At 40.4% G+C, this 72,089-nt stretch overlaps 2 protein-coding genes across 2 annotated transcripts; both read left to right on the top strand.

Annotated features, from left to right (window-relative positions):
• The first annotated feature begins 24,306 nt into the window (after positions 1–24,306).
• On the top strand, positions 24,307–26,731 carry MAGEE2 (MAGE family member E2). The gene has a single exon (XM_003824399.5). It carries the CDS (start codon positions 24,596–24,598, stop codon positions 26,162–26,164), a length of 1,569 nt encoding a protein of 522 aa, XP_003824447.1. The 5' UTR covers positions 24,307–24,595; the 3' UTR covers positions 26,165–26,731.
• A 35,975-nt stretch (positions 26,732–62,706) lies between these two features.
• LOC100979877 (E3 ubiquitin-protein ligase TTC3-like) lies at positions 62,707–71,298 on the top strand. The gene has a single exon (XM_034949930.3). It carries the CDS (start codon positions 62,809–62,811, stop codon positions 68,908–68,910), a length of 6,102 nt encoding a protein of 2,033 aa, XP_034805821.1. The 5' UTR covers positions 62,707–62,808; the 3' UTR covers positions 68,911–71,298.
• The last annotated feature ends 791 nt before the right edge of the window (positions 71,299–72,089 follow it).

Below are 72,089 nucleotides of genomic sequence, written 5' to 3'. Positions count from 1 at the left end.
TATGTGATGAATGCAGAAGCCTCAGAAGCTGACTCGATCAGCATGAAGAAAGGGTATCAGTGATGGAAGATCAAATGAATGAAATAAAGCAAGAAGAGAAGCTTAGAGAAAAAAGAATAAAAAGAAATGAACAAAGCCTCCAAGAAATATGGGACTATGTGAAAAGACCAAATCTATGTCTGACTGGTGTACCTGAAAGGGACGGGGAGAATGGAACCAAGACGGAAAACACTCTGCAGGATATTCTCCAGGAGAACTTCCCCAATCTAGCAAGGCAGGCCAACACTCAAATTCAGGAAATACAGAGAATGCCACAAAGATACTCCTCGAGAAGAGCAACTTCAAGACAGATAATTGTCAGATTCACCAAAGATGAAATGAAGGAAAAATTCTCAAGGGCAGCCACAGAGAAAGGTCAGATTAACCACAAAGGGAAGCCCATCAGACTAACAGCTGATGTCTCAGCAGAAACTCTGCAAGCCAGAAGAGAGTGGGGGCCAATATTCAACATTCTTAAAGAAAAGACATTTCAACCCAGAATTGCACAGCCAGCCAAACTAAGCTTTATAAGTGAAGGAGAAATAAAACACTTTACAGACAAGTAAATGCTGAGAGATTTTGTCACACCCAAGCCTGCCCTACAAGAGCTCCTGAAGGAAGCACTAAACATGGAAAGGAACAACCAGTACCAGCCACTGCAAAAACTTCCAAATTGTAAAGACTGTTGAGGCTACAAAGAAACTGCATCAACTAACGAGCAAAATGACCAGCTAACATCATAATGATGGGATCAAATTCACACATAACAATATTAACCTTAAATGTAAATGGGCTAAATGCTCCAATTAAAAGACACAGACTGGCAAATTGGATAAAGGGTCAAGACCCATCAGTGTGCTGTATTCAGGAAACCCATCTCACATGCAAAGACACATATAGGCTCAAAATAAAGAGATTGAGGAAGATCTACCAAGCAAATGGAAAACAAAAAAGACAGGGGTTGCAATACTAGTCTCTGATAAAACAGACTTTAAACCAACAAAGATCAAAAGAGACAAAGAAGGCCATTACATAATGGTAAAGGGATCAATTCAACAAGAAGAGCTAACTATCCTAAATATATACATGCACCCAATACAGGAGCACCCAGATTCATAAAGCAAGTCCTTAGAGACCTACAAAGAGACTTAGATTCCCACACAATAATAATGGGAGACTTTAACACCCCACAGTCAACATTAGACAGATCAACGAGACAGAAAGTTAACAAGGATATCCATGAATTGAACTCAGCTCTACAACAAGCGGACCTAATACACATCTACAGAGAACTCTCCACCCCAAATCAACAGAATATGCATTCTTTTCAGCATCACACTACACCTATTCCAAAACTGACCACATAGTTGGAAGTAAAGCACTCCTCAGCAAATGTAAAAGAACAGAAATTATAACAAACTGTCTCTCAGACAACAGTGCAATCAAGCTAGAACTCAGGAATAAGAAACTCACTAAAAACCACTGAACTGCATGGAATCTGAACAACCTGCTCCTGAATGACTACTGGGTACCTAAGAAAATGAAGACAGAAATGAAGATGTTCTTTGAAACTAATGAGAACAAAGACGCAACATACCAGAATCTCTGGGACACATTCAAAGCAGTGTGTAGAGGGAAATTTCTAGCACTAAATGCCCACAAGAGAAAGCAGGAAAGATCTAAAATTGACATCCTAACATTGCAATTAAAAGAAAGAGAGAAGCAAGAGCAAACACATTCAAAAGCTAGCAGAAGGCAAGAAATAACTAAGATCATAGCAGAATTGAAGGAAACAGAGTCACATAAAACCCTTCAAAAAATCAATGAATCCAGGAGCTGTTTTTGAAAGATTAACAAAATTGTTAGACCACTAAGCAAGACTAATAAAGAAGAAAAGAGAGAAGAATCAAATAGACGAAATAAAAAATGATAAAGGGGATATCACCACTCATCCCACAGAAATACAAACTACCATCAGAAAATACTATAAAAACCTCTATGCAAACAAACTAGAAAATCTGGAAGAAATGGATAAATTCCTCGACACATACACTCTCCAAAGACTAAACCAGGAAGGTGAATCTCCGAATAGACCAATAACAGGCTCTGAAACTGAGGCAATAATGAATAGTTTACCAACCAAAAAAAGTCCAGGACCAGACGGATTCACAACCGAATTCTAACAGAAGTACAAGGAGGAGCTGGTACCATTCCTTCTGAAACTATTGCAATCCATATAAAAAGAGGGAATCCTCCCTAACTCATTTTATGAGGCCAGCACCATCCTGATACGAAAGCCTGGCAGAGACACAACAAAAAAAGAGAATTTTAGACCAATATCCCTGATGAACATCGATCCAAAAATCCTCAGTAAAATACTGGCAAACAGAATCCAGCAGCACATCAAAAAGCTTATCCACCATGATCAAGTGGGCTTCATCCCTGGGATGCAAGGCTGGTTCAACATACGCAAATCAATAAACGTAATCCAGCATATAAACAGCACCAAAGACAAAAACCACACGATTATCTCAATAGATGCAGAAAACGCCTATGACAAAATTCAACAACCCTTCATGCTAAAAACTCTCAATAAATTAGGTATTGATGGGACATATCTCAAAATAATAAGAGCTATCTATGACAAACCCACAGGAAATATCATACTGAATGGGCAAAAACTGGAAGCATTCCCTTTGAAAACTGGCACAAGACAGGGATGCCCTCCCACACCACTCCTATTCAACATAGTGTTGGAAGTTCTGGCCAGGGCAATTAGGCAGGAGAAGGAAATAAAGGGTATTCAATTAGGAAAAGAGGACGTCAAATTGTCCTCGTTTGCAGATGACATGATTGTATATCTAGAAAACTCCATCATCTCAGCACAAAATCTCCTTAAGCTGATATGCAACTTCAACTATGTCTCAGGATACAAAATCAACGTACAAAAATCACAAGCATTCTTATACACCAATAATAGACAAACAGAGACCCAAATCATGAGTGAACTCGTATTCACAATTGCTTCAAAGGCAATGAAATACCTAGGAATCCAACTTACAAGGGATGTGAAGGACCTCTTCAAGGAGAACTACAAACCACTGCTCAATGAAATAAAAGAGGATACAAACAAATGGAAGAACATTCCATGCCCATGGGTAGGAAGAATCAATATCATGAAAATGTACATACTGCCCAAGGTAATTTATAGATTCAATGCCATCCCCATCAAGTTACCAATGACTTTCTTCACAGAATTGGAAAAAGCTACTTTAAAGTTCATATGGAACCAAAAAAGAGCCCACATCGCCAAGTCAATCCTAAGCCAAAAGAACAAAGCTGGAGGCATCATGCTACCTGACTTCAAACTATACTACAAGGCTACAGTACCCAAAACAGCATAGTGCTGGTACCAAAACAGAGATGTAGACTAATGGAACAGAACAGAGCCCTCAGAAATGATGCCACATATCTACAACTTTTTGATCTTTGACAAACCTGACAAAAACAAGAAATGGGGAAAGGATTCCCTATTTAATAAATGGTGCTGGAAAAACTGGCTAGCCATATGTAGAAAGCTGAAACTGGATCCCTTCCTTACACCTTATACTAAAATTAATTCAAGATGGATTAAAGATTTAAATGTTAGACCTAAAACCATAAAAACCCTAGAAGAAAACCTAGATAATACCATTCAGGACACAGGCATGGAAGGACTTCATGTCTAAAACACCAAAAGCAATGAAAACAAAAGCCAAAATTGACAAATGGGATCTAATTAAACTAAAGAGCTTCTGCACAGCAAAAGAAACTACCATCAGAGGGAACAAACAACGTACAGAATGGGAGAAATTTTCACAATCTACTCATCTGACAAAGGGCTAATATCCAGAATCTACAATGAACTCAAACAAATTTACAAGAAAAAAACAACAATCCCATCAACAAGTGAGCAAAGGATATGAACAGATACTTCTCAAAAGAAGACATTTATGCAGCCAAAACACACATGAAAAAATGCTTATCATCACTGGCCATCAGAGAAATGCAAATCAAAACCACAATGAGATACCATCCCACACGAGTTAGAATGGCAATCATTAAAAAGTCAGGAAACAACAGGTGCTGGAGAGGAGGTGGAGAAATAGGAACACTTTTACACTGTTGGTGGGACTGTAAACTAGTTCAACCATTGTGGAAGTCAGTGTGGTGATTCCTCAGGGATCTAGAACTAGAAATATCATTTGACCCAGCCATACGATTACTGGGTATCTACCCAAAGGATTATAAATCATGCTGCTATAAATACACATGCACACGTATTTTTATTGTGGCACTATTCACAATAGCAAAGACCTGGAACCAACCCAAATGTCCAACAATGATAGACTGGATTAAGAAAACGTGGCACATATACACCACAGAATACTATGCAGCCATAAAAAAGGATGAGTTCATGTCCTTTGTAGGGACATGGATGAAGCTGGAAACCATCATTCTCAGCAAACTATCACAAGGACAAAAAACCAAACACTACATATTCTCACTCATAGGTGGGAATTGAACAATGGGAACACATGGACACAGGAAGGGGAACATCACACACTGGGGCCTGTTATTTGGTGGGGGGAGGGGGGAGGGGGGCGGGATAGCATTAGGAGATATACCTAATGTTAAATGACGAGTTAATCGGTGCAGCACACCAACGTGGCACGTGTATATATGTAAGAAACCTGCACGTTGTGCACATGTATCATAAAACTTAAAGTATAATTAAAATAAATAAATAAATAAATAAAAAGAATAGCTACTGTTGTTTGCTTTTGGTTCCTATTTGCATAAAATATCTTTTTTCACAACTTTACCTGAAGTTTATGTGAGTCATTTCACGTTAGGTGAGCCTCCTGAAGACAGATCAGTAGATTGGTATCCATTCTGTTTTTCTGCATATTTTATGTAGCATGTTTAAGACATTTACATTAAGTGTTAGTAATGAGATGTTAGGTACTGTTCTATTCATCGTGTTAGTTATTGTCTAAATAACTTGGGTTTTTTTTATTTTTCTTTGTTTTTTTTTATAGATCATGTAAGATTCATGCTTTAAGGAGGTTCTATCTTGGTGTATTTTGAAGTTTTATTTGAAGATTTAAAACTTCTTTTAGCATTTCTTGTAGTGTTGGTTTGGTAGTGGCAAATTCTGTCAGCATGTGTTTATCTGAAAAAGACTTTATCTGTCCTTCATTTATAAAACTTAGTTTTGCTGGACACAATATTCTTGGCTGACAATTATTTTGTTTAAGGGGACTAAAGTTAGGACCTGTTATGGGAAGTCAGGGTCCCCGAATGGAGGGACTGGCTGAAGCCATGGCAGAAGAACATAAATTCTGAAGATTTCATGGACATTTATTAGTTCCCCAAATTAATACTTTTATAGTTTTTTATGCCTGTCTTCACTGCAATCTCCGAACATAAATTGTGAAGATTTCTTGGACATTTATCACTTCCCCAATCAACAGTCTTATAATTTCCTATGCCTGTCTTTACTTTAATCTCTTAATCCCATCATCTTCATAAGATGAGGATGTTTGTCACCTCAGGACCCTGTGATGATTGTGTTAACTGCAAAAATTGTTTATAAAACAAGTGTGTTTGAACAATAGGAAATCTGGGCATCCTAAAAAAGAACAGGATAACACTGATTTTCAGGGAATAAGGGACATAACCATAAGGTCTGACTGCCTGTGGGGCCGGGTAGAACAGAGTCATATTTCTCTTCTTGCAGAAAGCGAATAGGAGAAATATTGCTGAATTATTTTCCCAGCAAGGAATAACCCTGGGGAAGGAATGCATTCCCATGGGAGGTCTATGGATGACTGCTCTGGGAGTGTCTGCCTTACGCAGTTGAAGATAAGAGATGAAATATGCCCTGGTCTCCTGCCGTGCCCTCAGGCTTGGTAGGATTAGGAAATTCCAGCCTGGCAAATTCTAGTCAGACCAGTTGTCTGCTCGTGAACCCTGTTTCCTGCTAAGATGTTTATCAATGACAATGCATGCCCAGCGGGACATGGAACCTCATCAGGATTTCTAATTTCACCCTGGCCTTGTGATCTTGCTCTGCCTCTCTGCCCTTATGATCTTTTATTGCCCTTTCAAGCAAGTGATCTTTGTGACTTACTCCCTGTTCTTACCCCCCTCCCCTTTTGAAATCCCTAATGAAAACTTGCCGGTTTTGTGGCTCAAGGGGCATCACAGAACCTGTTGACATATGATGCACAGAACCTGTTGACATATGATGTCACCCCCGGAGGCCCAGCTGTAAAATTTCTCTCTTTGTACTCTTTCTCTTTATTTCTCAGACCCACCGACACTTATGGAAAATAGAAAGGACCTACATTGAAATATTGGCGGCTGTTTCCCCCAGTAGGACTCCACTCTCTTCTAGCTTGTAAGGTTTCTGCTGAGAAATCTGCTGTTAATTTGATAGGTTTTTCTTTATGGGTTTCCTGATGCTTTTGTCTCACAGCTCTTAAGATTCTTTCCTTCATCTTGACTTTAGATAATCTGATCACTATGTGGCTAGGTAATGGTCTTTTTGCAATGAATTTCCCAGTTCTTTTAGTTTTTTCATATTTCAATGTCTAGATCTCTAGAAAGGCTGGGGAAATTTTTCTCAATTATTTCTACAAATATTTTTTCAAAGTTTTAGATTTATCTTCTTCTTCAGGAATGTCAATTATTCTTAGGTTTGACTTTTTGACATAATCCCAATTACTTGGAGACTTTGTTCATTTTTTGCCTTCTTTTTCTTTGATTTGGTGTGATTAGGTTAATTCAAAAGGCTTGTCTTCTAGCTCTGAAGTTGTTTCTTCTTGTTGTTCTAGTCAACTGTTGCAACTTTTCACTGCATTTTGTATTTTTTAAGTGTCATTTATTTCCAGAATTTGTTATTGTTTTTTTCTTTATGTCTATTTATCTGGAAAATTTTTCATCCATGTCCTTAATTTTTTTAACTTCTTTAATTTGGTTTTCTCCTTTCTCTGGTATCTCCTTGAGAAGCTTAATAATCAACCTTTTAAATTTTTTATTTGGCAACTCAGAGACTTCTTCTTGCTTTGTATCCATTTCTGGGGAGCTAGGGTGATCTTTTAAGGTGCTATAGAACCCTGTTTTATCATATTACCAAAATTACTTTTCTAGTTTCTTCTTTTTCAGGTAGACTATTTCTTCAGATTGTTCTTGAATTTATTTTTGATTGGACTGTATTTTTTAATGTATTTTTTCTGAATTCCTTAGTTTTAGGGAGTCTTCGTGCACTATCTTTCCTCAATACTGGTTGTAGTAGTTATGCTGTTGGTGTGTGGGTGAGTTCACTGTCTCCTATGGTTTTGAAATGGCTGGGATTTTTTTGAAGCTTATTTCATTCTCTCATGGTGTACACTTTATTTATTTATTTATTTATTTATTTATTTATTTATTTAATTTTCCCTGGTATTTTACTTACTGAGTTGATAACTTAGGCTTCAGGCCAAAAACGGATGTATCCCTGGGTAGGCATTAGTTGCGGCTAAGGCAGGTGAGTATTTGTAAAGCCCAATTGTTGGCCAAGGTCACAGCCTTGATGGTGGTGGCTGCGCTCACCCCAGAGTTTTCCAGAAACACTGTCTCTATAGGTGCCTCCCCAGTGCATTCCTGTGAAAAAAAATCCCCAGCTATTTCTGTGGTAGAGTGCCAGGGGGAAACAAGGACCCCTTCTCCAAGGTCCTTCGTGATCACAGAGGCGGCCTGCCTGTTGGGGTAGAGGTGCAGACTTTCCCTACTGTGCCCAGCACTGCAATTGTATCTCTGCTGTGAGAAACTTCTCACCAGCAGAAATATCTGGAACTTAAGGCCTGTTGTTCAGATTATTTTGTCCCATGAAATGATCCTTTGATGTGGTGGTCTTCTCTTCCTCTTAAAAATAAGGCTTCCTGAGAGCCAGACTGCAGTGATTGTTATAGCTCTTCTGAGTCTAGCCAGCCAGCCGAGCTACCAAGCCCTCGGCTGTTGCTGGGGAATATCTGCAAAGAGTCCATTGATGTGACCAGTCTTCAGGTCTTCCAGTCATGGGTACCAGCACCTGCTCTGGTGGAAGTAGCAGAGGAGGGATGTCGACTCTGAGATTCTTTGGTTGTAGATAGGTTTATTGAGCTGTGTTTCTCAAATGCTGGTTATGCTAGCAGTGAATTTGTCATTTGGACAGATTCAGGACTTCTGGTTAACCAGAGTGTTGTAGAAACTATTGTTAACTGTTGTTTTCTCCTTACTGTGAGCACTGTTATTCTGCCAATAGTTGCTGTAATGGCCCAAGTTGGTTGGCCCTCAGTTAGAAGGTAATGTTATCAAGAGACCATCTGCTGGGGTAGTAGTAGTGGGATATAAGTTTGCCATAAGTTGTTCAGTGAAAGTATTCTAATTTCTCAGGTGATGGGTGGGGCCATAAGGTTCCAAGTGTTTATGTCTTTTGTGTTAGGCTACCAGGGCAGGCAGAGAAATACCATCAGGTTGGCACAGGGTTAGGTGGGTCTGAGCTCAGACTCTCCTTGGGCAGGGCTTGCCATGGCCACTGGGGGAAATGGCAAAGAATCCTTCTCAGGCCAATGGGATTATAATCCAGAAGGGAGTATGGTTGCCTCTGCTGTGCAGTAGAGTTTGCCAGGGCAGTTGGGGATAGCTGGTAGTGAAAGGCCTCACTCATCCCATGCAGTTGGTGAGGCCAGTTTCACTTCAGCAGTGCCCCACTAACAGCACCGAGTTTAAATCCAGGAGGCCTGTGCACAGAACTCAGATCTGCCCCAGGCCATAAACTTCCCCACTGATAAAGCAAGCATGGCTTTCAGGCCTCATCCTTCTCTCTCTGCTCACAATGCTGGGCATCCCATGCCTGCTCTCATATCTGTTGCCGTTCATGTCCAGCCCCCCCAGATTCTGTTTAAGGAAGTTCATGCCCATTCAGAACTATTACAAAATTCAGTTGTAGGCTTCTTTTACCATGTGACTGTTCTGCAATTTTGCTGGCTGCCTTCCCCATAGGACCCTGTGAGATATAGTCAGGAATGGTTTCCCTGGGCTCAAGCTGGAGACTGGAAATGCCTACAAGGCTCTTCCCATCTCTGCCTCTACTTTTATATTTTGCGTTTTTTCCTAAATCCATTCCAGCTCTAGGTAAGGTTAAAGCCTTCTCCTGTTATCTCAATTTTCAGATTCCCCAGTGGGGTTGTGTGTTTGGAGGAAGGTTCTCCCCTTCTCACACTCTGGGAAGTTTTTCACCATATTATGGAATTTTCAGTGGAGTGCTGCTTCTTTCAAAGGATCTGTGAAGTCTTTTGGTTTTCCTGGAATGTTACTTTGGTGGTTTATGGAACAAAAGGTCAAAATGTGAACCTCCACACACTATTCTGATCATCCAAGTGGGAGATGCATGCTAGTGCTGCCTCCTGTCTACCATCTTGGCTGGGAAACCCTTAATCACAAATTCTTTTTGAGCCACAAATTTTCCTTTGGAAAATTATCATATAAAAGCAAAAATACAAAAATATATATGTTATATTAGTCTGGTTGTGTTGCTATAGAGGAATATCTGAGTCTGTGTAGTTTATAAAGAGAGGCTTTTTTGCCTCATGATCCTGCAGGCTATATAAGAAACATGGCACTAAGGTGCGGGGCCAAGATGGCTGACAAGAAGCAGTGACGATCAGAGGCTCCCATTGAAAAGAACCAAAACACTGTGTGAATCCTGCACTGGCAACTGAGGTGTCCAGTTGTGTCATCAAGACTGACTGGGTGGTTGGCGTGACCCAAGAAGAAGAAGGAAGAGTAGTGTGGTGTGGTGGCCCGCCTGAGAGCCACATGGGCCAGGGGAGTCAAGGGAGGTGGTGAGTGAGCATGCTACCCAGCCTGGAAAAACATGCTTTTTCACAGAACTGTCCAACCCATGGATAGAAAGAGCCCACTCAAGCCCACACCACCAGAGCTTAGGGTTCAAACCACAGATTCATGCAGATTCTCAACAGCCACTAAACTAGAATCTGCTTAAGCTTGCCGAGTTCCTGGGGGGAGGGGTGGCCATTACCACAGCTGTGACTGCTTGCTGTCTAAGCTGTCTGAGCTCCTTGGGAGAGGAGCAGCATCCAACACTGGGACTTCTACCTTCCTGAAACACTAAGTTCCCAGAATGGAGAAAGGATGGCAGCCATATCTATAGCTACAGGCCATGCTTTTCCCCTGCTGGAGCCAGAGAGGCTGGACGGATTGGTCCCAAGAGGTATTCCCCACAGCCCAACGCACTGACTGTGGTAGTCTGTGGCCAGAGTGCCTCTTCAGGCCTGAAGCTGACCTGTCCCTCCTCACTGGGCAGGGCCTCCTGGCAGGAACTCCAATAACTCCAGCCAGAGGCTCAGGGATAGAAATCTGATTTCCTTGGGTCTGAGCTTCTAGGGGGAGGGGTGGCTGTAGTCTCTGTGGACCAGAAGACTTAGTCTTTCCTCCTGCTACTTCTGACGAATCTGGACAGCCCAGATAAGGGGGTTTCCCCTAGTGCAGTACACACCCTCCACCAAGGGAGTGCCAAGGTGCTTTGTTAGATGGGTCCTGCTGCCTGTGTCATCCAACTAAGTGAAAACCTCCAACAGAGATCATCAGACATCCTATACAGGAGCATTCCTAGTGACATCAGGTGGGTGCTCCTTGAGGTCAGAGATGTGAGAGGAAAGAGCAGGAACCCATCGTTGCTGTTCTACACCTTCCTTGAGTAACAGCGGCAGGCACAGGAGTGAACCAGATGAATAGTGCCTGAAGTGAACTCCCACAAATCAACAACAGCCCCAAAGAGGAGGGATCTGACCACTGAAAGACAAACAAACAAACAGAAAGCAACAACAACAGCACCAACAGCAACAAAAAGTCCCCAAAAAAACCTCATCCAAGGGTCAGCAGCCTCAAAATTGAAATGAGATGAACTCATGAAGATGAAAAAGAATCAGTACAAAAATGCTAAAAACCCAAAAGTCCAGAGTACCTCTTCTCTTCCAAATGATTGCACCATCTGTCCAGCAAGGGTGTAGAACTGGATGGAGGATGAGATGGATGAATTGACAGAAGTAGGATTCAGAAGGTGGGTAATAACAAACTCTGCTGACCTAAAGGAGCATGTTGTAACCCAAAGAAAAGAAGCTAAGAACCTTAATAAAAGGTTAGAGGAGCTGCTAACTAGAATAACCAGTTTAGAGAGGAACATAAATGACCTGATGGAGCTGAAAAACACAGCATGAAAACTTTGTGAACATACAAAAGTATCAATATTTGAATCAAACAAGCAGAAGGAAGAATATCAGAGTTTGAAGACCATCTTGCTGAAACAAGGCAGGCAGGAAAGATTAGAGAAAAAAATGAAAAGGAGTGAACAAAATCTCTGGGAAATATGGGACTACATAAAAAAGATGAAACCTATGATTGATTGGACTACCTGCAAGAGATGAGGAGAATGTAACCAAGTTGGAAAACAGACTTCAGGATATATTCCAGGAGAACCTCCCCAACCAAGCAAAACAGGTCAATATTCAAATTCAGAAAATACAAAGAACACCACTAAGATACTCCATGAGATCAACCCCAAGACACATAACCATCAGATTGTCTATGGTTGAAATAAGGAAAAAAGAAATGTTAAGGGCAGCCAGAGGAAAAGGCCAGTTCACGTACAAAGGGAAGTCCATCAGACTAACAGCATAATTCTCAGCAGAAACACTACAAGCCAGAAGAGAGTGGGGACCAATATCCAACAGTCTTAAAGAAAAGAATTTTAAATCCAGTATTTCATACCTGGCCAAACTAAGCTTCATAAGTGAAGGAGAAATAAAATGCTTTTCAGACAAGCAAAGGCTAAGAGATTTCATCACCACCCGGTCTGCCTCACAAGACCTCCTGAAAGAAGCACTAAATATGGAAAGAAATAATGAGTACTGGTCACTGCAGAAACACACCAAAATATAAAGACCAATGGCACTATGAAAAAACTGTATCAACCAGTGAGCAAAATAACCAGATAGAATAATTATGACAAGATCAACTTCACATATAACAATAATAACCCTAACAATAAATGGACTAAAATCCCCAATTAAAAAAAGAACACACTGGTAAATTGGACAAAGAGTCAAGACCCATGGGTGTGCTGTATTCAGGAGACCCATCTCACATGCAAAGACGCACACAGGCTCAAAATAGAGAAATGGAGGAAATTTTACCAAGCAAATGGAAGGCAAAAAAAAAAAAAAAGCAGGGGTTGCAATCCTAGTCTCTGACAAAACAGACTTTAAATCAATAAATATCAAAAAAGACAAAGAAAGGCATTACATAATGATAAAATGATCAATTCAACAAGAACAGCTAAGTATCCTAAATATATATATGCACTCAATACAGAAGCACCCAGATTTACAAAACAAGTTCTTACAGAAATACAAAGAGACTTAGACTCCCACACAATAATACTGGGAGACTCACACCTCACTGTCAGTATTAGACAGATCATCAAGACAGAAAAATAACAAGGGTATTCAGTACTTGAACTCAGTTCTGAATCAAGTGGACCTTATAGACATCTACAGAACCCTCCACTCCAAATCAACAGAATATACATTCTTCTCAGTGCCACATGGAACTTATTCTAAAATTGACCACATAATTGGAAGTAAAACACTCCTCAGCAAATGCAAAATAACTGAAATCATAACAAAGAGTCTCCTAGACCACAGTGCAATCAAATTAGAACTCAAGATTAAGAAACTCTCTCAAAACCACATGACTATATGGAAATTGAACCATCTGCTCCTGAATGACTTCTTAACAAATAATGAAATTAAGGCAAAAATCAAGAAGTCCTTTGAAACCAGTGAGAAGCAAGAGACAATGTACCAGAATCTCTGGTAAACCACTGTTAAGAGGGAAATGTATAGCACTAAATGCCCACATCAGGAAGCTAGAAAGATCTCAAATCGACTTCCTAACATCACAATTAAAAGAGCTAGAGAGGCAAAAGCAAACTAATCCAAAAGCTAGCAGAAGACAACAAACAACTAAGGTCAGAGCAGAACTAAAGGAGATAGAGACATGAAAAACCATCCAAAAAATTAATGAATTCAGGAGATGTCTTTATTAAAAAAATTAAAATTAGATAGACTACTAGCTGGAGTAATAAAGAAGAAAGGAGAGAAGAATCAGACAGGCACAATAAAAAATGATAAAGGGGATATCACCACTGACCCCACAGAAATACACACTATTATCAGAGAATACTGTAAACATCTTTATGCAAATAAACTAGAAAATCTAGAAGAAAGGGATGTATTCCTGGACACATACACCCACCCAAGACTAAACCAGGAAGAAGTCAAATCCTTGAATAGACCAATAACAAGTTCTGAAATTGAGGCAGTAATTAATAATCTACCAAACAAAAAAGCCCAGGACAAAAGAAATTCACAATTGAATATTACCAGAGGTACAAAAAGAAGCTGGTACCATTTCTTCTGATACTTTTCCAAATAATAGAAAAAGAGGGACTCCTCATGAACTCATTTCATGAGGTCAGCATCATGCTGATACCAAAACCTGGCACAGACACAAGAAAAAAAGAAAACAACATCAGGCCAATATCCCTGATGAACATTGATGCAGAAATCCTCAATAAAATACTGGCAAACCAAATCCAGCAGAACATTAAAAAGTTTATCACCACAATCAAGCTGGCTTCATTCCTGGAATACAAGCCTGGTTGAAAATATGCAAATCAATAAATGTAATCCATTACATAAACAGAAGTAATGAAAAAACACATGATTATCTAAATAGATGAAGAAAAGGCCTTTGATAAAATTCAACATCTCTTTATGAAAAAACTCTCGATAAACTAGGTATTGATGGAACATATTTCAAAATAATAAGAACCGTTTATGACAAACTCACAGCCAATATCATACTGAATGGGCAAAAGCTGGAAACATTCCATTTGAAAACTGGCACAAGACTAGGATATTCCTTCTCACCACTTTTTTTTTTTTTTAGCATAGTATTGGAAGTTCTGGCCAGGGCAATTAGGCAAGGGAAAAAGTAAAAATAAAAAGTATTCAAATAGGAAAAGAGGAAGTCAAATTGTCTCTGTTTGCACGTGACATGATTGTATATTTAGAAAACCCCATTGGCTCAGCTCCAAAACTCCATAAGCTGGTAAACAACTTCAGCAAATTCTCAGCATACAAAACCAATGTGCAAAAATCACAAGCATTCTTATACATCAAAAATAGACAAGCAGAAAGCCAAAACATAAATGAACTACCATTCACAATTGCTACAAAGAGAATGAAATCTCTAGGAATACATCTAACAAGGGATGTGAAGGACTTCTTCAAGGAGAACTACAAACCACTGCTCAAGGAAATAAGAAAGGACACACAAATGGAAAAACATTCCATCCTCATGGATAGAATGAATCAATATCATTAAAATGACCTTACTGCTCAAAGTAACTTATAGATTCCATGCTATTCCCATCAAACTACCATTGACATTCTTCACAGAATTTAAAAAAACTCCTTTAAATTTCTTAGAGAACAAAAAAAAACCCGTATAGCCAAGACAATCCTAAGGGAAAAAAAAATGAAACAAAGCTGGAGGCATCACGCTACCAAACTTCAAACTATACCATAAGGCTACAGTAACCAAAATGGCATGTTATGGGTACAAAAACAGACATATAGATCAATGGAACAGAACAGAGACCACAGAAATATCACCACACATCTACAAACATCTGATTTTCAATAAACCTGACAAAAATTAGCAATGGAAAAAGAATTCCTTATTTAACAAATGGCACTGGGAAAACTGGCTGGCCATATGCAGAAAACTGAAACTGGACCTCTGCCCTAGACATTATACAAAAATTAACTCAAGATGGAATAAAGACTTAAATGTAAAATGCAAAACCATAAATACCCTAGAAGAAAACCTAGGTAAAACCATTCAGGACATAGGCATTGGGAAATATATCTTGACAAAACACCCAAAGAAATTGCAACAAAAGCCAAAATTGACAGTGAAATACAATTAAACTAAAGAGCTTCTTCACAGCAAAATAAACTATCATCAGAGTGAACAAGCAACCTACAGAATGGGAGAAAATTTTCTCAATCTACCTATCTGACAAAGGTCTAATCTCCAGAATCTACAAAGTACATAAACAAATGTATATGAAAAAACAAACAACCCTGTCAAGAAGTAGGCAAAGGCTATCAATAGACATTTCTCAAAAGAAGACATTTATGCAGCCAACAAACATGAAAAAAGCTTAACATCACTGATAGTTAGAAAAATGCAAGTCAAAGCCACAATGAGATATGATATCATGCCAGTCAGAATGGAGATTATTAAAAAGACAAGAAAAAACAGATGCTGAAGAGGCTGTAGAGAAATAGAAACACTTTTACACTGTTGGTTGGAATGTAAATTATTTCAACAATTGTGGAAGATAGTGTGACAATTCCTCAAGGACCTACAACCAGAAATATCATTTGACCCAGCAATCCCACTACTGGGTATATAACCAAAGGATTATAAATCATTCTACTATAAAGACACATGTACACGCATGTTTATTGCAGCATTATTTACAATTGCAAAGACATGGAACCAACCCAAATGCCCATCGATGATAGAATGGATTAAGAAAATGTGGCACATATACACCATGGAATACTATTCAGCCATAAAAAAGGATGAGTTCATGTCCTTTGTAGGGACATGGATGAAGCTGGAAACCATCATTCTCAGCAAACTATCGCAAGGAAAGAAAACCAAACACTGCATGTTCTCACTCATAGGTGGGAATTGAACAATGAGAACACTTGGACACAGGAAGGGGAACATCACACTCCAGGGCCTGTTATTGTGGGAGGGGGGAGGGATAGCATTAGGAGATATACCTAATGTAAATGATGAGTTAATGGGTGCAGCACACCAACATGGCATATGTATACATGTGTAACAAACCTGCACATTGTGCACATGTACCCTAGAACTTAAAGTATAATAATAATAAAAAATAAACCCCTCTGACATGAAAAAAAAGAGGTTCTATTTTGATGTAATTCCAAGATTTGCTTCAAGATTTAGAGCTTGTTTTAGCAGTTCTTGTAGTGCTGGCTTGGTAGTAGCAAATTATCTCAGCATTTGTTTGAAAAAGATTCTATCTTTCCTTCATTTATGAAGCATAGTTTTGCTGGATACAAAATTCTTAGCTGATCAGTGTTTTGTTTGAGGAGGCTGAAGATAGGGCCCTACTCCCTTCTAGTTTGTTGGGTTTCTGCTGAGAAATCTGCTGTTAATCTGATAGGTTTTCCTTTATAGGTTACCTCAGATTTTAAGATTCTTTCTATCATCTTAACTTTAGATAACCTGATGACAATGTGCCTAGGCAATGATCTTTTTGTGATGAATTTCCCAGGTGTTCTTTGAGCTTTTTGCATTTGGATGTCTAGATTTTAGCAAGGCCAGGGAAGTTTTTTCAATTATACTCTTCAATACATTTTACAAACTTCATATTTCTCTTCTTCCTCAGGATGGCCAACTATTCTTAGGTTTTGTCATTTATCATAATCCCAGAATTCTTGAAGGCTTTGTTCATATTTTTTTTTATTTGTCATTGTTGGATTGGGTTAATTTGAAAACCTTGTCCTTGAGTTCTAAAATTCTTTCTTCTGCTTATTCAATTATATTGCTGAGACTTTCCAGGGCATTTTGCATTTCCATAATTGCTCCAATGTTTCCTGAAGTTTTGATTGTTTTTATTTATTTATGCTATCCGTTTCATTGAATATTTCTCCCTTCACCTCTTTATTTTTTTTTTAAATTTCCTTACATTCGGCTTTGCCTTTCTCTGGTGCCTTCCTGATTAGCTTAATAGGTAGCCTTCTGAATTCTTTTTCAGGTAAATCAGGGACTTCTTCTTGGTTTGGATTCATAGCTGGTGAGCTAGTGTGATTTTGGGGGTATGTTAAAGAACTTTGTTTTTTCATATTACCAGAGTTGGTTTTCTGGTTCATTCTCATTTGGGTAGAACCTGTCACAGGGAAGGTCTAGGGCTGAAGGCTGCTGTTCAGATTGTTTTGTCGCACCGGGTGTTCTCTTGTAGTACTCTCCTCCTTTTTCTATGGATGTGGCTTCCTGAGAGCCAAGCTGTGGTGATTATTATCTCTCTTTTGGATCTAGCCACCCAGCAAGTCTACTAGGCTCTGGGCTGGTACTGGGGGTTATCTGCAGAGTCCTGTGATGTGTACCATCTGTGGGTCTCTCAGCCATGGATACCAGCACCTGTCCTGGTGGAGGTGGCAGGGGGGTGAAATGGACTCTGTGAGGGTTCTTAGCTTTGGTGGTTTAATTCACTATTTTTGTGCTAGTTGGCCTGTCAGGTGCTTTCCTGAGAGCATCAGCTGTGGTACTATGGGGAGAAACAAGCGGTGAGTGGGGCCCTAGAACTCCCAAGAGTATATGCCCTTTGTCTTCAGTTACCAGGGTGCGTAGGGAAAGACCATTGTGTCCCCACAATGGTCCCCTAGCAGGGCTAGGCATGTTTGAGCTCAGACTCTTTCCTTGGGCATGTCTTGCTTTGGCTGCTGTGGGGGATAGGGATGAGGTTCCCAGGTCAATGGAGTTATGATCTTAGGAGGATCATGGCTGCCTCTACTCTGTTACACAGGCTGTCAGGGAAGTGGGGGAAAGCTAGCAGTCACAGGCCTCACCCAGCTTCCACTCAACCCAAAGGGCTCGGCTGGAGGTTTCCTTTTCCTTGTGGCCTTTCCCCAGTGCTTCTGGCAGTCCTCTTCAAGAACCCCTGTGAGGCAAAGCAGAAATGGCTTGCTAGGGAACCCAGTGAGTCAACAGGGCTTTCCCTGCTGCTTTCTGTACCCCTGTATTTCAGTCCGCTCTCTAAATTGACTCAGCTCCAGGTAAGGTCAAAATATTCTCCTCTAATCTAGACCTTCAGGTTTCCCAGTGGAGGAGTGTGTTCAGGGGTGGATGATCTCCCTTTCCCAATTCCAGTTTGGGCACTCACAGTATTTGGGGTGTCTCCTGGGTCCTGCAGGAGCAAACCACTTCCTTCAGAGGGACTGTGGGTTCTCTTGGTTTTCCTAATGTATTCCTGCAGTCGTTCTGAAGCAAAAGTTCATGATGCAAGCCTACACATAGCCTGGTATACTATCAGATAAGCCTTGGTGCTCTCCTGTTGAACTTGAACATTTTCACACATCACCAACTTCAGATAAGACCAATCTATGATGAAAACTGATCAAGACAAAAACATGACTACTGTATAATCAGATCTGAGCACATTAAAATATGTAGATTGTCTCTGCAACAAAAATTACCAAGCATACCTATATCCTTGCTAACATGAGTGAGTGTCACTCCTTTACCAATTATATTCTTAGCCTTTCTAAGCTTCTGTCCTTCTAGATAAGATTTGTTAAGACACCCAAACATAAAATTCCCCTAGTTCCTGTCAGAATCCAATCCTGAGTGAACACCCACATCCTTTACATCCTCCACCAAATCACACAAATGAAGCTCAGATCTCATAATAAGTCCCTTTCACATCCACTTACTGAGACAATTCTCCATAATGTGTGTTGTCCCTTTAATGAGTAATAAACCCAATTTGTTCAACTACAGGTATATCCTTGGTTGTCGATATCTAGAGGGCATTTATACTCAAAAGCATATTGAGAAAAATTAGAGATCAAAATACATGAAGGGCTACACCATATTAAGGGATTGTAAGACTTGATATTTTAAAAATACTGACTCTTTTAAATTGGGAAGTGACAAAATTCCAAGGCTTCTCAAGTATGAATGTTGATAATAAATTCTAAAATTTAAATAAAATGCAATGGGGCATGAATAGTCAATGCAATATTTAATAAGAACTAGAAAACTAACATTACCATATAGTAATACCTGTCAAATTAAAACAATTAAGACAGTGTGGTATTATTGCAAGATAAACAACCTGAGAAATGGAACAACATTGAGAAGATATAAAAAAGCCCATACATATTTGATCACCTGATTTATGACAAGCATGATACTACAATGCCATGATGAAAGCTGGGTTTTCTTTTTTGCAATAATGGTGCTTGATAAATTGAAAATTGGTGTGGTATTTTACCATTTACCATGTGGTGGAAATAAAATGAAAACTCGACCTCTTACCTTACATCATACTCAAAAATAAATTCCAGATAATTTTTACATCTCAAAATAAAAGGTAAAACAATAAATCGTATTTGAAGAAGGCACAGAAATACTTCATTGTCACCTTGGTATACACAAAGATTTTTTAAACATAGCTCATAAAGCACTAATCACACAGGAAATTAATTGATAATGTGGACTACACAATGACTAAGAACTTCTGCTCATTGAAAGATAACATTAAGACTGTGAAAATGTAACCAATATATGAGATAAAACATTTGCAGTACATATATTTGACAAAAGACTTGTATCTATAAAGTACAAAACTTTACAAGTCAACAAGAAAAGAAAGACAGATCAGTTGAAAAAAATGGGCAAAACACTTGAACAAGTATCTCACAAAAGAGAATATCCAAGTGGCTGATAAACACATAAAAATGAGGTCAGTGTTATTTGTTACCAGTGATAGGTAAATTAAAATCATAATACCATACTGCTTCACCACTCATTAAAATAGTTATCATGAAAAAGGAAAAAAAAAAGCAAGTATTGGTTAAGACATGGAGAAACCAGAACACTCATTCTCTGCTTATGAGAGTACAAATTGGTGTGACTCCTTCTGGGAATTCTTCAAAGTAGCTGAAAGTATGCATAATCTGTGATCCAAAAACTGTGTTCCTAAGTACCCAATATGAGTGTATGCAAAAGTTCATGAAATGACATATACTAGAATATTAAAAGCAGCACTATTTATTCCAAAAACTGGAAATTACCCAAATGCCCATTGCCATTATAATGAGTAAAAATATATATGTTCAAAAAATAGAAAGCTATAAGGCAAACAATCGAATGTTTTATAATCATAAACAACAGTATGCATGAATCTCACAAACATAATATTCACTAAAAGATGTTAGACACGAAAATAACTATACTGTATAATTCCAATTATATAGAGTTTAGAAATGGGCAAAAATGAATCTATGGTGTTAAAACTTAAGATGATGTTTACTCTTGGGACAGAGGGTCTTCAAATGAGTGGAAGGAGGTGTAAGGGGGACTTCTGGTTGCTGGTAATATTCTGTTTGTTGACTGGCTGCTTGTCATACAAATATGTCCAACTTATGAAAATTCATTGACCTGCATACTTATAATTTACACACTTTTATATAGAAATGTTGTATTTTAATAAAAGTATGAAAAAAGAGAAAATTAGAAGAACAAATACGAAAATGTTAAAAACAAATATCTCGGGTGGGTGGAAACATGGATATTCAAAAAAATTTTGACATGTTCTTGTATACTCCAACTTAATAATAATCAGGTCTTGTTATTTGAAACTGAATAAATATTATTGCTTAAAAATGAATTGAATCTAAATGCTTATTACAATTTTAGATATAAAGAAATAAATATAAAAATTTGGGGTATAGCTACCACAATATTATAGCCATACAATGTCATCCAGGGATGATATTTTATGTATGTGAATTTTCTATGTAATTATAATGTTCACTTGAGCACCAATCTTTTTTTTAAAAAAGTTATGATTTTCTGGATTTAAAATTCTGTAATACTTACTTATCTGCCCTCTTAAACAAAAGTTAACTTTTCTTGATAAGTCGAGGTCATTCATGATTATACTATACAGTAAAGAATTTGAGAAAAATTAGAACCTCTAGGCATTTCTGTCCTTGCACTGAATGCCCTCAGATAACATAGTATTTCAGTCACAATGTCAGCTATGAACATTGTTTCCATCTCCTTCCATTTGAATTATCTATCAATTATCACTTCTTGAGGCTACCTTCTAGCTACTCATACTCCCATACTTCTTAATATTCTGCCTTTAATATCCATTAGCCTGATAAGATAAATGACCAGCTTTTTATGAAAAGTGTTTTTTAAAAAGCTAAATATGAGTAAAAAAAATTATAATGATATACCACAATGCACCCACCAGAATGCCTACAATCAAACAGAACAATAATACCAAGTGTGGACAAGAATACAGAGCAATAGAAATTTTTATGCACTACATGGAATACAAACTGATGCAAGAATTTTGAAAAACTCTCTGGTAATATCTATGAAAACTAAAAATATACATACTTGTGACCTAGTAATTTTACTCATAGACTTATTTCCAACATAAATATACACATAAACTAAAAGAAAATTGCAAAAAGGTTCATAGTAACATTACTTGCAATAGCCAAAAATGGGAAACAAAGCAAATGCCCATCAACAGTTGACAGGATAAGTTGTGGTACATATTTCTACAATGGTAAACTATATAGTAATGATAATGAACAAACTACTTTTATATACAACATGGGTAAATAACACAGTGTAGGATTTTGTTGGAAAAAGAGAACTACAAATAAATATATGATGTATAATTCTACTAATATTAGTCAAAGTTTGGGTGGAGGCAAAACTAACTGTGATGCTAGAAGTCTGAACAGGGGTTTTCTCTCAGGACAAATGAGTGGGAAGAGATTGGGAGGGAGTGTCATGGGAGCTTCTGAGATGCTGTAATGGTCTGTTTCTTGAGTGGCATCATGGTCAGATGGTATGTTAAATTTATCATAATTTATCAAGCTCTACATTCATGATTTGTTTACTCTGTGTATGCCATATTTCAATATTAACGTGAAAAAACACTTTATTAAAATTGTTCTGGAAATGTATAAAAAGGAGGTCAGGAAGCATCAAAAAAAGTTCAGAATGGAGAGCATGATCTCATCTTTTTTACATTATACTTAAAGAGCGGAAAACATGCCATATGTCACAGTCACAGAGACAGCTTTTTGTTATTCATTTAACAATAACTAGAACTTTTTAGAAACTTGTAGAATAGAAATAGCTGAGACAAGAAGTGTAGCTCAATATGGCCAGGAAGAAGATATCATGGAAGGATGTACTGGGGAATAAAGATGAAGATAGAGAGCCAAGTAGCGACCAACTTGTTAAGGGTTTCAATGCTGTGGAATGGGATCAGGATGTCATTTCAGAGATAAGATGCTGCCATTCAATGTTGCTTTTCTTTATTAGATGGAGGGAGTAGTAGGAGGTTCAACTCGCGACAAACTGTGAGCTGAATTTCAGGGGGAAAATGTACCAAATTGTTTGTTTTTGTTTATAACTACAGAGCTTAAAGATCTTATCTCAATTTGCCCCCTGGGAAGCACCTATCTAAGACAAGGAACAGGAGCCCTTCTGGGGAAGGGTAAAGACCAGGGTGAAGGGCCCCATCAGGTCTGGCCTTAATCATACCTTTGTAGCAGCTTGGAAGACAGTGCTGGTTTCTACAACACTCTCCCCGAAAAAAAGGATCAGCATACAAACCACACATTTCTACCTTCTAGAACATGCACATTCATTTGTGTAAACATTGATCTCTTTAGCCTAGTTTGACTAAATTCGTGGCCCTGAGTTACCTACTTCAGTACTGAAGAAAGCACCTGGGATGTAGACAGTTTCAGAGGTGAGTAACCCCCACATGTGAACACAGTAGCCTCTGAAGGAATTCCAGGGCATAAGATTACTGAATGTAATGTTCTGTGGAATGTAACAGTATTCATTACCATCAAGAATTTAAGGAAGAATTTCAATTGTAACTGCAGATGGCAACCCTATATAAATCTTTTCCCTTTCCAATGCCGCACTGAAAAATGCAACCATCATAGTCTTCAACTTGATGATTGAAGTCTAGGATTACACCTATGTTTTAGCCCAACTATTTTAGTAGAGCTCTCAGAAAATAAAGCAGCTGACTCACCTCTTCCTGGCAAAAGTGTTTGGATTATGCCTCCCCAAACACACGTGTGCTGGCATGCATACACATACATAAACCCTCTGAATAAATAGTTTCTATTCTGATGCTGCCATTCCTGCCCTGTGGGGCCACAACAAGCTTTGACATACTAAGTGAAGAACAGAAAATCCAATCCTTACTGTCTAGCAACCTTCATCCTCATCTACCACCCATTCTAGTGCACTCGGGCTCTAGTCACCGTGGTGAGTGGCTGTTACACAAACTTGTACCTACACTCCTCTAGGCCTTTCCTGTTGCTGTTACTTCAGGTTAGAATACTACTATAAACCCTTCCCATTTATTCATCACTTAGAGCTCAACTCCTTCTTGAGGCTTTATTGGAAACTGCCCGCAATTTAACATACCCCAGACTAAGCTGTAATTCAATACTTACCTCTGTGTTTGTATCACATGTTAATTGACCCTCCATCAGAGCACCTATTTTCATCTATTTTATGAGTCATGTTTAATAAATAAGGTTAAAGATCAGATGGTGTGAGAGAAAGTAATATGCTTGAGACTGACAGACCTGAGTGGTCTCTTCCATTTATTGCTGCTTGACTTTGGACAGGTACATTTACCTCCATGACCCAGTTTCCTCATCTGTAAAATGAGGATCATTAAGAGTAGCTATCTAAGAGCTAGCATTATATGAATAAGTATGAGGAAAATGAAAGCACCAGAAAGAGTGCCTGCACATAGTCGGTGCTCCATAAGCGTTATCTCTCATTATTATTACCATTGTTTGAACCTACCCCAGAATGTAAGCTCCATACAAAAAGGGAAAAATCACTATGTTTGTATTCTGATGTACAGCACTGTGCCTGGCATGTGGCATGTGGTCAGTAAATATCTGTTGAGTGAATGGATGCTTTAACGAATCTGTGAAATAATTCTAATCGTTAGCGCCCTCCTCCTCCTCCTCCTCCCTTCCTCCACCTTCTGCTCCTCCTCCTCCTCTCTGAATCCTCTACCGCCTGATAGCATGGTGCTTTAAGCCCCACAGAAAAACTTCAAGTGGAGGGAGCATCACTGAATGGCTCCTCATCCCTTGACCCTTTTGCTATATCTGTTACTCCATTTCTCGAATTCTCTTCTCTAACAAGTTCGAGTTCAGCAGCAACCACTTCAACCAGCCTAGCCTGCCCTTCAGAGGTGAGGGGGCAGGAATGAGAGACAAAGCATGGAAGACGAGGAGTGGGGCGTGGCCACCACGATGCAAAGACTGACTGCGCCTGCGTAGGCTGCGGCAAAATAACGCTCTGAGGCTTGCAGTCGTTGCTGGCCAGCGTTTGTGTAGAAAGATCGCTCTTCACACCAGATTTCACTTTTGATCCTTCCAGCTCCAGGGTCTCGGGCTTCAGCTTTGTGCCGAGGCACCAACACTGCTGCGGTCCTCTCTCCGACTGATCGCTGATCTCACCGTTCCCGCTCCTGTCTCCTGGAACCATGTCTCTGGTAAGCCAGAATGCACGCCGCTGTAGCGCAGAGATCACTGCAGATTACGGCGACGGCAGAGGTGAAATACAAGCTACTAACGCCTCCGGGTCCCCCACTTCCATGCTAGTCGTTGATGCCCCCCAGTGCCCTCAGACGCCAATCAACTCTCAGTGTGTCAACACTTCCCAGGCCGTTCAGGACCCGAATGACCTGGAGGTCCTGATCGACGAGCAGTCCAGACGTTTGGGGGCGCTCAGGGTCCATGACCCTCTAGAAGACAGGTCGATTGCTTTGGTGAATTTCATGAGAATGAAAAGCCAGAAGGAGGGGTCTATCCAGCAGTCCGAGATGCTGGAGTTTCTCAGAGAGTACTCAGATCAGTTCCCTGAGATCCTCAGACGAGCCTCAGCTCACCTGGACCAGGTCTTTGGGTTGAACCTGAGAGTTATTGATCCTCAGGCTGACACCTACAATTTAGTCAGCAAACGGGGTTTCCAGATCACCGATAGGATAGCGGAGTCCCTGGACATGCCAAAAGCAAGTCTCCTGGCCCTAGTCCTAGGCCACATCCTCTTGAATGGGAACCGAGCAAGAGAGGCCTCCATTTGGGACTTGCTGCTAAAAGTTGATATGTGGGATAAGCCTCAGAGGATCAACAACCTCTTTGGGAACACAAGGAACCTCCTCACTACTGACTTTGTGTGCATGCGATTCTTGGAGTACTGGCCGGTGTATCGCACTAATCCCCTTGAATTTGAGTTCTTGTGGGGCTCTAGAGCCCACAGGGAAATCACAAAGATGGAAGCCCTGAAGTTTGTGTCAGATGCCCATGATGAAGAACCCTGGAGCTGGCCAGAAGAATATAAGGCCCTGGAAGCTGACAAAACCAAAGAAAGAAGCCTGACTGCTGGCTTAGAGTTCTGGTCGGAGGACACTATGAATGATAAGGCAAATGATTTGGTCCAGTTGGCTATTAGTGTCACTGAGGAGATGCTGCCTATACATCAGGATGAGCTATTGGCTCACACTGGCAAAGAATTTGAGGATGTGTTCCCAAATATCCTCAATAGAGCTACTCTAATTCTTGATATGTTCTATGGGTTGTCTCTGATTGAGGTTGATACCAGTGAGCACATCTACCTCCTTGTCCAGCAACCAGAATCAGAGGAAGAGCAAGTGATGCTAGAGAGCCTGGGGAGACCCACTCAAGAATATGTAATGCCAATCCTAGGTTTGATCTTCCTGATGGGCAACCGTGTCAAAGAGGCCAATGTCTGGAACTTGCTTCGAAGATTTAGTGTGGATGTAGGGAGAAAGCATTCCATCACCCGTAAGCTTATGAGACAGCACTATCTGGAATGCAGGCCACTGTCCTACTCTAATCCAGTTGAATATGAGCTTCTATGGGGTCCTCGAGCTCACCATGAAACCACCAAAATGAAAGTCTTGGAGTACATGGCCAGGCTCTACAGAAAGCGACCACAGAACTGGCCAGAACAATATAGGGAGGCTGTGGAAGATGAGGAGGCCAGAGCCAAATCTGAGGCAACTATCATATTTTTCCTTGACCCCACGTGAAGTCTAGGGAATATGTATCACTTCAGCTGAGTGGCATAAGTTAAAGATGCCTTGGTAAAATAGGCATTGGGGCTCTAAATTAGAATCCAGGGAGGGCTTGTGTGGGAAGTACAAATTGTGCTTGCTGTCTGTGTTCCAATTCTAGTAGTATTTCCTTCCTTTTAATATACTCTTGGATTAGGTTAATGACCAATATTTATAAATGGAATTTTTCATTTGCCATCCCGGTCTTGTTTCAGCATAAAAGTTCAGACAGCTCTGTAAAATGTATTGATAATATTTACATCTTTGAAATAATCAGTAAAATGGTCTGGTACAGGAGTTAAATAACAATGACACACACACAACAAAACAAACACAAAACCACTGATCTGTGATTGCTCTCCCTTTGTGTCTACTGCCGTATACATATATACAACTATATATACACAAATATATATATACACAAATATATATATACACAAAACTGTCATTTACCTGTATTTGCAATAAAAGCATAATGAATTAGACACTATGCTTGTGCATTCATTTATTCTATAGGCATTTATTAAGCACCTGCCATGCTCTGAGAACAGTGCTGTGTGCTGGGAATAAAAGAGTGAAGAAGACCCAGCTGGGCTCCAGGGCTTAAGGGGGAGGGCTCATGGAAGTAAACCAGCAATTATATTATGCTATGGAAAGTGGCATAATAGGCATAAGCTCAGAGTTCTATGAGAGTCCACAAGAATAACTCCCGATTTTAAGTGCTGGGAAAGATAATGGGAAGGTGATGGCATCTAAGATAGTCTGGGGAAGGTGCAGGGGTGTCAAGCCTGGATGAGTGGGAAAGTAGTCAGGAATAGTGGTGGGAAGGATGAAGTGGTATGGAGGGCTGGGGACAAGATGTGCTTTAGTGGCATCTATTGTAAGATCTGAGGTTGGGGAGAGGAAGGGAAGGACTGCTAGTGAAGACAGAAGCAGCGTGTAAAGCACCTGTGAAGAATTTGAAATAGCTCAGAAAGACAATGACTTTAAAGGAGGAGTGGGAGAAATAACTCTGTGGCAGAGGTAACAAGGGCCCATATCCTCAGAGTGACTCTTGAGAGCCAACAATGGCCTTGCACCTTCAGTCAAACTGAAAAATCTACCTGGAGGAACTCTGCAGGGGATCCTCTGCCAATGCAGTTTATTTCAGCACCCAAGCTGTTAAGGTGAGTGTTTGCATTTAGGCTGTCTTCATTCTGATCCCCCTTACAGCTTCTAACCTGTCTCGTAGCTCCCCATAAGCCTTCCCTAGAGAGCCAGCAGGTAACAATTTCTGAGAGGGAGCCCTGGTATAAGGATGAGTGTCATATGGAAAATCACTTATTACAGAGGGATGGCTGCTGCCTACCGGTAGTGTAGGATCTATATCTCTTCATTTCCTGGCACACAGAAGCTTTCTGCCTTTTTCATCCATTTAATCACCGGGGGCTACTCCCATCTGCTACCTCCTATTAGATGGGAGAGAGTTGGAAGACATTCCTCACATTTTCATCAGCCTCAGGAAGAGAACGACACAATCGTTTCGCTGGGGGAGCGGCAGGGAGAAGGAAGATACGCCGTTTTGTATCCAAAGTCTGGCCGGCTGAGATGCAGAAGCCTAATTAGAGCTGTCGGCTTGGGGATGCCACTGCGCAGGCGCACTCCGCGGTTGCTAGGGCAATACAGCCCAGTCTCAGTGATCTTCTCATCGGTAGCATTCCAAAGTCTGAATGCTAAGGGCAGGGCTTCTAGCGACGAGAAAATGAGTAATTGGAAAGTCTGGTCTGAAAGGGTTCTTGAAAATGGGGTGGGGTGGGGTTGTCAGGCGGGAGAGTATCCATCTCAAAATCTGGGACCTTGGAACGAAATCTTGCCTGTGTGCTAAACAGCAATTCTCTCATTCTTCAGCTCCCTTGGACTGTTAACCCATACATGCTTGTGAGACGGGAGAGGGTATGGAAGCAAGCACGTTAAGTTGCCAAGTTTTTTTTACTCTGACTTTTTGGATTGGTGCAATTTCTGGGTCCACAAACATGTCAGCTCTTCTGGGGGACTCCAGTAAAGAGAGAAAGAAATCTGCCAAGGGGAACATGTAGCATCTGGACAACGATGATCAATGTAATGCTGCCAATTGTTTTAATACTAAATATGCGTCAGGCACTGTGCTGGGTTCTTCATGTTCTTAGATCTAATCTTTCCACCATTTCTCTAAGAAGCATTTTAATAGTCCCACTTAACACTACAGGAAACTGAGGCTTAACTAATATGCCCAAGGTCACACAGCCAGTCAATGAGAACTGGGCTTGGAGTCCAAGGATCCCCACTCTGGGCCTGTCCAATAATCCCCCTCAAATTTTCTGACTTTTGGAATATACAAAGAAAGGCTGCATGGTCAGAGTGGAGAAGCAAGATGATAGCACTCAGGAGAATGAAAGTGAAGCTGAAATTTCTCCAGGCTCTTCCTTGTTCCACCACTGGGGCTCCATGAGAGCTGTCTTGGTATAGAGTATGCATTTCTGTCCAGTCTCCCTACTCTGACCTATGAGTCTTCTCCAGCTGAACCTCTTCAAGCCTCCAGCCTTATCTGCTTATCTCATTTAGAGAGCGTCAAATATCATCGTTTCTGGAGCTCCAGAAGTGTTAAGTAATTTTTTTGGAATCTTGAAAGAACAATGACCTGAAAGAACTTCTGACCTGCCCAGGGTTGCTCAGAGTGCAAGAACAGAAGTGGGAAATAGCCCTGTGTCACAGAGACCACGTGCAGTTTTCCAGAAGTGACAAGAGTGAGACTTGCAGGGCACATGCCTATGGTGTGGGAAAAGGTATAGTCTCTCTGTGTCCACAGCCATTCCTTTGAAGACCAAGAGAGATTTGAGTACTCCCATCCTTTAGGCACCACTTTAGAATTAACGCCCACTAAGAAACACTTAGGGGTAGAAGTGAGTGTCTGGTAAACAAGACTTACAGAGGATGCTGTACAAATTACTCCAATGTAAGTCACTATTAAGCCTTTAGAACACCAGACAAAATATCTTTCTTATCTTTGTGAACTCATTTGGAAGATGGAAAGGCCTGAGTTCATTTGCAGACTCTGTGGGCCATCAATGTCCACCAAGTATTGAAGTTTTGGCCATGTTGGGGCTTGCAGAATAGGTATTGGTTAGATATGGATTCATCATCCTGTATATATTCCATCCAGAATTCCCTTTAACCTATGATTTGGATCCTTCCTAGGGAGACAACACGGAGAATATAATCACTTTCAGTTCCTGAGTCCTAGGAGTGCCCTCTTTCAGGGATGAGTGGTTAGAAAAGCTTTTCCTGCCCCTTCTCTACATCAGCTTCATACACACACAAGCCATCCAGAAATAAACATACAATCCAAGCAAAAGCTGAGCTAGACTGGCATATGTGGATTTCAAGGAAATTCCCCCTGCCCCAAGGATTGCTGCCCCTAAATCCTCCAATACTGACAATCTAGACCAACTCATAAGTGTCTTTCATGTTCAGACAAGACCCCTGCAGTCTCCTTCTTCTTTCTTAGAGGGGATCTCCAGACAGTAAGATTTCTCGTTGAACAGGGTTTGTCTTCCATCTCAATGAGTGCTCAACAATATCTTTAGGAATTCTCTGCAGGCAGGATTTGAAGATAGTTGCCAAAAAAAGTTGCAAAAAAGTTGCAAAAAAGTGTACCCTGAAATATTAATACTTTTGCTCTCTAGAAACCATAGGAATAAACAAGCACCTGATAAGGATGGGGCAATATATTTGGAATGGTTAAGAACTCTAGATCTGGACGGTACTTTTTCTGTCACTTACTAGCTGTGTGAACTTGGGAAAGTTACTCACATCTTTCTAGGCCACTTAATGCTGTTTTCAATAAATTGATAGAAAATCCCAGTCACATATCTACCATTTGATGATTTCAGAACTGTAACCCAAACCAGTTGTATCTTAGTCTAGTGATATTTCCATGCCATACAACTGCTTTTAGAACTACTACTTGTCAACACCTGGGTAGCTGAAGTCAAACAACTCCTGGGTTGTTAGAATCACTAGTCTTTGTTTTCTTTAGAAAATACTTCAGGCAAATGTTAATCCCAGGTGGTTATGAATTAGTGAGGTTTAGGTGCATCAAGAATATATTATTTGTAGACTCCAATACACAAGATATTTTTATGGAGGCATATGGGTGGTCTATTTAAGCAGACCTCAGTGTCCTACAGGAAACCACCTGCTGACTTGCCACTCAGGGCTTCAGTCAGTGAGGATGATTTCCTTTCTAAGGGGAAAGAGTTAGGGAGGGAGTTGGGAGCTGAGGCCTAAGGTCCAAGCAGCCTCTTTCAAACTGTTCTTCTCTTGAGAGCATCTTCTTTGGCATGGGCTAGACAGGATAAAGTTTCTGTCCTCTAAGTGTTCACTTCTTTGGTAATATAGAAGGGAAGGAGGATAGAGAAAGGGAAGACACAAGAATAGCCATTGTTTCTAAAGCTGACCTCTCTACTGAAGACTTGACCTGCTCAGGCCACAGCTCAGACGAGCTTATTTTCCTGTAGAGGCTGCAGGAAAATGGTGCCCTGGCGAAGGACCCAGCCTGGATTGCCTCCTTCTGCAAGATAAAGAGGGCTTCTGTCCTGGAAGAAGGTATTTATCATTCCAGGTGGTAAAGGAGATCACCCTGAGATCCAGCTGTGGGGGCCAGGTATGGAGAGCTGGTTGCACACAGGATTGTTCCCCTTTCTCTGTAATGGGGGTGGGGGTTGCAAAAGGCCTAGGAGGGAGGGAGTAAGAAAAATAATCTTTGGCAGGTTGTTAACATCAACCATTTATATAATGTTTCGTCACATAAATATAGCCATGGACATCCTTATAGTTTCTAACAGGGGAGAACTGCAGAACTCCTGGAACTAACACTTCTGTCCAAACCCCTGTAGTAGTAAGAGATCTAACTAAACTCTAGCATGGTTTCTCACAGCCTAAGGCTGGGTCCCTATAATTGACCCCAAACCCCACTAAAATGACTGCCTGAGAAAGTTCAATGCTGACAGGAAAATATACTGTTTGTTCTTGACAAAATCTGATGATAAGACCCTGACCTCCCTTTTTTAGAGCACTTATTTAAAAGGGCTTATTACAGTGAATATGTATCTCTTACAATTTAGAAATGTCTCTCCCAAGGATCTGAGAGCCATTTCTTTGAAATGTAATCAAGAAAGATAGGAACCCTGTCTTCCAGTCTCTGTGGAAGGACAAATCCTAACTTTGATAACTGCCGGCTAACAAACACAGATGGCCTAAACACAGTGCATTTACACTGACCAATCTTTTGTAGTTTTCACTTCTCTGACTCTACTCAGCCCCCAACATCATTCTCCCTTTAAAACGCCCAAACCACCTTTGCACAAATTGGAATGGAGCTCAGCTTTTTTCAGCATTGTTAGTAGTTACTGAATAAGATCTGTTTTCACTACTTTAAGTATCTTTGACACGGGGAGGATGAATAGTAGCCAGACATGTGCTGAATGAAGATAATTCACTCTCCAGCTCTGAGAGGGAACAAACTAGCTAGTCCCTGAGGTGAATGGTAAAGTCAATACCTCTTTTCTAGATAGCCTTTATTGCCTACTCCACCCACGAGGAACCACACCCAGCTCTGCCCAGCCCTCAGGTAGTTCCACTTGAGGCTGTCCTGCCCCCCTGAAACCCCTATACACTGGAGAAGCCCAGAGATGTCTGGCCTATCTGAAGACCACTTACCCAGTTCAATTTAATAAGCAATTTTGAAACACTTGTTATATGTTGGCCTTATTGTATTAGACACTGGGGTACAGGGATGAATTAGATGTGACCCCTGTCTAATCTGTGTTCTAACTCAATACTCAGCCTTGACTCTGTCGAAATATATGAGCAATCTATTAATGGTTTTATTTCAATGCATACCTGTTTCATTTATAAAATTTCCAGTTGTTTCTTTTTTAAAATATACCTTATTGTTAAAGAAGATTCCTGTTCTTGTCTTACAAATTACAGTCCCTTTTTCGTCTCTTTCAATATTTAAACCAGATTTATCTTTAAAGTTATTTTTACATTGATCTACTATTGTGTGTTTCATTAATTGTGAATTCTGCCATTTGTTGAGTCTGATTATTATCTAACACTTCAAACTATAAAACTACTACAAGAAAATATCACAGAAATTCTCCAAGACACCGGACTAGGCAAAGATTCGAGTAGTACCTCACAAGCACAGACAACCAAAGCAAAAATGGATAAATGAGATAATATCTAGTTAAAAGCCTTCTAAAAATTATAGGCAAGGTGGCTCACTCATTGCAGCCAAGAGAAATATCTGCCACCAAGAGACTAGGACATTGGGAAGCCTGGCACACTCCAAGCATATCTTTGGAGGAAAGACAATGAGAATTGATGGAGGGAAGACACAGATGCTGGGCTATAGAGAAAGGAAGGTGGGAACCCTGCAAGGGACTTCCATGCACTGGGACTTGTTCCTGGCCGCCAGCCACTCCCAGGGAAAAGGTAAGTTGAGCAGGTGAGGAGCAACCTGCCCACACCATGGATCTCTGGAATTCTGGCAGCAGGAGACCCCCTAACCTGCATGGACACTTATAGTGGCAGGCAGAGCTGCTTAGAGAAGTGGTAGAGGCAGAAGACCAGCCAGTGTGGAACCCAAAGGATTTGGTGTGTGAGTGTCTTCAGTGGAGTACAGCCAGGGATGTCCATCCCCCAAGGCTCACCTTTACTCCCCTAGTGCACATGCTTGCAGTGCAGCCTTGGGTGCCCAGCTGGAATGCCTCCTGGAGACACACATCACAGTTCCTGCACTGACAGACCATGCCTCACATTTGCAGAGCTCCAGCAGAGCAGCTTCTACTGGTGCACACAAGCCCACCCACACACTCCCCCAACTACAGCCTCCTCTGTGCCCCTTTGGCAGCACAAATTTGCCCACAGCTACCCCTGACATTGCTTTGTCAGTGCATGTGCATGCTGGTTGACCTCATGCCAGCATGCACATGCACTGACAGCATGCATTTATGTATGCACCCCACTATGCCACTACTCTGTATGTGAGCACACCCTGCCCACTCCTGCTGCACCACCATTGCTTGCATGTGTGCATAGAGACCAGCAGCCCTGGCCTCCACCCTGTGTTGCCACTGCTGCTTGTGTGAATGCATGCATGGAGGGCACTAGTTTCATATCTGCCGGTGTCATGCTTCCACACCAACATTGCCACCAACATGAATGCATGAATGGAAATCAACAGCCCCACCCCTCCCACATACTGTGCCACCGCCACTGCTACTATAAATGCCCACATGGAAACTGGCAACCCTGTGCCTTCCAGACTCCTTATCCAGCCAATGAGTGTGCACCATGCTGTGATTCCACCACTGCTGGCAGGTGGGAATTAGCATAGATTCTACTGCCACCACCCAGTGAAGTGTTTGATTGGCACCACCCATTGGAGTGTTGTAACCACCAGCCTTGGAATACATCAACCCCTCTAGCACAGCAGGTTCCTAATATCAAGAAGCCAAAGAACAAAGGTGGGGACCTAATACCAGCCCCCCAGAGTTAGTACCTGAGGCCCAGGAGTCCTGAGGTGAGCCTTGGCCTCCTAAAATCTTCCAGAAACAAAGTCTGTTGACTGAATCTACCACAACCAAACCCCTAAGGACATCAAAGAAGACAAAAAAATCTACCCAATGCTTTCCAAAGAAACAGGAACATCAATTATTGAAGAAACATCAACCCACAAAAATGAGAAAAAAAGCAGATCAAGAAGCCTGGCAACTAAGAAAGCTAGTGTCTTCTTCCCTTCAAAAGACTGCACTTTTTCCCCAGGAATGGTTCTTAACCAGGCTGAAATGGCAGAAGTAGAATTCAGAATAAGGATAGGAATGGAGATCCTTGAAATTCAGGATAAAGTCAAAACCTAATCCAAGGTTTCTAAGGAATACAATGAAACGGTAAAAGAGATGAAAGGCAATATGGCCACTTTTAGAAAGAATCAAAGTGATATGATAAAACTTAAAAACTAACTTCAAGAATTTCACAATGCAATCACAGTATTAACAGCAGAACTGACCAAGATGAGGAAAGAATCTCCGGGCTCAAAGGCTGGCTCTCTGAAATAACTCAGTCAAACAAAAAAAAGAAAAAACAATAAAGAAGTACAAACAAGCCTCCACGAAATATGGGATTACCTAAAGAGACCAAAACTATGACCTATTGGTATCCCTGAAAGAAAGAAAGAGAAAGTTTGCACTTCCCCTTTGCCCATTGATTCTGCTCAAGAAAATTCACATTTGGTCAAAATTAGTACAAAGTTCAGCTAGAAGCTTCTTTCACCCTGTGGCCCTTCCTTAATTCCAATGGCTTTGTACGCCCAAGGAAACCCATGAGATAAACACAAGGATGATTTCCACAAGCTCAAGCTGGAAACCAGGAGCGCCTACAGGGCTCTTTCCATTGATTCTTCTACTTTTATATTTTGCTAAGCTTCCTAAATCCGTTTCAGCTCTAGGTAAGGTAAAATCTTTCTTCCATGATTTATCACTTCTTTGGTTAAGTTAATTTCTAGGTATTTTATTTTATTTGTGGCTATTTTAAATAAGATTGCTTTTTCAATTTCTTTTTCAGATTGTTCACTGCTGGCATATAGAAATGCTACTGATTTTTGTAAGTTGATTTTGTATCCTGCAATTTTGTTTACTAGTTCTAATGGATTTGGTGGAATCTTTACACTTTTCCAAATATAAGGTTATATCATCTGCAAACAAACATACTTTGACTTCTTCCTTTCCAATATAAATGCCCTTTACTTCTTTTTCTTGCCTGATCTAGCTAGGACTTCCAGTACCATGTTGAACAGCAATGATGAAAGTAAGCATCAATGTCATGTCCTAGATCTCAGAAAAATAAAGCTGGCAGGTTTTCCCTACTCAGTATGATACTAGCTGTGTGTCTGTGACATATGTCTTTTATTGTGTTCAGGTATGTTCCCTCTGTACCAAGTTTTTCAGGGTTTTTTTTTTTATCATAAAGGGATGTTCCATTTTGTCAAATTTTTTTCAGCATCAATTGAAATTTCATTCTGTTGACATGATGTATCACAGTGATTGATTTGCATGTGGTAAGCCATCCTTACATCCCTAGGATAAATCCAACATGGTTATGATGAATAATCTTTTTAATACGTCATTATATTTGGTTTGCTAGTATTTAATTGAGAATCTTTGTGTCAATGTTCATCAAGAATACTGGCCTGTGGTTTTCTATTTTTGATGTGTCTTTTTCTGGTTTTGGTATCAGGGTAATACCGTCCTTGTACCAAGAGTTTGGAAGTATTCATTCCCCTATTTTTCAGAACAGTTTGAATAGGATTGGTATTAGTTCTTCTTTAAATGTCAAATTTCAGCAGTGAAGCTATCAGGTCCAAGACTTTTCTTTGCTGAGAGACGTTGATTATGGCTTTGATCTCATTACTTGTTATTGCTCTGATCATGTTTTGGATTTCTTCTAGGTTCAATCTTGGTAGGTTGCATTATCTAAAAAATTATCCACTTCTAGGTTTTCCAATTTATTGGCATACAGTTGCTCATAGTAGCCTCTAATGATCCTTTGAATTTCTGTATTATCAGTTGTAATGTCCCCTTTTTCATTTCTCACATTATTCATTTGGGTTTTCTCTCTTTTTTTTAAGGTAAAGGTTTGAGAATTTTTTTATGTTTTCAAAAGACAAACTTTTCATTTTGTTGATCTTTTGTATTGTTTTATTTGTTTCCATTTTATTTATTTATGTTCTGATCTTTATTATTTCCTTTCTTCTACCAATTTTGAATTTGCTTTGCTCTTGCTTTTCTAGCTCTTGAAGATGGATCATTTGGTTGTTTATTCGAAGTTTTTTTAATTTTCTGATATAGGCACTTACAGATACAAACTTCCCTCTTAATACTGCATACGTGGTATCCCATAGGTTTTGTTATGTTGTATTTCCATAATCATTTGTTTCAAAATTTTTTTATTTCCTTTTTAATTTCTTTATTGATCCACTGGTCATTCAGAAACACATTTTTAAAATTTCCATGTATTTGCATAGTTTCCAAATTTCTCTTGTTATTGATTTCTAGTTTTGCGTCATCTCTGAAGTCTGAGATGATACTTGATATAAAATTTAATTTTAATTTTAATTTTCTAAGACGTGTTTTTTAGCCTAAAATATGATTTATCCTTGAAAATAATCTGTGTGCTGAGAAGAATGTGCATCTGCAGCCATTTGATAAAATGTTCTATAAATATCTATTTGGTCCATTTGATCTATAGCACAGATTAAGCCTGATGTTTCCTTGTGGATTTTCTGTCCAAATGATTTGTCCAATGATGAAAGAGGAAGTTAAAGTCTCCTGTTCTTATTATATTGTAGCCTATCTCTGTATTTAGCTCTAATAATGTTTGCTTTATACATCTTGATTCTCCAGTGTTGAGTGCATATATATTTACATATCCTTTTGCTGGATTGACCCCTTTGCCATTACATAATGACATTCTTTGTCTCTTTTTAAAGTTTTTGTCTTGAAATCTATTTTGTCTGATATATGTATAGCTACTCCTGCTCTTTTTTGGTTTCCAATGGCATGGAATATCTTTTTTCATCCTTTATATTCACTCTATGTGTGTTTTATAGGTGAAGTTTGTTTCTTGTAGGCAACAGATTCTTAGGTCTCTTTTTTTTTTAATCCATGCATCTACTCTTTGTCTTTTGACTGAAGTGCTCAGTCCATTTACATTGAATGCTATTATTGATAAGTGAGGTCTCACTCCTGCAATTTTGATTTTTTTCTGGTTGTTTTGTGATCCTCTCTTTTTCTTCCTTCCTTCTTGTCTTCCTTTAGAGGATAATTTTCCCTGGTGGTGTATTTCAATTTCTTGCTTTTTTCTGTGTGTGCATTGCTGTTAGAATGAGGCTTGCAAATACTATCTTATAACTCGGTATTTTAAAGTAATTATAACTTAAAACTGAGTGCATAAAGAAACTAACAAGCAAAAAGACAACCAATATCAACTACACTTTTTTTATTATACTTTAAGTTTTAGGGCACATGTGCACAACATGCAGGTTAGTTACATATGTATACATGTGCCATGATAGTGTGCTGCACCCATTAACTCGTCATTTAATATTAGGTATATCTCCTAATGCTATCCCTCCCACGCCCCCCAACAACTCTACACTTTTTAATTTCATTCTTGGACTTCTTAAGTTTTTGTTGCTATTTACATCTTACTGAACTGCTTATGTCTTGAAAGGTTGTGGTTATTATTTTTTACTGCTTTAGTTTCAGTCTTTCTACTCAAGATGTCAGTAATTTACACACCAATAATACTGTTATAATATTCTTGTTTTTGTGTTTACTTGCTATTATCAGTGAGTTCTGTACCTTCAGATGATTTGTTCTTGCTCATTAACATCCTTTTGTTTCAGACTGAAAAACTCCTTTTAGCTGTAGAACTGTAGGACAGTTCTGCTGTTGGTGAAATCCTTCAGCTATTTTTTTTTGTCAGGGAAACTCTTTAAATATTTTTCCTAGATATATTATTCAATGATGCATGATTCAGAGAGTCAACTTCTTTCTGGTTTAGTTTTGGGAGGGTGTATGTGTTGAGGAATTTGTCCATTTCTTCTAGATTTTCTAGTTTATTTGCGTAGAGGTGTTTGTAGTATTCTCTGATGGTAGTTTGTATTTCTGTGGGATCAGTGGTGATATCCCCTTTATCATTTTTTATTGTGTCTATTTGATTCTTCTCTCTTTTCTTCTTTATTAGTCTTGCTAGCAGTCGATCGATTTTGTTGATCCTTTCAAAAAACCAGCTCTTGGATTCATTAATTTTTTGAAGGGTTTTTGGGTCTCCATTTCCTTCAGTTCTGCTCTGATTTTAGTTATTTCTTGCCTTCTGCTAGCGTTTGAATGTGTTTGCTCTTGCTTTTCTAGTTCTTTTAATTGTAAATAGACCAAAAACAGGCTCTGAAATTGTGGCAATAATCAATAGCTTACCAATCAAAAAGAGCCCAGGACCAGATGGATTCACAGCCAAATTCTACAAGGGGTACAAGGAGGAACTGGTACCATTCTTTCTGAAACTATTCCAATCAACAGAAAAAGAGGGAATCCTCCCTAACTCATTTTATGAGGCCAGCATCATCCTGATACCAAAGCCGGGCAGAGACACAACCAAAAAAGAGAATTTTAGACCAATATCCTTGATGAACATTGATGCAAAAATCCTCAATAAAATACTGGCAAACCGAATCCAGCACCACATCAAAAAGCTTATCCACCATGATCAAGTGGGCTTCATCCTTGGGATGCAAGGCTGGTTCAATATATGCAAATCAATAAATGTAATCCAGCATATAAACAGAATAAAAGACAAAAACCACATGATTATCTCAATAGATGCAGAAAAGGCCTTTGACACAATTCAACAACCCTTCATGCTAAAAACTCTCAATAAATTAGGTACTGATGGGCCGTATCTCAAAATAATAAGAGCTAACTATGACAAACTCACAGCCAATATCATACTGAATGGCCAAAAACTGGAAGCATTCCCTTTGAAAACTGGCACAAGACAGGGATGCACTCTCTCACCACTCCTATTCAACATAGTGTTGGAAGTTCTGGCCAGGGCAATTAGGCAGGAGAAGGAAATAAAGGGTATTCAATTAGGAAAAGAGGAAGTCAAATTGTCCCTGTTTGCAGATGACATGATTGTATATCTAGAAAACCCCACTGTCTCAGCCCAAAATCTCCTTAAGCTGATAAGCAACTTCAGCAAAGTCTCAGGATACAAAATCAATGTACAAAAATCACAAGCATTCTTATACACCAATAACAGACAAACAGAGAGCCAAATCATGAGTGAACTCCCATTCACAATTGCTTCAAAGAGAATAAAATACCTAGGAATCCAACTGATAAGGGATGTGAAGGACCTCTTCAAGGAGAACTACAAACCACTGCTCAATGAAATCAAAGAGGATACAAACAAATGGAAGAACATTCCATGCCCATGGGTAGGAAGAATCAATATCATGAAAATGGCCATACTGCCCAAGGTAATTTGTAGATTCAATGCCATCCCCATCAAGCTACCAATGACTTTCTTCACAGAATTGGAAAAAACTACTTTAAAGTTCATATGGAACCAAAAAAGAGCCTGCATTGCCAAGTCAATCCTAAGCCAAAAGAACAAAGCTGGAGGCATCACGCTACCTGACTTCAAACTATACTACAAGGCTACAGTAACCAAAACGGCATAGTACTGGTACCAAAACAGAGAAATAGATCAATGGAACAGAACAGAGCCCTCAGAAATAATGCCACATATCTACAACTATCTGATCTTTGACAAAACTGACTAAAACAAGCAACGGGGAAAGATTCCCTATTTAATAAATGGTGCTGGGAAAACTGGCTAGCCAGATATAGAAAGCTGAAACTGGATCCCTTCCTTACACCTTATACAAAAATTAATTCAAGATGGATTAAAGACTTAAATGTTAGACCTAAAACCATAAAAACTCTAGAAGAAAACCCAGACATTAGCATTCAGGACATAGTTATGGGCAAGGACTTCATGACTAAAACACCAAAAGCAATGGCAACCAAAGCCAAAATTGACAAATGGGATCTAATTAAACTAAAGAGCTTCTGCACAGCAAAAGAAACTACCATCAGAGTGAACAGGCAACCTACAAAATGGGAGGAAATTTTCGCAACCTACTCATCTGACAAAGGGCTAATATCCAGAATCTACAAGGAACTTAAACAAATTTACAAGAAAAAAACAAACAACCCCATCAAAAAGTGGGCAAAGGAGATGAACAGACACTTCTCAATGAAGTCATGTATGCAGCCAAAAAACACATGAAAAAATGCTCACCATCACTGGCCATCAGAGAAATGCAAATCAAAACCACAATGAGATACCATCTCACACCAGTTAGAATGGCAATCATTAAAAAGTCAGGAAAAAACAGGTGCTGGAGAGGATGTGGAGAAATAGGAACACTTTTACACTGTTGGTGGGACTGTAAACTAGTTCAACCATTGTGGAAGTCAGTGTGGCGATTCCTCAGGGATCTAGAACTAGAATGACCATTTGACCCAGCCATCCCATTACTGGGTATATACCCAAAGGACTATAAATCATGCTGCTATAAAGACACATGCACACGTATGTTTATTGCGGCACTATTCATGATAGCAAAGACTTGGAACCAACCCAAATGTCCAACAATGATAGACTGGATTAAGAAAATGTGGCACATATACACCGTGGAATACTATGCAGCCATAAAAAATGATGAGTTCATGTCCTTTGTAGGGACATGGATGAAATTGGAAATCATCATTCTCAGTAAACTATCGCAAGAACAAAAAACCAAACACCGCATGTTCTCACTCATAGGTGGGAATTGAACAATGAGAACACATGGACACAGGAAAGGGAACATCACACTCTGGGGACTGTTGTGGGGTGGGGGGATGGGGGAGGGATAGCTTTAGGAGATATACTTAATGCTAAATGATGAGTTAATGGGTGCAGTACACCAGCATGGCACATGTGTACATATGTAACTAACCTGCACATTGTGCACATGTACCCTAAAACTTAAAGTATAATAAAATAAAATAAAATAAAATAAAAAAAGGAGACTAGGGTGAAAACTTAAAAAAATGATGCATGATTTTTTTCCTTTAGCATTTTAAATATGTTATGTCATGTCATTCTCTCATGGCCTATAAAATTTCTGCTAAAAAATCTGCTGCCAGACATATTGAAGCTCCATTATATGTTATTTTTTTTCTCTTGTTCCTATTAAGACCCTTTGACCTTTGGGTGTTTGAGTATTAATTGCCTTGAGGTAGTCTTCTTTGGGTTAAATCTGCTTGTACTTCTATTTAAATATTGATATTTTTCTGTGGTTTTGGGAAATCTTCTGTTATCATCATTTTGAATGAACTTTCTATCCCCATCTATTTCTCTACCTCCTGTTTAAGATCAATACCACGGATTTGCCCTTTTAAGGTTTTTCTCTAGATCCTGTAGATGTGCTTCATTCTTTTCTATTCTCTTTTCCTTTGTCTCCTCTGACTGTGTATTTTCAAATAACCTGTCTCCAGGCTCAGCATTTCTTTCCTCTGATTGATCAGTTTTGCTGGTAAGAGGGAGTAATGCTCCCCTTCCTGTGTCCATGTGTTCTCATTGTTCAATTCCCACCTATGAGTGAGAACACGCGGTGTTTGGTTTTTTGTCCTTGCGATAGTTTGCTGAGAATGATGGTTTCCAGCTTCATCTATGTCCCTACAAAGGACATGAACTCATCCTTTTTATGGCTGCATAGTATTCCATGGTGTTGCAGCACACCAACATGGCACATGTATACATATGTAACAAATCTGCATATTGTGCACGTGTACCCTAAAACTTAAAGTATAATAAAAAAAAGAAAAAAAAGAGAGAGAGTGATGCATTCTTCCGTATTGCAATGGTATTTTTCAGCTCCAGATTTTCTGCTTGATTCTTTTTACTTATTTCATTCTTTTTGTTAAATTTATCTGATAGTATTCTGAATTTTTCCTCTGTGATATCTTGAATTTCGTTCACTTTCCTCAAAACAATTATTTCTCATTCTCTTTCAAAGATGTCACATGTCTCTCTCTCTAGGATTGCTCCCTGGTGCCTTATTTAGGCTGTTTGGTAAGACCATGTTTCCAGGATAGTCTTGTTGTTTATGTTTGTGGATATTCCTTGATGTCTGGACATTGAAGAGTTGAGTATTTATTGTAGTCTTTATAGTCTGGGATTGTTTGTACCCATTCTTCTTGGAAAGTCTTTCGAGGTATTTGAAGGGACTTGGGTTTTGTAATCTAAGTTTCTGGCCACTGCAGCCATATCTGCATTAGGAGGTACCCCAAGCACAGTAATGCCATGACTCTTGAAGAGTAGTAGATGTACCGCCTTGGTGGTCTTGGGTACAATCCAAAGGAATTCTCTGTATTACAAGGCAAAGGCTCTTGTTCCCTTTTCTTACTTTCTTCCAAATAAATGGAGCCTCTGTCTTGCAGAGCTGCCTGGAGCTTGGGGAAGAGGGACATTAGAACCCTTGTGGCCACCATCACTTGAACTGTGCTTGCTCAAACCTGAAGCCAGCAAGGTGCTGTTTCTCCCCTAAGGCCCATGGTAACAATGATCTACCTAACACCTATGTCTGCTCAAACTTCTAGAGCTGTATAATCAGCAGGTAGCAAAGCCAGCCAGGCTTCTGTCCATCCCTACAAGTTGGCAAGTTCCCATTTTCAGGCAAGTCCAGAATTGTCATCCAGGAGCCAGAGCCTGGAATCAGCAATCTTAGGAATCCACCTGGTACCCTGGTTTACTGTGGCTGAGGTGGCACCCAAGCCACAAGAGAAAGCCATTCCTACCCTTTCTTCCCCTTTTCACAAGAATTGGAGTTTCTCTCTCTGGCCACCACCACCCCAGGACCATGGTGAGTACTGCCTGGACTGGAACCCTCCCTTCCAGGAAGCGAGTTACCCTCTGTACAAGGGAAGTTTCATAAATGCCTTCCACGAACCAGTGCCTGGTATTGAAAAACCCAATTGCCCTCTTGGTGCTCTACCTCCCTGTGGCCAAGCTGGTATCCAAGCTGCAAGACAAAGTCCCCTTTACTCTTTTCTCATATTTCCTCAAGCAGAAAGAGTCTTTCCCGCATAGCCACCAGAGCTGGGAATGTGCTGGGTCAAATCTGAAGCTATTAAGTCTCTGTGTCTAACCCAAGGCCCATGGAAAGTACTGTACTGCCTGGATATTGTTGCTGATTACTCAGGGCCCAGGGGATCTTTACTTGGCAGGTGATTAATCCTGTCTCCACATTGTTTTCTAAGCTACTGCTATCTTCTCATGGAGACATATATTTACATTTTAGAGCTGTTCTATCATTTCTTCTTGCAACAGAAATGATATGTTTTATGTTTTAATAATTTTGCAGGGTATCACTGTGATAAGCATTATGAGAGTAAAAACTTTGTTCTCATAAACGACTATTGCCTTACAATAATTTCCATTAGACAACATCTTCAGGGTCAGAAGATACACAAAGTTTTAAGGTCATAGCAAATATTTTCTAGAGAAAACCCAGAGTGATGCATATACATTTGCACTTGAATCAACAGGATTTGAAAACACCAGTCGGCAAGCCAATAGCCAGTGTAAAGGAACATGAAAATCGATTATTCTTTTTATGTATTTTAACTGCTTTATTGAGATATAATTCACATACTATGTTATTGGCCTATTTAAAGTGTATAATTCAATGGTTATCAGTGTATTTACAGACTTGTACAACCATCATCACAATCTTATTTAGAACATTTTAGTCATTACAAAAATAAAACCCATATCCATTAGCAATCACTCCCCATTCACTTCTTTCTTGAGACCTAGGCAACCATAAGTATACTTTCTGTATCCATAAATTATTCTATTCTAGACATTTCATATAAAAGGAGACATGCATTATATTGTCTTTTGTGACTTCTTTTTTTCTATATATTTATTTTTAATTTTTAAGTTGAGGAATACATGTGCAGGCTTATTACATAGGTAAACTTGGGTCATGGGGGGTTTGGTGTACAGATTATTTCATCATTCAGGTATTAAGCCTAGTATCCATTAGTTAGTTTTCCTGATCATCTCCCTCCTCCCAACCTTCACCTTCTGATAGACCCCAGTGTGTATTGTTCCCCTCTATGTGTCCATGTGTTCTCATCATTTAGCTGTCACTTATAAGTGAGAACATGTGGTGCTTGGTTTTCTGCTCCAGCATTAGTATACTGAGGATAATGACCTCCAGCTCCATCCATGTACTTGCAAAGGACGTAATTTTGGGTTTTTTTTATGGCTGCATAGTATTCCATGGTACATATGTACCACATTTTCTTTATCCAGTCTATCACTGATGGTCATTTAGATTGATTTCATATCTTTAGTATTGTGAATAGTGGCTGCAATAATATATATGCATGCATGTGTCTTTATAATAGAATGATGTATATCTCTTTGTGTATATACCCAGTAATGGGATTGCTGGGTCAAGTAGTATTTCTGTCTTTAGGTCTTTGAGGAATAACCAAACTGTCATCCACAATGGTTGAATGAATGTACACTCCTACCAAAATTGTATAAGCATTCCTTTTTTGCACAACTTCGCCAGCATCCATTATTTTTGACTTTTTAATAATAGACATTCTGACTGGTGTGACACGGTATCTCATTGTGATTTTGATTTGCATTAATCTAATGATCAGTGATGTTGAGCTTTCCTTCATACAGTTTTTGGCCACATGTACGTCTTCTCTTGATAATTGCCTGTTCATGTCCTTTGCCCACTTTTTAATGAGTTTGTTTTTTTTCTTGTAAATTTATTTAAGTTCCTTATAGATGCTGAATAGCAGACCTTTATCAGATGCATAGTTTGCAAACATTTTCTCCCACTCTTTAGGTTGTCTCTTTATTCTACTGATGGTTTATTTTGCTGTGCAGAAGCTCTTTAGTTTAATTAGTTCCCATTTGTCAATTTTTGCTTTGGTTGCAATTGATTTTGTCATTTTTGTCATGAATTATTTGACCATGCCTATGCCCCGAATGACATTGCCTATGTTGACTTTCAAGGTTTTTCTTGTTTTCAGTTTTATATTTAAGTATTTTTAATACATCTTGAGTTAATTTTGTATATAGTGTAAAGAAGGAGTCCGGTTTCAATCATCTGCATCCACCTAGCCAGTTACACTAGCATTATTTATTGAATAGGGAATCCTTTCCCCATTGCTTGTTTTTGTCAAGTTTGTCAAAGATCAGGTAGTTGTAGGGGTGTGGTCTTTTTTCTGGATTCTCCATTCTGTTCCATTGGCCTATGTGTCTATTTTTGTGCCAGTACTATGCTGTTTTGGTTACTGTAACCCTGTAGAGTAGTTTAAATTCAGGTGGTGTAATGCCTCAGGCTTTTTTCTTTCTGCTTAAAATTTCCTTAACCACTTGTGCTTTTTCTTTCCATGTGATTTTTAAAATAGTTTTTTCTAGCTCTGTTCATGTGGTTTTTAAAATAGTCTTTCTAGCTCTGTGAAGAATCTCAATGGCTTTAAAAATAAGAACAGCAGTGAATCTATAAATTGCTTTGGGCAATATGGCCATTTTAGAGACATTGATTCTTCCTATCCATGAATGAATGAATGAATGAAATATTTTTCATTCATTTGTGTCATCTCTGATTTCTTTGAGCAGTGGTCTGTAGTTCTCCTTGTAGAGACCTTTCACCTTCCTAGTAAGCTGTATTGCTAGGTATTTTATTCTTTCTTGTGACAATAGTGATTGAAAGTTCATTCTTGATTTGGCTCTCAGCTTGACTGTTGTTGGTATAGGAATGTTAGTGATTTTTGCACATTGATTTTGTATCCTAAGACTTTGCTGAAGCTGTTTTTCAGCTTAGGAAGCTTTTGGGCTGAGATGATACAATTTTCTAGATATAGGATCATATCATCTGCAAAAAGGGATAATTTGAGTTCCTCTCTTCCTATTTTGAATGTCCCTTCTTTCTTTCTCTTGCCTGATTGCGCTGGCCAGGACTTCCAATATTATGTTGAATAGGAGTGGTGAGAAAGAGCATCCTTGTCTTCTGCCGGCTTTCAAGAGGAATGCTTCCAGCTTTTGCCCATTCAGTATATTGCCTGTGGGTTTGCAATAAATGGCTCTTATAATTTTGAGGTATGTTCTTTCAATATATAATTTATTGAGAGTTTTTAACATGAAGAGACATTAAATTTTTTTGAAAGCTTTTTCTGCATCTATTGAGCTAATCATGTGGTTTTTGTTTTTAGCTCTGTTTATGTGATGAATTGCATTTATTGATTTGCACATTTTGAACAAACCTTGAATCCCAGGGATAAAACCTACTTGATCATGGTGGATAAGCTTTTTGATGTGCTGCTGGATTCAGTTTCCTAGTATTTTGTGGAGAATTTTTGCATTGATATTCATAAAAAATATTGCTCTGAAGTTTTCTTTTTTTGTTGTATCTCTTACAGGTTTTGGCATCAGGATGATGCTGAATATTGGTCTGAAGTTTTCAGACCAATAACATCAGTTAGGAAGGCCCCATAGCATGAGTTACAGAGGAGTCCCTTCTTTTCCATTTTTTGAATAGCTTCAGTGGGAATGGCACTGGCTCTTCTTTGTACATCTGGTAGAATTCAGCTGTGAATCTTTCTGGTCCTGAGCTTTTTTTGGTTCGTAGACTATTTATTACTGCCTCAATTTCAGAATTCATTATGGGTTTGTTTAACGGTTCAATTTCTTCCTGGTTCAGTCTTGGGAAGGTGTATGTGCCCAGGAATTTATCCATTTCTTATAGATTTTCTAGTTTATGTACATAGAGGAATTAATAATATTTTCTGATGGTTGTTTGTATTTCTGTGGTGCCAGTGGTAATATCCCCCTTGTCATTTCCTTTTTTTTTTTTTTTTTGAGACGGAGTCTCGCTCTGTCACCCAGGCTAGAGTGCAGTGGCACAATCTCGGCTCACTGCCAGCTCCACCTCTCGGGTTCACGCCATTCTTATGTGAGTCTTTTCTCTTTTCTTCTTTATTGATCTAGCTAGCAGTCTATCTATTTAATTAATTTTTTCAAAAAAAAACAGCTCCTGGATTCTTTGATCTTCTGAATGTTTTTTTAATGCCTATATTCTTTAGTTCAGCTCTAATTTTGGTTATTTCTTATCATCTGCTAGCTTTAAAATATGTTTTCTCTTGGGCTCTCTAATTCTTTTAGTTGTGACATTAGGTTGTTAACTAGAGATCCTTCTAACTTTTTAACATGGGCAGTTAGTGCTATAAATTTTCCTCTTAACACTGCCTTAGCTGTGTCCCAAAGATTCTGGTATGTTGTCTCTTTGTTCCATTAGTGTCAAAAACCATATTGGTTTCTGCCTTAATTTCATTATTTACTCAAAAGTCATCTAGGAGCAGGTTATTCAATTTCCATGTAATTGTACAGTTCTGAGTAAATTTCTTAATCTTCATTTTGAATTTGATTGCATTGTGTTCTGAGAGACTGTTTGTTATGATTTGAGTTATTTTACGTTTGCTAAGGAGTGTTTTACTTCTGATTATATGATTGATTTTAGAGTAAGTGCAATGTGTTGATGAGAATAATGTATATTCTGTTGGTTTGAGGTCAAAAGTTCTGGAGATAACTATCAGGTCCATTTGATCCAGTGCTGAGTTCAAGTCCTGAATATCATTGTTAATATTCTGTCTCAATGATTGAACTAATATTGTCTGTAGGGTGTTAAAGTTTCCCACTGTTATTGAGTGGGAGTCTAAGACTCTTTGAAAGTCTCTATGTACTTGCTTTATGAAACTGGGTGCTCCTGTGTTGAGTGCATATATATTTAGAATGGCTAGATTATCTTTGTCAACTGAACCCTTTACCATTATATGATGCCCTTCTTTGTCTTCTTTGATCTTTGTTGATTTAAATTCAGTTTTGTCAGAAACTAGGATTGTTTTTTTTTGTTTTCCATTTGCTTGGTCGGTATTTCTCCATCCCTTTATTTTGAGCCAGTGTGTGTCATTACACGTGAGATAGGTCACTTGAAGGCAACATAGCAATGGGCCTTGGCTCTTTATCCAGCTTGACACTCTGTGACCTTTAATTGGGGCATGTATCCCATTTACATTCAACTTTAGTATTGATATGTCTTTTATCTTGTCATCATAATGCTGGCTGGTTATTTTGCAGACTTGTTTATGTGGTTGCTTTATAGTGTCACTGGACTGTGTAATTCAGTGTGTTTTTGTAGTGGCTGGTAACAGTCTTTCCTTTGCATATTGGGTGCTTCCTTCAGGAGTTCTTGTAAGACAGATCTGGTGGTAACAATTTCCCTCAGCATTTGCTTGTCTGAAAAAGATCTGATTTCTCCTTTGCTTATGAAGTTTAGTTTGGCCAGATATGAAATTCTTGGTTTGAATTTCTTTTCTTTAAGAGTGTTGAATATTAGCCCCAAATCTCTTCTGGCTTGTAGGGTTTTAGCTGAGAAATCCACTTTTAGTCCAATGGGCTTCCTTTTGTAGATGACCTGAGCTTTGTCTCTAGCTGTCTTTAACATTTTTCTCATTCATTTCAACCTTGGAGAATCTGATGATTGTGTCTTGGGGATGATCTTCTTGTGGTATATCTTACTGGGGTTCTCAGTATTTCCTGAATTTGTATGTTGGCCTTCCTAGCTACATTGGGGACATTCTCATGGATAATATCCTAAAATATGTTTTCCAAGTTGGTTCCATTCTCCCCATCTCTTTCAGGTACACCAGCCCGTCATAGATTTAATCTCTTTACATAATTCCATATTTCTTGGAGGCTCTGTTCATTTCTTTTTATTCTTTTTTCTCTATTCTTGTCTGCCTGTCTTATTTCAAAAAGACAGTATTCAAGCTCTGAGACTCCTCCATTTGGTCTATTCTGCTATTAATACATGTGATAGAATTATAAAATTCTTGTAGTGTGTTTTTAGCTCTGTCAGGTCAATTGTGTTCTTCTGTATACTGGCTATTTTGTCTGTCAGCTCCTGCAATGTTTTATCATAATTTTTAGCTTTCTTGCAGTGGGTCACAATGTACTCTTATAGCTCAATGAACTTCATTCCTGTTCATGTTCTGAAATCTACTTCTGTCATTTCAGCCATCTCAGCCTCAGCCTGGTTGTGAACCCTTGCTGGACAGGTGATATGGTCATTTGTAGGAAAGAAGGCACTCTGGCTTTTTGAGTTTTTAGTGTTCTTGCACTGATTCTTTCTCATATTTGTGGGTTTATGTACCTACAATCTTTGAGGTTGCTGACCTTTGGCTGGGTTTCTTTTCTTTTCTTTTCTTTTCTTTTCTTTTATTCATGACCTTGATGGTTCGATTGAGGTACAAGTTTGATTCAGCCAAATGGCTTCATTTCAGAAAGCTTTTAGGGGGCCAGTGCTCAGCTCCCAACCCCTGGCCTGCATATGCTAACTCTGGGGCCCTGACTTTGTTCTCTGGTCCATGAGGTTTGCAGTCCACTGTGCTGTGGGGCCCAATGTGCAGCAGCTGCAGCAAGAGTGTTAGCAAATACAGGGGTACCTGCCTTCCTGCAGGCATTTACCACAGTGGCAGAGGCCAGGCAGCTGGGGGTGGTGGGGAGCAGAAAGCCCCTGCTGAAGATTGTGTGCACTGTTGCAGTGGAGGTGGTATTGGCTTTTGGAAGGTTGTTGGCCAGCACAGGTCTGGGTGCCTTCTTTGTTCCCTGCAAGCAGGAGTGATCACTCGGGGTGTGGGAGGATACCTTGTTCTCTGTGCAGCATTAGCACAGGGGCTAGGTGCTGGTGGGGGTGGGGCTTGCTGGCTCTGTGCCCACTAAGGCTTCATCTTCATTGGTGTTCAGTGGAGGTGGTGGGGGTGTACTGCAATCCCGTGTGTTGGCAGAGCATGTGAAGCAAAACCTACTCATGCAGACAGGTGCCAGAAAAGGGATGTGGAGAGTTGCCATGGACTTGAGGAAAGCTGCAGTATGAGGATGGAATATGCAGGCTGTGCAGGGCCATAGGGGCCACATTTTTGGCACTCTCCACTGATCAGGCACAGTCTACTAGTGCAGAAAGTATGGTGTGTGTCCCCAGGGCATCCAAGACTGCCTTGTAAGCTGGAGTGTCCAGGGTGAAACCCTGGAAGAGGCCAGGAGACCAAGGAGTGCTCAGGTTAGATCAGCCCCATTTGGTGTGCAAGACTGCATGGCAGAGATCAGATCTGACCATTCCCCTAGGTCTGAAGTCTCTTATGGGAGCAAGCTGAGCCAAGAGGGATGGCCGTACCTGGCCACGCTCCACTACAGATGCTCCCACACTAAACCCTCTGGGCTCCATATCAGCTGGCTTGCTGTGCCACCACTTTGCTTGCCTCCTGGGGGCTCCACCCCCAAAAAATGTGGGTCAGCAATTGTGCAGTGAAATCAGCCTAGGATGGAGGGTTTGTGCTGTGGGCCCAAGCCAGGGGTTCCTTGTCTGGTGATGAGCAGCAGGGGGTGTGTAGGACCCATTGGAGACAAACTGGCCTCCTCTTCTTGGGTCAACTGCAGCTTGTTGGAGGTGTGGATAAGGCACCTAGGTAGGGTTTTTACTCCTTTGTTAGCCCAAGGTTAGCAAAGACAGGTCCACTGCAGAGGCAGTGGTAGAAAGACTTTCAGTTGCCCCTGGAAACTCTGTCCAGGGAGCTGTAAAGTTGCTACTGGCTCAGTATCTCTGGCAGATGATGGCTGGAGGCCCAGGTCTGGAAGACTTGCCTGGTGATGAGATATGGAAACAGACACCAATGTAACAGGCTAGACATTTTCTTTGCCGGATTGCTGTGGTATGCTGGATGCCCACTCCAGTTGCTAGTCACCTTGGAGTTTCTGGTACCTGGAGGTATTACCACCAAAGGCTGCAAAACAGTAAAAATGGCAACCTGCCCCTCCCTCTGGGACCTCCATCCCAGGGAGGTATGGACTTTTTGCCAGCCTGAATGCATCTGAAGGAGCTGGCTGGAGACCCCAGTTGGGAAGTCACCTCCAGTGAGGAGGAATAGGATCAGAGACTTGCTTTAAAAATCAGTCTTGCCATGTTTTCATAGAGCAGCTCTGCTGTGCTGGGTGTCTGCTTCAGCCTTTTGTCACCTCAGAATCTCAAAGCGAAAAGGGTGAAACAGCTAAGTCACCCAAAGAGCAAAGATGGAGGCCTGCCCCTCCCCTTGGGAGCTCCAACTGAGGAAGTATTCGGATCTCTGTTGGCCAAAGAACACCCTCGAGGGTGGCTGGAGGTTCTGGTTGGGAGGTCCTGCCTAGTGAGGAGGAACAGGATTGGAAACTTGTTTTAAACAGCAGTCTAGCCATGTTTTTATATAACAGCTGTGCTGTGTTGGGTAATCCCTTTCTCCCCTGGTCAGCTTGGACTCTCCAAAACCTGCAGGCTGGAATGGTTGTCACACAAACAGCAAAGATGTCGGTTCACTTTTCTCTCTGGGAGCTCTATCCTAAGGAGGTTTCAAAACTGTTTAGCCAGATAACAGTGGTGGGGGTGGCTGGAGACCCTAGTTGGGAGGTCCCACCCAGTGAGAAGGAATGGGATCAAGGACCCATTTAAAGAAGCAGACTGGCCACATTTTCATAGAGCAGTTGTGCTGTGCTCAGGAGTCCCCTCCACCCCCGGTTGGCTTGGACTCTCCAAAGCTCGAAGGCTGAAACAGCGAAGTTGTCCAAACAGCAAAGATGGAGGTTGGCCCCTGGCCCCTCTCCACAGGAGCTCTGTCTCAGAGAGGTGTAACACTACTACCGGTGTCTGGCTGGAATTCCAAGCCACTGGGTCTTATCCTGTGAGATGCCATGGAAGTGGGGCCTGTAGACTGTTGCTGCTTGGCCCCCTGGATTCAGTCTCTTTCCTAGGGTATGTACGGGGGTCTGTTCCTGCTTTGCTTGAGTTGCAACTACTTTTTTAGGGGAGCCCAGAAAGCCCAAGTATCTAAGGCTCCTGGTCTCTGCACATGCCTGTGCAGTTGCTCTGCCTAAATTTCACTAGCTCTGTGTGTCAGACTGTAACCTTGTAGTATAGTTTGAAGTCAGGTAGCATGATGCCTCCAGCTTTGATCTTTTGGCTTAGGATTGACTTGGCAATGCGGGCTCTTTTTTGGTTCCATATGAACTTTAAAGAAGTTTTTTCCAATTCTGTGAAGAAAGTCATTGGTAGCTTGATGGGGATGGCACAACCTACTCATCTGACAAAGGGCTAATATCTAGAATCTACAATGAACTCAAACAAATTTACAAGAAAAAAACAAACAACCCCATCAAAAAGTGGGCGAAGGATATGAACAGACACTTCTCAAAAGAAGACATTTATGGAGCCAAAACACACATGAAAAAATGCTCATCATCACTGGCCATCAGAGAAATGCAAATCAAAACCACAGTGAGTACCATCTCACACCAGTTAGAATGGTGATCATTAAAAAGTCAGGAAACAACAGATGCTGGAGAGGATGTGGAGAAATAGGAACACTTTTACACTGTTGGTGGGACTGTGAACTAGCTCAACCATTGTGGAAGTCGGTGTGGCGATTCCTCAGGGATCTAGAACTAGAAATACCATTTGACCCAGCCATCTCATTACTGAGTATATACCCAAAGGATTATAAATCCTGCTGCTATAAAGACACATGCACACGTATGTTTATTGCAGCACTATTCACAATAGCAAAGACTTGGAACCAACCCAAATGTCCAACAATGATAGACTGGATTAAGAAAATGTGGCACATATACACCATGGAATACTATGCAGCCATAAAAAATGATGAGTTCATGTCCTTTGTGGGGACATGGATGAAGCTGCAAACCATCATTCTCAGCAAACTATCACAAGGACAAAAAACCAAACACCGCATGTTCTCACTCATAGGTGGGAATTGAACAATCAGAATACATGGACACAGGAAGGGGAACATTACACACCGGGGACTGTTGTGGGGTGGGGGGAGTGAGGAGGGATAGCATTAGGAGATATACCTAATGCTAAATGATGAGTTAATAGGTGCAGCACACCAAAAGGGCACATGTATACATATGTAACAAACCTGCACGTTGTGCACATGTACCCTAAAACTTAAAGTATAATGATAATAAAATTAAAAAAAAGAAAAAAAAAAGAAAGTAGATCACTTGTCCCAAGCTGCCCGAGGAGGCATCTGTGCCCCTTATTTGAGGTCACAACACTGAACAGAAGGAAAGAAAGGAAGGAAACATCTAAGGACAATGTACCACAACTCAACTTTCTTATTATTCACAATCTCACTCAATTCTGTTATAACAATAAAATCCAATCTACTTGTTGATAGTATTGTGGGATATACTAACTGTATAAAGGCATTTTCTCTACCAGGTTTACTAGTCAAGCTCTTTTCTTCTTAAATCTCATGTCTTGAGATATTGTGGGGTGCCAAATCAGTTAATTTACAAATATTTACTGGATCCACACCATATAATGTGTATCATGTTGGCAATAAATAATGTTTGTATATAAGTAATGGTAGAACAGATTCTACTAGCAGAAACAAGAAAAAGGCCCTCAAACATAGCATTAAGGAAATGTCATTCCATGCTACTGTGATCATATAATTTTTAAAGTATTTATCTCATCACAAAATAGTATGCTATCAGGGGTTCTAACAGATATTCTGGAAGAACTCAACTATGAAGCAGTAGGTGTATAATAAACTGGCTAAAGCTGAGATGTCTAGAAATCTCTTGTTCCCAATCCAGAGGATAAATTGTTGTGCATTTGACTATATATTAAACTTGTATAATAATATTTAAAAAAAAGAAAATGGACTTTGAGAATTCACTCATAATTTGGCTCCCTGTTTGTCTGTTATTGGTGTATATGAATGCTTGTGATTTTTGCACATTGATTTTGTATCCTGAGACTTTGTTGAAGTTGCTTATCAGCTTAAGGAGATTTTGGGCTGAGACGATGGGGTTTTCTAAATATACAATCATGTCATCTGCAAACAGGGACAATTTGACTTCCTCTTTTCCTAATTGAATACCCTGTATTTCTTTCTCCTGCCTGATTTCCCTGGCCAGAACTTCCAACACTATGTTGAATAGGAGTGGTGAGAGAGGGCATCCCTGTCTTGTGCCAGTTTTCAAAGGGAATGCTTCCAGTTTCTGCCCATTCATTATGGCATTGGCTGTGGGTTTGTCATAAATAGCTCTTATTATTTTGAGATACATCCCATGAATACCTAGTTTATTGAGAGTTTTTAGCATGAAGGGCTGTTGAATTGTGTCAAAGGCCTTTTCTGCATCTATTGAGATAATCATGTGGTTTTTGTCTTTGATTCTGTTTATATGATGGATTATGTTTATTGATTTGCATATGTTGAACCAGCCTTGTATCCCAGGGATGAAGCCAACTTGATCATGGTGGATAAGCTTTTTGATGTGCTGCTGGATTCAGTTTGCCAGGATTTTATTGAGGATTTTTGCGTCGATGTTCATCAGGGATATTGGTCTAAAATTCTCTTTTGTTTTGCTTTGTCTCTGCCATGATTTGGAATCAGGATGATGCTGGCCTCATAAAATGAGTTAGGGAGGATTCCTTCTTTTTCTATTGATTGGAATAGTTTCAGAAGGAATGGTACCAGCTCCTCTTTGTACCTCTGGTAGAATTCGGCTGTGAATGCATCTGGTCCTGGACTTTTTTGGGTTGGTAGGATATTCATTATTGCCTCAATTTCAGAGCCTGTTATTGGTCTATTCAGGGATTCAACTTCTTCCTGGGTTTAGTCTTGGGAGGGTGTATATGTCAAGGAATTTATCCATTTTTCTAGATTTTCTAGTTTATTTGCGTTGAGGTGTTTATAGTATTCTCTGATGGTACTTTGTATTTCTGTGGGATCGGCAGCCAACAGACACATGAAAAAATACTGATCATCACTGGCCATCAGAGAAACGCAAATCAAAACCACAATGAAATACCATCTCACACCAGTTAGAATGGCAATCATTAACAAGTCAGGAAACAAAAGGTGCTGGAGAGGATGTGGAGAAATAGGAGCACTTTTACACTGTTGGTGGGACTGTAAACTAGTTCAACTATTGTGGAAGACAGTGTGGCGATTCCTCAAGGATCTAGAACTAGAAATTCCATTTGACCAAGCCATCCCATTACTGAGTATATACTCAAAGGATTATAAATCCTGCTGCTATAAAGACACATGCACACATATGTTTATTGTGACACTATTCACAATATCACAGACTTGGAACCAACCCAAATGTCCATCAATGATAGACCTGATTAAGAAAATGTGGCACATATACACCATGGAATAGTATGCAGCCATAAAAAAGGATGAGTTCATGTCCTTTGCAAGGACATGGATGAAGCTGGAAACCATCATTCTCAGCAAACTATGGCAAGGACAAAAAACCAAACACCGCATGTTCTCACTCATAGGTGGGAATTGAACAATGAGAACACTTGGACACAGCATGGGGAACATCACACATGGGGGCCTGTCGTGGGGTGGGGGGAGTGGGGAGGTGTAGCATTAGGAGATATACCTAGAGTAAATGATGAGTTAATGGGTGCAGCACACCAAAAGGGCGCATGTATACATATGTAACAAACCTGCACGTTGTGCATATGTACCCTAGAACTTAAAGTATAATAATCATAAAAAAGAAAATGGACTTTGAATCTTGACACACTTTATAAAACAGGATTTCTGGGTCTGTACTGTCCTTGGCTTGTGAAATTCTCATAGCACTGTGCTGATCAGCAAAGGGCCCAGAATTCTTTATGGTTTCTGATTCTTAAGAAAGTAAAAAAGTCAGGGATGGAAGCAAGACTTGGCACTGGACTATAAATTTGAAAGCATTCTATATATCAGGGAATGGAGGCAGCCTAATTTCTAGGATTGGAAACGTAGGGTACTTGACTGATTGAAGAGTAAGGGTTGATAGAATTGTGTGTTAGGGATTTTAAAACATTCATTGTAAAGTGGTTGCAACCGGAATCAGTTCAAGGCTTCAGATGTCAAAAGAAAAACTGGAGGTAGGCTTGGATCATTAGACTGCAAAGCACTTTGCTGGTCCGCGTTTGAGAATCAAAATTGCCCTTTGCTAAGGATATTGTCCTGAATATCAGAGTCCATTTTTCCAAAGCTTGGCCCTGATAATGCTGTGCACATGGCTATCTCGTTCTGTTTTATGAAATGCCCATATTTCCATTGTAAGGTACTGAAAGAGAAATGTGAAAAAGCAATAAGAATACTTGAAAGATAGAAACAGATTATGAACCTCCTGATGTGATCTCTTTTGAGGTGAGTGGTGGCTATTCTCAATAGGCCCTGACCCAAATTCTCAGCCCCAAGATGAAGCTCAAAATTACCTAAAGAATTGATGAAAAGCAAACATTTTCTGTAGTCCCACCTTGAGAACTGGGTTTTTTTTTTCCAAAGGGAAGGGAATAACTTTTATTGAGCTTCAGGTGAATGTCAGTTCATTCCATACACATACATTATTGCTTCTTACCCTAGAAGCAACTTATTGCTTTTCACATATTTGGGAAACAGAGACTTAGTAAGCTTCTTAGGAGATGCAGTAATGAACTAAAACTTCCTTGCCCTTCCAGCTGGATTTTAGTCACTGGAAAGCTATTTTCTTATATATTAATCTTATAACTGGTCACTTACTGAACCTGTTTGTTGCAAACAACTGTTTAGCGGAAGCTATAATGTGATGGGGGTCTGGACGTTTCTTTGTTTGGTATAGATATCAAAACTCAATTACGAAATGAAAGGCCACAAATAAATGTCTTTATGCAGACAGGAGTCTTCCAGGATCATTCGGCCTTGAGGATCCACAAATAAAAAGTTGATGGGGAAGGAAGGAATGGAATATTTTTGGCCCCTCCTGAGTGTACTGCTGTTTTTATTTTACTCTCAGAGCTCAGTATGACCATTATTATTATACCTTAACAGGTCACCAAAGGGGCAAGGTGCCAATCAGTTCACCCCTCAGTCTCTTGTGTAGTGCCTGTCATGTAGAGTGTGCCTCATCAATTATGTGTTGAGTGCACAAACAAACAAACAAAAAACATGTCAAGGAACAATGCAGTGTTGGATGGCATAGGAACTGTGCTCGTGATTGATGTGGGAAACAGTTTATGCACCAGAGATTGGGGACAGGATGGGCCATTTGTTAAAGTTCACAAGGCACTTCAAGATCATAGTGAGTCTGGGCTGAATCTGGGAGTCAAGATCTGAGAGCATCTTCTTAAGTTATGAGTGAGAGGTGCCCCATCTGGGATTTTGGTAAGACTCGTATGCTGTATCCTGGAAACTCCAAAGCCCTCAGTGAGGCAGTGAGAGTGCACGAGAGGGTTGGGACTATGGGAGAAGCACTGGGATTTATCGACTGTTGGTTGTAACTAGAACAGGCCTTGGCTAGGGGGAGGGAAGAATTCCACGCTCATTTATTGCAATTTGAAGCAATTTTATGGTAAGCCTTAAGGTTCAACAGGACCAGAGGTCAGAGGAATTTTACCTATTGGGAATAATGGTTACTTTGGAACTTGACTTGGGGACACAAACATCATTAGAGCTTAGAGAGTGGAGGTAAATTGATTCTTGCAATTCAGATGCCAATTAATATTTTTAATTTGTAACTCTTTGAAACTGTGCTTCATCCCCTCACCAATAATATTTTTTAATTGAGTCACTAAGTATTTTTTGTTTGTTTTTAAAATAGCAATAGAAAAGAAATTAAGAGAATAAAAGGAGTCTGAAGTAAATGCTTTTGAAAACCTGAATTAAACAAATGATTATCTAGGAAAATCTTAACACTTGAGAGTTAAAAATTCTCAGTAAATAAATTGCCCAGAATAATTTGTGGGACTTATTAAAGATCTAACTTCTCTTATCTACCAACATACCCCACCCCCTTCAGGGTTATAGCACTTTTCAAACTGGAATCTGTTCATCTGTCATCACCTCTGCTGGAAACTGAACTCCTTCCAGAGAGAAGAAAGGAGTTTATGTAGTGAGAGAGGGGCAAGCTACAAGTTCAACTCGTTACCTTTAACCTGCACATTACTGCAGGTGAGTCATACAATTGTCTCACTGAATGAAGGCAGGTGTTGGGGGTCTTTCCCAACCAGAAAGCTGTTAGCCCAGGACCTGATGCTATCTCTTGCTTGGATAAATTTCTTCAGCCACCTATATGAAGGCCCAAGTGGTTTCCATTCTGACAACCACAGTCCTATGTTACACACCTTCAATTGGCTAAATAAAAACTTATGTTTTGACTAATAGCTTCTAGCAGGGTGAAGAGGTCAAAGCAGTGAGGAGTAACTAGCCATGACTCTGAAAAATGGCAGACACTGAAGCAGAAGCACAACCAAGAGACAGAAATGTCCTGTAAATTAAGTGAGGAAAGTATTACAAGGAGGAGGAAGTGATCAATTGTGTCAAATTCTACTTTTCAGTCAAGTAAGACCAGCCTGAGAAATAATCACTAGGTTTAACAATATGCAGGTTATTTGGGGACCTTGAGCTATTTCCATGGAGTGGGGGATAAAAGCTTGACTAGGGTGGGTTCAAGAAAAAAATGAGAGTACATAAGTGAACAAATCAAGACCACATAATGATTTTTGAGGAAGTTTGGTGTACAGAGATGATGCAGTAGGTGGAGTGGGTTGTACAGTTAAGGTAGGGTGTTTTGTTTCTTTCTTGTTGGTTTTGTTGTTGTTGTTGCAAGGGAGACTTTGTGGAATCTTTGTGTACTGATGGGAATCATCCAGTACATAAAGGTAAATTGATGATGTGGCAAAGAGCACAGACAGCATTGCTGGGACCATGCATTGAATAGTCAAGAAGGGGTGTAATCTAGTGGCCAACGGTATGTATGGGTTTTCATAGGAATGTAGAGAGTTTATCCATAGTGATGAAAGGGAAAGCAGAGTATCAAGTTGCAGATGCATGGAAGTGAGAAGTTTTTAAAGGCTATTCCTTTACTTTCATGTTCTCAGTGTCATCAGTTGAGACTGTGGCTGATATGGTTTGGCTGTGTCCTTACCCAAATCTCATCTTGAATTCCCACATGTTGTGGGAGGGACCCGTTAGGAGGTAATTGAATCATGGGGGCAGGTCTTTCCTGTGCTGTTCTTCATGATAATGAATAAGTCTCACAAGATCTGATGGTTTTAAAAAGAGAAGTTTCCCCGCACAAGCTCTCTTCTCTTGTCTGCCACTATGTGAGATGTGCCTTTCATCTTCAGCTGTGATTGTGAGGCCTCCCCAGCCACATGAAACTGTAAGTCCATTAAACCTCTTTCTGTTGTAAATTGTCCAGTCTTGGGTATGTCTTTATTAGCAGCATGAGGACAGACTAATACAGTGGGTATTCCAGTAGTAAATGGAATTCTGCAAATGATAAGGTGTGAACTGCAATGGAGTGAGTAGACAGGGGAAGTGCAGAAAGTTGCACTGCCATATACTTGACACTATTCTAGGCACAGGAGATGCAGTCATGGGAACACACATTTGGAGCATATGTTCACTCATGGGTGTTAGTTTGGTAACAAGGTGGCGTAGGAGGAAGTATGTGGTACTTGGTTCCCTTGACCGGCTTCGGGGCAAAGGATACCTATTCTGATAAAACACAGGCCTTGGCCTCCAGATAAAACAAAGCTCATTCTGACTACTCCTCATCTGGAGGCACGGGGATGGAGGATGGGGAGGGGATGGTGTTGGAACACTGAGGGGCCTAGTGGCCTATTTCTCTGCAGCTGAGAGATAAGGTATTTTCCTCCTAAGAGTCAGCCCCTCTCCAACAGATACTCCACTAACCTTTGCTGTCAAATGTCTGGCTCACCCTCCTACTCTGTCTGGCTTCTGGTTGCTATGGCAATGTGTCCAGGAGCACTGCTCTCCCAGTGTAAATGAGTGGGAGCCTGTTAATGTAGACAGGGGTGCATTGTGGGACCAGGGGAAAATCCTTGAAGGCAAGAATAGCCTAATACACTTAGGTACTTCAGTGACTAACAGCTTTCAAAGCCCCTCCACCAGGCATTTACACCACCACTGCCAGAAGGCAGGGGAGGTAAATTGCAAACAGGGAGCCTTAGAGCACATAGCAGAGGCTTTCATTAGTGTCATTTCCCAGAAAAATCCAGTGTGTTAGGAAGTCTTCACTTGCTCATGTTCCAAGGTAGTCTCAGTGTGCTCTCACTAGTAGTGCTCTGTCTTACAGAACTGCTGAGCACCAAGCACTATGAGAACCTTAAGTATATGCCAGGTAATTTAATAGGAACTAGGGATACTCAGTGAAAATGACATGTTCACAGGTGTGGGTTTGTGGTCATGGCAGGGTTAGCCTAAGGGCACAAGTTCTGATGTCAACCCAGACATTCATCTTTAATAGGGGACAGCCTTCCTCATTCTCACTCTAACTTTTTTCTTCCATGAAGCACACAGGGGCAAAGATAAAGGTAGGGCTGAGGTTTGTCTAAAGTTCTGAGGTGCTCATTTTCCCCTTCTCTGTAGCTGAGACCCTCTTTGTCTTAACTCCATCAGTCTTGCTCAGCCATGCAAGCTTCCAGACCCATAATCAGCTTTGAGTATCAGTGTCCAGAAGCACAATGGCCTAGTCTGCCTGGTGGCTGGTTTCTATGGCAATCCTGCCAAGAGCTTTTTTCCCTAAATGAAATAAAAAGAGAGAATAAAAGAAGGGTGGGTGGCTGCCCATGTGGAGAAGGGAAAATAATTAAAATTTGAATATCCTAATTAGACTAACTGATAGACTTTTAAATTTAACAGGCCGCAAATACAGGCCAAGGCAGCAGGGGAACTGACTGGGAAAAGAGAGTTTCAAACAAGTAAAAAAAAAAAGGCCCTTTTTCATTTAAGAAACTTCTATGGAAAGTTGAAAGATAAGGAAATGTGTCACTAGATTAGGAGTAGGACTCAGGATGAACTCAGTAATTGGTACTGCCCATTGAAAAATCCAGACTCAAATCCATCTACTTGGAGCATGTTGGCAGGAAGGTGTCCAGAATTACTTCCCTGGGAAGAGAATGGGCCTGGTGCCCCTCCCTCTGGTCTGGTGGCTGAGGGTACATGCCAAGGTGTTGACACCCAGGCCCATAGCGCCCATGGCATCCAGGTCGGAGATAGTTTGAAGCACTCAGCTACTCTGTTGTCTACTTGTTTGTAGGTTAAGATCTGCCTCATTTTCCTTCTTTCAGCATCTCTTCTGCAGTTAACATTCTGGACTCTATAATCAGCTTAGATGTCTAATGACTCGTCATGGCTTAATAGGTCCTAGCTGCTGGTTGCTATGGTGATGCAGCCAGGAGCTCTGCTCACTAAGTTAAAATAAGAGAGAACCTGAGGTGGGTAGGGGACAGTGCATGGAGAGGGTCAAGATTGAAGGTGACAATAAGCTAATTACACTAATTGATAGCTTTTTCTAACTAAAATATCCATAAATACATGCCCCAGGACAAAGGTAGAGGGAGCTTACCTGGGAAAATAAAGTATCAAGCACAAAAGAAGAGGCTTTCGCTACAGCCATTTCCAAGAAGCAATCCAGAGGATAAGAAAAGGCTCTATCTGCTCAAGATCAGAGGATACGGGTCTTATGAACACACAGACATGTTAGGGGATCAAGGTCCTCATTTGTGGGAGTCTAAGACTCCTCCCTTGTCAGTCATGGCTGCTTAGATGGGGAACTGAGGCTCAGAAGTGGAAAGGGACTAGAACTAAATCACATGCTAGGTTAGCAGCAGAGCTGTGAGTGGAGTTCAAGGCCCTGCATCACCATGTCAGAGCTCTCTCTATGACTCCCATCGACCTCCAGATAGAGCCCAGGATGGTCAACCCCCGCCCCCCATTTTACAGATGAAATGAATCCCAGAAAAGGGAAGAAAATTGGCCAGGGTAACACAGTTTCTTCTGAAATGAGAACACAGTTCTCCTGGCTTTTAAAGTGGATCAGGTAAATGGCCAGTCAGTCAAAAATTAGGTCAGAGACAATGGAAACAGACAAAGGAGCACCATACTTTACAGGAATTCTACACAATTTATAAGCCAGGGTAAAAAAAGATTCTCAGTGATTCTAAGTGATGGGAAGAAATGGGTGCCATTAAAAGAGAGAGAGGGGAAAAGGAACAAAGGAGAAAAAGGGACACAGAAAAGCTCCCCTGTATACGACTGTGATTTTCTTTGGAAACAGTCCCTTCCTTGAGCAACAGGTAGAAATAAGATTCAGAGGTTTTCCTCCCAGAATATCTTGCTAGAGAACCTAGGGGAGTGTGATGCTAATTTGCAGGTGTCTGAGCAGCCTCTCATCAGCGTATAGATAAAAAAAAAAAAAATTAGTACATCAGAGTGAAGAAATGACATCCCCAATATCAGACTCTGCTTTAAGGTCAAAGCTGTTAGTGGATCCCAGCCCTTATGATGACCTTGACAGGGCTCTGTCTAGCAGGAGTGTAGGCAGCAGGAAGAGCACTCTCTATGTGCCTGGCACTTCCATGAGGAGATTATGATTACACCTGGGAGTCAGGGGACATGATGAGAGAGAGGCATCCCCCATGCACTTTCCTGAAAGGACCTGGTTCCCCTTCCTCTGGTCTGTGGGCAAAGGATACATGGCTTCAACCATTAAGACTTTAAAGTACAGCCGGAGAAAATAATGACTGTGGTCAGTATTGACACAGAAACAGTTAAAAGCACTCGCTCCCTCCTACCGTCCGCTGACGTGGAGGGCCGGAGGTGGCGGCGGCGGCGGAAGCGGCAGCGGCAGCAGCGGCGGCGGCGGCAGCGGCGGCTGCGGCCGCGGCGGCGGCGGCGGCGGCGGATGCCTGCGTCCCAGGCTCGCGGGCGGCAGGCCCGGGTGAGTGCACACCCGGCGCGCGGCCGGGCTCCCGGATGTGTTACCTTGTCCCGCTGCAGCCGAGATGCCAGGGGAGCGGGGCCTTCCACACCCCTCCGTGTGTGCGTGACTTGTGCATCACGGACAATTTTGCTGAGGGAGATTTCACTATGGCGGATTATGCCTTGTTAGAAGATTGCCCTTACGTGGACGATTGTGTCTTTGCTGCTGAATTTATGACCGATGATTATGTTCGTGTGACTCAGCTTTACTGTGATGGGGTGGGTAAGCAATATAAAGATTATGTCCAAAGTGAGAGGAATTTAGAATTTGACATCTGCAGTATATGGTGTAGTAAACCAATTTCTGTCCTGCAAGATTATTGTGATGCCATTAAAATAAACATCTTCTGGCCACTTCTGTTTCAACATCAAAACAGTTCTGTAATATCACGATTGCATCCCTGTGTGGACGCCAACAATTCACGTGCTTCCGAGATAAATTTGAAGAGATTACAACATCTTGAGTTGATGGAAGATATTGTGGATTTGGCAAAGAAAGTTGCTAATGATTCACTCCTTATTGGAGGCTTATTGAGAATTGGTTATAAAATAGAAAATAAAATCTTGGCAATGGAAGAAGCTCTGAATTGGATAAAATATGCAGGCGATGTAACAATTCTAACTAAATTAGGATCAATTGACAATTGTTGGCCTATGTTAAGTATTTTCTTTACTGAATACAAGTACCACATAACTAAAATTGTAATGGAAGACTGCAATTTGCTTGAAGAACTTAAAACCCAAAGTTGTATGGATTGTATAGAGCAAGGAGAACTAATGAAAATGAAAGGAAATGAAGAGTTTTCCAAAGAAAGATTTGATATAGCTATTATCTATTACACCAGAGCCATTGAATATAGACCTGAAAACCACCTTCTTTATGGTAACCGAGCTCTCTGTTTTCTTCGTACTGGACAGTTTAGAAATGCACTCGGTGATGGAAAGAGAGCCACTATTCTGAAGAACACTTGGCCAAAGGGTCATTATCGTTATTGTGATGCTCTTTCTATGCTGGGGGAATATAACTGGGCCCTGCAAGCAAACATAACAGCTCAAAAACTCTGTAAAAATGACCCTGAGGGAATCAAGGATCTAATTCAGCAGCATGTAAAGTTACAAAAACAAATAGAAGACCTACAAGGTCGAACAGCAAATAAGAATCCAATTAAAGCCTTTTATGAAAACAGGGCTTACACACCTAGGAGTTTATCAGCACCTGTATTTAGTACTTCACTTAACTTTGTGGAGAAGGAAAGAGATTTCAGAAAAATTAATCACGAAATGGCTAACGGTGGTAATCAGAATCTAAAGGTGATGGATGAGGCATTGATGGTAGATGATTGTGACTGTCATCCTGAATTTTCACCACCATCAAGTCAGCCTCCGAAACATAAAGGAAAACAAAAATCTCGAAACAATGAATCAGAAAAGTTCAGTTCTAGTTCACAATTGACTTTACCAGCAGATTTGAAGAACATCTTGGAGAAACAGTTTTCTAAATCTTCCAGAGGTGCACACCAGGATTTTGCTAATATAATGACAATGCTGAGAAGCTTAATTCAAGACGGCTATACAGCCTTATTGGAGCAGCGTTGCCGCAGTGCTGCACATGCCTTTACAGAGTTGCTGAATGGTTTAGATCCTCAAAAAATAAAGCAATTGAACCTGGCCATGATTAACTATGTCTTGGTTGTCTATGGACTTGCCATTTCACTCCTTGGAATAGGACAGCCTGAAGAACTATCTGAAGCTGAAAACCAGTTTAAGAGGATTATTGAACACTACCACAATGAGGGACTTGATTGCTTGGCCTACTGTGGAATTGGAAAAGTATATTTGAAAAAAAACAGATTTCTAGAAGCTCTCAATCACTTTGAGAAAGCAAGAACCTTGATTTATCGTCTTCCTGGAGTGTTAACTTGGCCCACAAGTAATGTGATTATTGAAGAGTCTCAGCCAGAAAAAATAAAGATGCTGTTAGAGAAATTTGTTGAAGAATGCAAGTTCCCTCCAGTGCCAGATGCCATTTGTTGCTATCAGAAGTGCTGTGGATATTCTAAGATGCAGATATACATAACTGATCCAGACTTTAAGGGTTTTATACGCATCAGCTGTTGCCAGTACTGTAAAATAGAATTTCACATGAATTGCTGGAAGAAGTTAAAAACTACAACCTTTAATGATAAAATTGACAAGGATTTTCTACAAGGAATATGTCTTACCCCTGACTGTCAAGGTGTCATTTCTAAGATTATCATCTTCAGCAGTGGTGGTCAAGTTAAATGTGAATTTGAACACAAGGTCATAAAAGAAAAGGTTCCTCCAAGACCTATTCTGAAACAGAAATGTTCTAGCCTAGAGAAACTAAGACTGAAAGAAGACAAAAAATTGAAGAGAAAGATCCAAAAAAAAGAAGCAAAAAAATTAGCACAAGAAAGAATGGAGGAGGACTTAAGAGAAAGTAATCCACCCAAAAACGAAGAGCAGAAAGAAACTGTAGACAATGTTCAGCATTGTCAGTTCCTTGATGACAGAATTCTACAGTGTATAAAGCAGTATGCTGACAAGATTAAATCCGGCATATGGAATACAGCCACGCTTCTCAAAGAATTGCTTTCTTGGAAAGTTTTGAGCACAGAGGACTATACAACCTGTTTTTCAAGCAGAAATTTTCTAAATGAAGCAGTGGACTATGTTATTCATCACTTGATTCAAGAAAAGAACAGAGTAAAGACAAGAATATTTCTGCATGTTTTGAGTGAGCTTAAAGAAGTGGAGCCCAAATTAGCCGCCTGGATCCAAAAACTTAATAGCTTTGGCTTAGATGCCACAGGACCTTTCTTTTCTCGGTATGAAGTATCTCTTAAACAGCTTGATTTTAGCATCATGACTTTCCTCTGGAATGAGAAATATGGTCACAAACTAGACTCTATAGAAGGAAAGCAACTTGATTATTTCTTTGAGCCAACATCATCGAAGGAAGCCCGCTGTTTAATATGGCTGCTAGAAGAACACAGAGACAAGTTCCCAGCATTACATAGTGCTTTAGATGAATTCTTTGATATAATGGACAGCCGCTGTACTGTGTTAAGGAAACAAGACAGTGGCGAAGCACCGTTTAGTTCTACCAAGGTGAAAAACAAAGGCAAGAAAAAGAAACCAAAGGATTCAAAGCCTATGTTAGTTGGGTCTGGAACAACTTCAGTAACTCCAAATAATGAGATCATCACTTCAAGTGAAGACCATAGCAATCAAAATTCAGATACTGCAGGCCCATTTGCAGTGCCTGACCATCTTCGGCAAGACGTAGAAGAATTTGAAGCTCTCTATGACCAACACAGTAATGAATATGTTGTCCGCAATAAGAAGCTATGGGACATGAACCCAAAACAAAAATGTTCAACTCTATATGATTACTTCTCTCAGTTGTTGGAGGAACATGGTCCCTTGGACACGAGTCACAAGATGTTCTCTGAAGAATATGAGTTTTTCCCAGAAGAAACTCGACCAATACTAGAAAAAGCAGGAGGTTTAAAATCTTTTCTCTTGGGATGTCCCCGTTTTGTTGTGATTGACAACTGTATTGCATTGAAGAAAGTTGCATCACGGCTCAAGAAAAAAAGAAAGAAGAAAAACATTAAAACAAAAGTAGAAGACATTTCAAAAGCAGGAGAGTATTTACAAGTTAAACTACCACTTAATTCAGCTGCTAGGGAATTTAAACCAGATGTAAAGTCTAAACCAGTATCAGGTTCATCTTCAGCACCAGGTTCTGAAGATGTGAAACCCAAACCTTTGTCTGCAAATTCTCCCAAGCCAGCTTGTGAAGATGTGAAGGCCAAACCAGTATCCGATAATTCTTCTAGACAAGTTTCTGAGGATGGGAAACCCAAAGGGGTCTCTTCTAATTCTCCCAAACCAGGCTCTGAGGATGCAAATTACAAGCGAGTCTCCTCTAATTCTCCCAAACCGGTTCTTGAGGATGTGAAACCAACTTATTGGGCTCAATCCCATTTGGTCACAGGATACTGTACGTATCTTCCTTTCCAGAGATTTGATAACACCCGGACATCGCCAGCATACATAAATGTGTTACCAGGTTTGCCCCAGTACACCAGCATATATACACCCTTGGTCAGCCTTTCTCCTGAATATCAGCTACCAAGATCAGTACCAGTGGTGCCGTCTTTTGTAGCCAATGACAGAGCAGATAAAAATGCTACTGCCTATTTTGAGGGTCATCATTTGAATGCTGAGAATGCTGCTGGTCACCAGATTGCCTCCGAAACACAGATCCTTGAGGATTCTTCGTTAATATCGGTAAAGTCACAGTGCAGCACAGGTGATGCTCATACAGTCCTGAGTGAGTCTAACAGAAAAGATGGGCACTGTGGAAATTCTAACAACAAATGTGAAGTAATTCCAGAAAGCACCAGTGCAGTAACAAACATTCCACAGGTGCAGATGGTTGCCATACAGGTATCTTGGAACATAACACACCAAGAAGTCAATACTGAGCCATATAATCCTTCTGAGAAACAACAAGGGGAAATTTCACGGATTGAAAAGGAGTACCAAGTATTACAAGACCAACTTAAAGAAGCGTATGAAAATTATGAGCAGATGAAACTTAAGGGCTTAGAAGAGACCAGGGACCTGGAAGAAAAGTTGAAAAGGCACTTAGAAGAAAACAAGATATCAAAGACAGAATTAGATTGGTTGCTTCAAGATTTGGAAAGAGAAATTAAAAAATGGCAAGAGGAAAAAAAAGAAATCCAAAAAACACTAAAATCACTGAAGAAGAAAATTAAAAAGGTTTCAAATGCCAATGAAATGTATACCCAGAAAAATGATGGAAAGGATAAGGAACATGAATTACATCTGGATCAGTCCCTTGAAATCAGCAACACACTTACAAACGAGAAAACGAAAATAAAAGAGTGTATAAAGAAAGGGAAAAAGGATTATGAAGAGAGTCATCAGAGAGCTGTGGCTGCAGAGGTATCCGTACTTGAAAACTGGAAGGAGAGTGAAGTGTATAAGCTACAGATCATGCAGTCACAAGCAGAAGCCTATCTGAAGAAGCTGGAGCTGATTAGCCATGATCCTGCAGCATATCCTGATATGGAGTCTGATATATGTTCATGGGAATTGTTTCTTTCTAATGTTACAAAAGAAACTGAGAAAGCAAAGTCTCAGTTTGAAGAACAAATTAAGGCAATTAAAAATGGTTCTCGGCTCAGTGAACTTTCTAAAGTGCAGATTTCCGAGCTTTCATTTCCTGCCTGTAACACGGTTCATCCTGAGTTACTCCCTGAGTCTTCAGGCCATGATGACCAAGGATTTATGACTTCTGCAAGCGATGTGACTGGAAACCAAGCAGCACTTCACAGGGATCCCAGTGTGTTCTCTGCCGGCGATTCCCCAGGGGAGGCTCCTTCTGCACTGTTGCCAGGGCCACCCCCCTCTCAGCCTGAAGCCACTCAGCTGCCAGGGCCAAAAGGGGCTGGCCAGGCAGCTCTGTCAGAGCAAAGCCCTGCGGCTGATCAGAAGCAGCCTGTTCCTCCAGGATGTGCTGCATGTTCAAGCCAGTCTCCAAAAAAGCCATTCAATAGTATTATTGAGCACCTGTCAGTGGTATTCCCATGTTACAACAGCACTGAGCTTGCTGGTTTTATTAAAAAAGTGAGAAGCAAAAACAAGAACTCACTTTCAGGATTGAGTATTGATGAAATTGTCCAAAGAGTGACAGAACACATTCTAGATGAACAGAAAAAGAAAAAGCCAAACCTAGGAAAGGACAAGAGAACTTATGAGCCCAGCTCTGCCGCCCACGTGACCAGGTCCTCCGAGGGCCCACCCTTGGCGGTTGTTGCACCATCACCCAAAACCAAGGGGCAGAAAGCAGAAGATGTCCCTGTGAGGGTTGCACCGGGTGCAAGTTCCTGTGAAATATGTCACGAGGTGTTCAAATCAAAAAACGTGCGTGTGCTCAAATGTGGGCACAAGTATCACAAAGGGTGTTTTAAGCAGTGGCTTAAAGGGCAGAGTGCTTGCCCAGCCTGCCAGACTTGTGATCTCCTGTCAGAAGAGTAGCCTGCACCTTCTGGAAGAGGCTGGCCCAGTGAGGATCAGGAGCCGCCTTCCTGCTCCTCTAGGTAGTCACACTTCACTAAAGCGTCATCCACCAGCGTGTTGAATCGGAAGAATGACAATTTCCTACCATTGGTGTAAAAAGCAAACATCTGAAGACCCTTGTGCATTGTGTGTTACAAAGCTAAATCCATGGAAATCGTTAATATCATTGATATTAAGTAATTTCCCCACTCTGAGTGAATACTTTGATGATGGCCAAGCAGTGGCTAACAAAATGATGGCTACCACACTCATGGGTCGCTGGGGCTATGCAGGGCTCTTTGAGGTGGGTAGTTTCTTTTGGAAAGTACTGTGAGCGCCTCAAAGCAGTATTCTAGTGATAAGAATTCTTAACATATTCGGCCGGGCGCGGTGGCTCACGCCTGTAATCCCAGTACTTTGGGAGGCCGAGGCGGGCAGATCACCTGAGGTCAGGAGTTCGAGACCAGCCTCAACATGGAGAAACCCCGTCTCTACTAAAAACACAAAATTAGCCAGGCGTGGTGGTGCATGCCCGTAATCCCAGCTACTCGGGAGGCTGAGGCAGGAGAATTGCTTGAACCTCGGAGGCGGAGGTTGTGGTGAGCCGAGATTGCGCCATTGCACGCCAGCCTGGGCAACAAGAGCGAAACTCTGTCTCAAAAAAAAAAGAATTTTTAACATATTCAAGCGCCCCATGTTTGTTCCCCTTTTGTGTTTGAAAAACCTGTTCAGTAGCTCCGCAAGAGAGATGATACTGACTTTTAAAATTTTTTACAAGAGTCTGTATTCCTGAAAATATGCCTATATTTTTCCTCAAAGATTCTGCATTTTAAGAATGGGCATAAGCAAACTACATTTTAATAATTTATAGTTAATGTTAAAATATTGGCTGATTGAGACCAAAAGATTCAAATCTCCTCTTTGTGAAATCCCAGCTGCATTTCATTTTTTATTATTTTATGTTCCCCTCAATAGATTGTTTTAAGTGTTTACTTTTCATCTTTTATAGATGTAATCTGATTTTCAAAAATCGTTAACAGTTTTTAATTAGTATTGACTAAGACTTTTTCCCCCTGGAATCGAGGCTGTGTGTCCATCATCCCAGCCCCCGGTTGGAGACTGCTCTTTGAACTCTGCTGCCCTCCTCAGCAGCTTTTGTCCTCTTCTGTGAGTCAGTCAGCAAGTTCTTGGGATCCGCATCCAGCCGTGCTGAGCACACAACAGGCTGTGTATGGAAATGGCCACCATCATTCTCCTTCCCGACCCCACCACAAAAAGAGAAGCTGTGTCTTTAGACAACCCTGAGCTGTCTGTGTTACAATCATTCTGTGTTTGACATTTGTGTAAAGTAATGCATGCAATCTTGTACTGTGGCCTAAGAACAAAACTGTAACTGCATTTGAAACCATGAAAAAATTAGATATTGTTTTGTGACTTTTAGACAGTGATAAATGTAGAACCATGAATTCTGGACACATTCCATTTCTCTCCAACATGAAGGATCAAAAAATGTTTTTCAATGTGTTCTTTGTTCCACTGTAAACTTAGAGTCATGAGATTATGAGCTGATTTGGTCACCTTCCTCTGCCTTTGTTCACCGTGAGTTCTGATGTCTTAGTGACTTAGTTCAAAGAAGCTTATGTCTTAGTTTGAAACAGGTTCTCCACGGTGGCCCCCAAAACATTGTCTGCATATCCATAAGAATTGAGCGCTATGGGTGTCAACATGCAGAAAGATCAGTTTGCAGCAGCAAGTACAAAAGGAGAAGAGGAATATCTGTCGAATGAGTGTGTTTTGTACATAACTTCAGATACTTGTGAACATGCCTTATATTTGTCCAACAACTGTCAGAATAAAGAACATTCTAAAACGAGCAAAAAAAAAAAAAAAAGAAAGAAAGAAAAAAGAAAGAGTTAAAAGCAAAAGGTGATAAGTTACCAGAGGTGCCCTGTAAAGAACTTGGCTGATGTGTGCAAAGGACCAGAAGGTTTACAATGATTACTTTAATAAAAATATTGGGAACAATTGAGGTTGGGAAAATCATGGAAACTGGTTCAGATTGAGGAGACTTAGAGTCAGCCAGAAAAATGATGACCACAGAAAAGAAGAGACATAATGCAGGAAGGACTCTGCAAGGATTAGCTGAATATAGATATCTGGAGGGGTGGGGATAGCTGGAAGAAGGCCCTATGTGGATAACTGCAAGAGGGTTGGGGCTGTTAACAGAGAATGAAAAGGGTAAAAGAGAGAGGAGGAAGAAAAAGAGAGGAAGAAGGTAAAATAGAGAGAAAAAAAGATTAAGACAAAGACACAAAGATAATGATGAAGAAGAAATAAAGGATAAGGAGAAAGGAGAAGGAGATGGAGGTGAATGAAGAAAGAAGAGAAATGAAGGGCAGGAAAGTAGACAGAACCTTGTCCGTCACTGTGATACTTGTTTGAAAAATACCAGACACACAGCACAGTCTACTTTCACAGCAGCTAGGGCTAATCTACAGCTGTATATGTGTGTGCACACACATATGCACACTTCCATAGAAACATGGTTGACACCCTGGATGTTACTTCTGTAGTTGAAAAAAGACCCCTTCCCTCCATCCCTTGATCCCTACTTCTGCTCCAGTTATAGCCTCTTTCTAGAAATCTTTCTAGGTTTCTGGCCTATCCTCCTCCTGGTGGGCAGTACTGTTCCTTTTGCACACAAAGCAGAGCCATCGTGGAAAGGCAGTTCTGGAGAGCCCCATGAACAGGTGTGCAAACCAGGACCAGACAGATCTGGAAAAAGCAGACAGCTAGAGGTTGGTGCAAGGGGTACAGGCAGGTAAGCAGGGATGATCCACCAGACCAAAGGCAGGAGCTGCCTTCCCCTTTTTACTTCAGCATGGCTCAATAGCCTCACTCTTCAAAACCAGAAACAAATTGTCCATTTCAGGCCTTTCTTTTGGGAGGTATGATAAGAAAACAGCCAAGACCATGGTGACAGGAGATCCTCTTTCTCTCTAACTTGCAAATAGGGAAGAGATAGACATGGTCCATATGAGGCAGGACAATATGTTTAAGTGAGAACTTATGAGAAACCGTCCCACATTGCCTTTAAAATTCTGACAAAAAGTTGTCCCATAGGTCTCTGTGTTCACATGTGATAGTCTACCTTTCTC

The sequence above is a fragment of the Pan paniscus genome, chromosome X (assembly GCF_029289425.2).
Source record: "Pan paniscus chromosome X, NHGRI_mPanPan1-v2.0_pri, whole genome shotgun sequence".
NCBI classification, from domain to species: Eukaryota; Metazoa; Chordata; class Mammalia; order Primates; family Hominidae; genus Pan; species Pan paniscus.
Note: the sequence above shows the minus strand (reverse complement) of the source record. Positions and strands in the feature narration are given on the sequence as shown.

Excerpts from the sequence above, each read along its gene's own strand:
- MAGEE2 (XM_003824399.5), top strand. The coding sequence starts at position 24,596 with ATGTCTCTGGTAAGCCAGAATGCACGCCGCTGTAGCGCAGAGATCACT.
- LOC100979877 (XM_034949930.3), top strand. The coding sequence starts at position 62,809 with ATGTGTTACCTTGTCCCGCTGCAGCCGAGATGCCAGGGGAGCGGGGCC.